The 57,781-nt window shown below is 40.9% G+C and overlaps 3 protein-coding genes across 3 annotated transcripts; 2 read left to right on the forward strand and 1 right to left on the reverse strand.

Annotated features, from left to right (window-relative positions):
* Nucleotides 1-15,835: 15,835 nt before the first annotated feature.
* On the forward strand, nt 15,836-25,650 carry LOC110739528 (protein trichome birefringence-like 3). Its single transcript, XM_021919976.1, has 4 exons — nt 15,836-16,947; nt 22,256-22,439; nt 22,550-22,737; nt 25,018-25,650. Exons 1-4 carry the CDS (start codon nt 16,115-16,117, stop codon nt 25,523-25,525), a joined length of 1,713 nt encoding a protein of 570 aa, XP_021775668.1. The 5' UTR covers nt 15,836-16,114; the 3' UTR covers nt 25,526-25,650.
* A 2,585-nt stretch (nt 25,651-28,235) lies between these two features.
* On the forward strand, nt 28,236-29,084 carry LOC110739574 (protein MAIN-LIKE 1-like). The gene has a single exon (XM_021920029.1). It carries the CDS (start codon nt 28,236-28,238, stop codon nt 29,082-29,084), a length of 849 nt encoding a protein of 282 aa, XP_021775721.1.
* A 2,549-nt stretch (nt 29,085-31,633) lies between these two features.
* On the reverse strand, nt 31,634-33,083 carry LOC110739575. Its single transcript, XM_021920030.1, has 2 exons — nt 33,036-33,083; nt 31,634-32,248 (listed from the first exon to the last, which is right to left on the reverse strand). The coding sequence occupies exons 1-2, from the start codon at nt 33,081-33,083 to the stop codon at nt 31,634-31,636; spliced, it is 663 nt and encodes a 220-aa protein (XP_021775722.1).
* Nucleotides 33,084-57,781: the final 24,698 nt, after the last annotated feature.

Consider the following 57,781-nt stretch of genomic DNA (forward strand, 5'->3'; position numbering starts at 1 on the left):
TGCACAAGCCTAAATCATCCAAAATTTATTTTAAAATAATTTAGGTCTTCCTTTATGCTTAAAATTGAAATAGCTATGTCCATAATTAATTTTGCCAATATGCGAATTAATAATGGATTTGACAAATGGGAGTTGGAAAAATAAATTTACCATCTAATGAAAAAAATTATCCAACTTTCATACTTGTGTAAAATAACAAGATTACATCTTCCAATATGAAGATTAATCAAAATTTTACTCACAAGTATTTGAACTTCATGGATTTTAATCAACCAAAATGAAAAATCCAAACTTTATTCAATATGGAATTTAGGGTTAAAGTTCCAATCATTTAAACCTTTAAAGATTAGAACTTTAACATACTTGGGAACTTAAAATTACACATTCACATCAAACATTCACACATTAATGCAATTTATTTGTATAATTGTGAAAAATCAATTTTGTGTGAGAAATAGCATATCAACTCAAGCACTAATTATAAATCCATAATTATGCTCAAGGATAATTAAAATAGCAGTAGATTAGGGATGCAATAATGCATTTCATCTAACCTTGTAATGCTTGCATTAATCAAGGCTTAAAAGATTTAAAATTTTTGTTGAAAAACGAAAAAAACCACAAAATCTTGGGGTTCTGGTTCGAATTTGGCTTCTGGACAGTTCTTAAAAAGGGTTGAATCTGTTTCAGAATGTCGATTCCACCCAAAAATCACTATTTTTGAGCCAAAATCTGGGTTTGACAGCCAAATCGATAAAAAATACGAGTTTTAAAATTAATTAAAACGAGCTTCTAATCTAATTAGAAAAGCAAAACCAGAAATTAAATCTTACTTTAAAACACCTTAATTAATCAATAATTGCAAAAATTAAAAGAAGCGTGGCTCCGATACCGCTGTAGGGTTTCGTAGTGACCTTCACTACGCGGAAAGAAACCCGCCAAGATCCGTCCCCATAATAAATGCAATTAACAAGCAAAACATAATTAAAACACAATTAAGGATAAAAGATTATACCTTTGACGCGTGCTTCGCTCAACTACGAGCTCTTACTTGAACCCCGAAAATACAAGGTCTCCAACGGGATCGTACCCTCGAACCCGACCCGAGCGTCTTAAGTCTCGAAGGTTAGTCGAGACCCGGACAAATAAAACTATGAGTTTTACGAATCAAGGTTTACTCAAATCAAGAGTTGCCTTTTAATTCCACTCAAGGTTGTTCTTTCCCAATTACCCAAACTTTGGTATTTATAGGGAAATGTACCCTTGAACTTCATTTCCCAACCAATGTGGGAGAAAGAATAATTTTGATAATTAATTTAATTCCAAAATAAATTAATAATCAAATCAATCACAATGCAACAAGTGTCAAGGGGAGAGAGAGAGAGTTAAGTGAGGACCAAAAGAGGTGGGGGGGACCATTGCCTTGCTCCCCAAGGCTTTGCCCAAGCCTTGGTCCCTACCCTCACAAAACCGGTCATAGGGGCTGCTGGGCTGGCAGCCAGCTAGCCCAGCCAGCAGCCTCGCATCCCAGCCAGCATATGCGTGCTGGCGCTAGGCGATGCTTATGCTGCTGGTGCATGACAGTGCTGGGCGCTGCTAGCTTCTAGCGCTGGGGCTGGCCCTTGCCTCTCTCGCCATCGCACACGCACTGCCCCCTTCGCACTTCCCGGCATGCGTGCTGCTAGCAAGCCACGCATGCTAGGCATCGCCTCGCCAGCCACACACACAAGCATGCAAAGCTTGGTGCTGTGATGCTGCGATGGCTTGCGATGGCCCTAGGCATAAGCACACGCACACGCACACAAGGCCTAGCATGGTGTTGTGCTTGTGCGAGGGGCCTGCGATGGCGCCTAGCACCCAGGCACGCATGCTGCGATGCAGTGCCATGCGAAGGCACGCATATGCGCAGCCATGCTACTGCGATGGTGCGATAGGCTAAGGCACAAGCACACGCACACATGCACAAGCCTAGCCATGCGATGGTGTTGTGCTTGTGCTAAGATGGTGCGATAGGCTAAGGTAGTGCCTAGGCTTGCGCCTAGCACGCATGGCGCGCCTAGCACACCATGGTGCGCCTAGCACACACATGGTGCGCCTAGGCTTGCGATGAGCTAGCCTAGCCTAGCTACGGCTATGCTCGTACTTGTTGCTTGTGATTTGCGACGCTCGATCTTGACGCCCTAGGCTCGATATCCGACGTCTATATTCGTAAAACTCCATCGACTCATTAAATCCTTCGGATTAATTCGTCATCTCGGATCGGTTGTTCGATTGGGTTTGACCCGAAGGGTTCAGTTAAGATTAAGCTGTAATATTAATTATACCTTAATATTACTGATCGGAAGCGGCCTCCACCTAGGCATTCCGATCACTTGACCTTACTGAAGAATTAGCTCTGTAATAATTCTGAACCCTCTATCAGAATAATACACTTGTTGGAAGGACACCATTCCTTTCATGATTGCCATGAACAGGGCAAGGCCAAAATTTTCAAACAAGGGGTACCGCAGCTCAGCTAGGAGAACGGCACTGAGGGCATGACCTGAGACTGCTAAATACATATAGAGAACCTCTCCTACTAGAGGGCTGACCAGCCGTGGCAATGAGTGGAGGTGCTCTTTCAATTTCTAGAATGCCGCCTCAGCATTTTCCCCCCATTCGAATCTAGTCTTCTTTTTTATTACCTGGAAGAAGTAGAGGTACTTGTCGCCTGGCCGCCTGAGGAATCTCCCCAATGCCGCCAGGCAACCGGTAAGTTTTTGGACTTCCTTGACAGTGCGGGGTGACTTCATTTCAATTACCCCCTGTATCTTTTCCGGTTTGGCCTCTATCCCCCTTTGATCAATCAAAAATCCAAGAAACCTCCCAGATTCAACACCAAAGACACACTTTTTGGGATTAAGCATGACCTTATGCTGCCTGAGGGTGGTGAAGGTTTCTTGGAGGTCAGCAAGGTGATCCGTTTGTAGCTTAGATTTGACTATCATGTCATCAATGTACGCCTCTACATTCCTCCCAATTTGATTAAAGAAGACTGTATTAATCATTCGCTAGAAGGTAGCAGACGCATTTTTCAGCCCAAACGACATCACCGTATAACAGAATAACCCTTGATCAGTGACGAATGTCGTCTTCTCTTGATCTTTATTCCACAAGGATATCTGATGGAAGCCTGAGTAGGCGTCCATGAAGCTCATCAAAGCATGACCGGTTGTAGAGTCGACCAGACTGTCGATCATTAGAAGTGGATAGCTATCCTTTGGACATGCCTTGTTCAGATTTGTGTAACCAACACACATCCTCCAGGTACCATTCGGCTTTTTAACAAGGACAACGTTTGCTACCTAATCCGGGTAGTAGCATTGCCGAATGAGCCCGGTATTCAGCAGCTTCTTGACCTCGGCGGCTGCCGCCTGAGATCTTTCCTCTCCGTGGTTCCTCTTCTTTTGCCTAACCGGCTTCTTTTTTTGATCCACAGCAAGTTTGTGGACAACAAGATCTGGGATGACGCTTGGCATCTCTTCTACTTCAAAGGTAAAAATGTCTTTGAATTCTTTCAGCACTTGGTGCAAATCTGCGCCCAACTTGGCAAAAGCAACCGTCCCCACTTTAACGGTTCATTCTGGACGGCTGTCATCTTGAACAATGTCAATATTTTCACCAGCTGGCTGGGGACGGAGATCATCTGACCGTTCCCCGATCAGTGATTGATATTGCTTCTCTTTTTTGACGGCCACCAGGTGGTCCGCCTTTCTCTTTAGCCGGCTGCTTTAGGAGCAGGCGCGGCTTCCTTGAAGTAATCAAGGTCAATGGGCTCCTCGCCTTGGCCGGCTGCGGCCACAGTAGGCTTGACATCTGAGAGATAGCACTCCCTTGCCGTCTTCTGATCCCCATTCAGGGAACCCACTGACCCATCATCCCTCTCAAATTTGATCAGCGTGAGGGATGGGATGATGACTGCATTGGACTCGTTGAGGGTTGGACGGCCCAAAATCAAATTATAGGCGGTCAATTCCTCGACCACCAAGAACTTGACGACCATGTGTCGTCCCTCCCCCTTTTCTCCTAGCCGGATGGGTAGATCAATCCTCCCCACCGGATGCACTTCCCCTCCCCCAAAACCAACTAAAGGGTGAGAGACTTTGTGCATGCTGCTAAGCTTGTACTTGAGCTTCGCTATGCACCGATAGCTTATAAGGTCAGACGAGCTCCCGGTATCAATAAGGATCATGAGGCCGCCTGACCTTGCCCCGGTCTTTCTCAGAGATGACGACCTCAGGAAAGGTGTCTTTCGATGCCTGGCCCTCATCCACTAAGTTGACCTCCAGCTTTCTGATATTGTCCTTGGTGCCCCGGATGGTAGGACCCACTCCCGCGAAGCCGCCTGCTATAGTAAAGATCTGCTCTTCATCAATGTCAGAGCTTATAGCAAGGTTGTCAGGCTTCTTGGACGGTTGTCCACTGTTTGTTTTAGGGTTACCCTTGGACTTCAGTATATAGGACTTCAAAGCCCCCTCACCAGCTAGACGGTCAAGTAACCGTCTGAGGCTATAGCAACCATTGGTGTGATGACCTATATCCTCATGGAAATGACAGTACTTGCTCTTGTCCCGGCTTTTGATGGGACTTTTCATTGTAGCCGATTTTTCAATGGTCAACCGGTCTTTGATCTCCATGAGGATAGAGGAGCAGTCCTTGTTGAACTCGTACTTAATGACGTACGGCTTCAACTCTCTCTTTTTCTTCTGGGACGGCTGACCAGAATGGTCCGCCACCAAGACTTCTTTTCTTTTCTTGCTCTCTTCTTTTTTAGCTGGCTGAGCAGACCGGCTCTCCTTTTTGTCGGACTTTTTAGGGTCCGACGGCTGCGTGATGGCACAGAGCTCCGTCGCCTATATATATTCTTTGACTTCCATCAATGCTTCTTGGAGGGTAGCAACCCTCTTTCTGACCAGGTCGAACATAAAGGTCGACCCGTCCTTCAGACCCTTGAAGAAGTCTATGTAGGCGACTTCGCCAAACAGCCCTTGAATCTGAATTCTCATCAGATTAAAGATAGTAGATTTACTCACTTTGTTGCGTTGGTTTTCTTGCTAATAAAACAATACTTACGTTAGTAAATTTCAAGGAAGATTAAATCAATAAAGTGAATAAATAAAATAATAATTGAAATATAGATTTGGGACCAAACTCTTAGAACTATCAACCTTTCACGTCGAGGTCAAAGGCAACGTCGAGGTTGGCTAGGAGTATTCAAGTCTCGTGAATGAGGTATGGTTACTTATTTGGGAGAGTATCTAGGATGTGTTTAGGGAGTACTTAAACTAAGGCTAAGGACATGAAAAATCAAGAGAGAGAGAGAGAGAGAGAGAGAAAGAGTATTAAGAAGGATATTGATGATGATTGTTGGTGATTGAAAACGGGGCTATACGACTTCTATTTATAGGGAAAAAAGAGAGTCAAAGGATAAAAAAAGAGTCAGAATTCAAATCGGAATAAAACAAGTTCCATCGCGGCGCGATGGTTCTTTCGTGTCGCGATGGTTTTTGAAAGATAAGAATTCGTACGGAGTTTGATTCCCTATCTGATTAGGTTAACCAAATATCCGCACGTATTTTATTTTGACTGGAATTAGGATAATCAAAAGAGATATGTTTTATTCAATATCAAATTCTTTAATCTTTATCTTTTGGGGAAAAGATAAATTAGAACCTTCTAGAGGATTCTAGAAGCTCATAACAAATCCTAATGGATTTAGGATTGGAAAAAACCTTTTAGAGGATTCTAGAAGCTTGTAATAAATCCTAATTGGTTTAGGAATGGTATTAAGGTATTTGGACCCTCCACATGATCATTGGGTCGTCGGTAAGGCTGGGTCAAGGCTCGGTTTAGTATTTTGGCCATAACTTACTCGTTATAAGTCGGATTTGGGCTTATAATATATCGTTGGAAAGATCTTTTCAAGCCTCATCCAACTAAGCAATAATTGGACCAGGATTCTGGACCAAAATAAACGGGTTCGGACGTTTTTAAGGATTGGACACGAAATGAATGATTTTAAGGACACGAAATGAATGATTTTGAGTTTAAACAATTTAGGTAAGGTTAGAAATGGTCATGGCTTAAGGTAATTTCACGAGACTCTTCAACTCTTCACCTAACTCGATAATCAAAGACATGAAAGGTACTCATCACTAGGTTTGGTTTTTGGAGAGACACAATCAGGTGTCTACAGACATTGTCTTGGAAGTTCAAGGTGATTTAATGGACTTACATGTAGCAAAAGCACAAAGTGACAAGGCTCTTAAAACTTACAAGGAACACAGTGAATGGATTGATAATATGAGACTTCATATTCAACAGTGATTTTTGATTTGTGTGATGATAATGTGAAGTTAAAAGAAATTTTTGAAAGGTTTAAACATGATAACATACTTATGAATATGGAAATTTCTTTGTTGAAACTTAGTGGTGCTACTCCTGACTCTGAAGTTCCTCTTCTTGATCAATATCCGAATTCTAAAAAATTGAAATCTAATTTAAAAGAGTTAAAATTGGATAAAGCAAGACTTGAGGGGGAACTTGAAAGAGCTAGGAAGGGCAAGCAACCCATAGAGTACACTGTACCAGAATGAATTGCTCATGCTCAAACTAAAAGAACTGAAGGTCTAGCATACAGGAAGAAGTTCTAGAAAGAAAAGAAGTATGTTGATTGATAGTAGTATTATCTAGTATTTCTGTGGTAAGACAGGACATAAGCAAAACTGACAAGCGCACTTTAGGGCGCGCTTTAGAGCATATTTTAGGATGATTTTAAATGTATTTGGGGCCGCTTTGGCCGATTATTACCTTGTTATGCTTACGTTCTCCATATTACGTGCTTCACGGGTTTTCGGTTTGTTTTTGATGTGTTTTCAGGTAATATCAACCGAGTTTAATCGGATCCCGAGCCCTTGATGCGTAACCGAGCTAGCCTTGACCGGAGTCCGAGGAGTTAAGGAAGTTCAAGTGCCGTGCATTGATTACATAGCACAGGCAGCACGACCGTGTTACCATAGGCACACCCGTGCTGGCCTATAAGCAAGCAACCCCAGGCAAGGCAGCACGGCCGTGCAAGCCAATAGCACGGCCGTGTCAGTATCCACGCACCCGCACGGCCGTGCAGGCCATAAGCACGGCCGTGCCAGATGTTGCCCGTGCCCGTGTCAGCTTCAGTATGAGCTCCGTGCTAGAGCATATTCAGCACGGCCGTGTCATTTTTAGCACGGCCGTGCCAGGAAGCTGCACGGCCGTGCCATATATAGCACGGCCGTGCCAATTTGAAGAAGAAATCCGGTTTACTTACTGACAAGCTAGCACGGCCGTGCTGATCCAGGGTTAACTGCGCGCTTGACTTCTCCGCATTAGAAGACGTATATAAGGCCCAACTTTAAGAGGATTCCTCAGACAGTTTTAGAGATAGTTTTTGAGAGCCTTTGTAGAGAGTTATTGGAGAACGTTCATAGTATTAGAGATTCATTAGTTTTCTTAGAGATTATTCTAGAGATTTTAGTTTTCTTGGATTGATTTGAAGCAAGATTTGTGAAGATTCTTTGTATTATTCATTGACGACGGATATCAAAGTTCTGAACTTTTCCATTGATTCGCATCAATACAATTGGTATTATTCATTCTTGTTTATTAATCAAGCTTTATTATTCCTTAATCAAAATTCATGTTTATATCTATTATGCTTTTGGAACTCATTATTGCTTTGATTATGAATATGTGTGAGTAGTCTCCTAGCTAGGATTTCGGGATGAAACCCGGCCTAGGTAATCTATGTAATTGAGGATTGATTTTGATAAACGGATTGTGATTAAATTGATTATATGCGATTGCATGTTAATTCATTATAATAGGAGTAGCTAACCTAGAATCTTGAATTTGATTGCATGATATTCTTGATTTGAACAAGAGATTGTGAATTGAGTATTTCATTATTGAATGTGGTTTGATTATGTATCGAGTAATGTTAAGTGCATGAGAAATCCAAGCTTAGTATTGCCCGTTGTCTTCCTATCACATGATATTGATCAGACTTATAGTCTTTGCATATCCCGTTTGTCTCTGTGATTCCTTGTTGCTTAGTTATCAATGGTTAGGCGGATTCCCGTTCTCCCTAGTGTCTTAGTTTATTGATTTATTCCATCTTATTAGTAGTATTTTAGAACACCATTTTCCATTGATTTCGAACTAGCTTAGGTTTAAGATTGATTTGCAATTACTCTCGTTCCTCGTGGACCGAACCTTTATTTGCCATTGTACTTGGTTATAGGGTGTTCGTATAAGTATTGTTTGATTGAGAGTTAGATTGTAGCGACCGATTTAACCCCTTGTCAAAAACAAATGTCATAAGAAAGATAAGATCCCTCTCAAGAATGAAAATCATGTTATATTGATATGGATTAAGAAATCAAATTCTACATCTGTTACACAGGAACCCAAGGAGACCTGGGTTCCCGACACTAACGTTTGATTGTTCATGCAGGTTCCAGTGAGGGGGAAGAACACGTGGTACCTTGACAGCAGTTATTCTAACCACATGACTGGAGATAAAACTATATTTCTCTCATTGGACGCACACTATGGTGGGACTGTGACCTTTGGTGACAACATGAAAGGTGAAATTATTGCCATTAGAAAAGTAGGAAGGTCAAGTTCCCAAGCTATTGATAACGTATTGTTAGTTGAGAGTTTAACACACAACTTGTTAATTATTTTGCAATTCTGTGACAAAGGTAACTCTGTTAGCTTTACTTCCAATTCTAATTCGTGCAGAATCATTAAAAATGACACTAGTGACACTATACTTGAAGGAACTCGTAAAGGGAACACTTTTACAATGGATCTCAACGAGGTTCCAAATAGTAGTTTGACATGTCTTAGTGTCATTGAGGATGAAGGTTAGTCGGGGCTAGACCAGGGAAATACTAGAGTATTACAAACTTAAAGGTTTTCTCACTTATAAGGAGATGCCTTATTGAGTTCAACTCAAGTGCTTCTTCCCAAACCTAAAACATGAGCATTTATAGGTAAGGGAGTCTTGATTTCCCATTTCTTATCAATGTGGGAGAATTGCATTTTGCTTAATTTATTTTAATTCAAAAACAAATTAAAATGCAAATGAAACAACAAGCGCCAAGTGGCAAATGGTGAGCAAGGTTAGGTGAGGACCACTAAAGGGGGGGGGAGACCAAACACCACTTGCTCCCCAAGCAAGGCACCAAGACCGATCTTCCCATTGACCGAATGTTGGCCGACGCACAGCTGGCTGGCAGCCTGCCTTGGCTGCCAAGGCTGCCCAGCTGGCGCCTAGCACCAAGGCTTGGCTGGCTGGCCAACTCGCATACGCATGCGCGCAGCAAGCAAGCCACGTACGCAATGCGGGCTGCTGCTGCTGCGTTGCGTGTGCTATGTGATTCCCAGCTGCTATGAGTGGCTGGGTGCGAGGCCCAGCATGCTAGCATGCTAGCACGTATGGCGTGCCAACTGCTAGCTTACTTCCGGCCATGAGCACCATGCTGCTAGCTGCTAGCTTAGGGTGACACATGTTACCTTTTGATAGGACCACGTGGACTGGGTATTTTTACCCAAATCAGTAGTGGCCTTAGGTTTAGTGTCACTGGTGGTGGGTTAGCGTGAATGGGTCGGGTTAGGGTTGGAAAATTAGGAAGAGAGTTCATAGGGGAGAGAGAGAGAGAGACGACGGTCGTCAATTCTGATGAGGGGTTTTGAGTTGGGTGTGGGCAGATGTGGTGGCCTGGTGGTGGTTAGAGAGGGTGTAATACCTTATATTTATGAGTATTTCTAATTTATTACTTAATTATTATTCTTTGAAAAGGATATTTTGATAATTTAACTAGTGATTTAAATTTTAGAGCCAAAAGAATATTCTAATTGTTGCGCCAAATCTATTTTTCAATCTTATATATCATTTTATATTTTTGATAAAAACTATGATCCATTTAATTAATTTAGAAACATTGAAGTTATGTATTTAAAGTATATAGTTTTTTTTAAAAAAAAAAAAAATAGGTAAAAAAAATATATAATTATAGTTTTAATTATATAGTTTCGGATATTTTTATAAATATTAAAATCCGATTTTATAAATATATAATTATATTATTTGGTATGAATATCTCATAGGAGTTTTCCTATTTTAATTAATTTAAGAAAACCAAAAATCAAGTAAATAATTTTTGGATTTTTAAGAAAATAAAACAAATTTAATTTAATTATTTTGTTCGAAAATTTCAAAAATAAAAAGGGTATCGGAAGCTTAAGAATTTAAGATTTTTTGTGGAAATAATTAAATTTTGTTTTGTTTAAATAAAATAATTATCTTACCTTTAGATAATAAATCTCTAGATTTTCCTGTTGCTATAAAATGATATATTTCTTATATTTGATCATATATATTTTATACAAAATCTCCTCTACTTATTCTCCAAGTAATCACCTTACTTCCTAAAGCCACATTCATGATCACCTTGAAATATAAATACATTCCATAAACCTATATTTTACTTGCTCACCAAGTAAGATCTTGCCTAATTGTTATTATAGCCACCCAAGTAATCAATTCCTCAAACCTATAGTTTCCATATTTCATTTTACAGTCCACAAGCTTCCCATAATTCTTACACTCCTACTTCTAAATACCCTTCTTCTAAACACCAAAAATTCATACATAAAAACTCACATTTCTCTCTTAATTAATTCCCTCGGATTTTCTCTCAGCAACACTGGCAGTAGCAACCGTTGGTAGCCACCCAAAGACCACCAATGGCTGCCACCGCCAGCAGTCGTCCACCCTTCTTTCTCCTCCCTTTTATTTTTCATCTTTCTTCACTTATTCTAATTCTAATTCTAATTCTAATTCTAATATCTCAAAAAACAGACTAAGTCATACAACTATAGAAAATTAGTGGGAATCCGAGACACAATTTGGGCCCCCACTCCTCTAGCTTTAGCAAAGCTTATCCTAGTGAAAATATGAGCAGCAGCACGTGCCCCAATGTCCTGCGTTGCCGAAAACTTTTGAAGCCTCTTCAGCAATGCAACAGCCTCCTTCTCTAATTCTCCAAGTGAAGAAAAAGAGAAGGGGAGGAAACCATATCCAATTGTCCGACAACTAGATTTGTACTTGACCCGCTTTTGATGAGTCGCATCAGCCACAACCCGTCCAGAAACAAAGTCTGATAATCCAGTCTGTGTCAAAGGAGAAGACCCTGTCAAAATAAAGTAACACATCTGCAGGTTTGAGGGCCCCGTCGTTCCCTCCAGATAACCCAATGTCCACCTCCTTACTAGTTGAAATCCAAGATCTATAGGAAACATCAACAAAGGTATCACGAACAACATTATGCCGATATTTAATACCCACAATACCAGCATAGGACACCGCGTGATCACCGAAAATATCACAGGAAAAACCCTTGAACAAGCAGAGCACGGCGTTGAGATAGAGAGCAATGAAACACCAAGTCGGTAGCACAACACACATTGGTATGTCTTAACGTTCATCGTTTAACCCAACCCCGAAATAGGGACCACCCGAAGCCAAGTAGAGGTGTGATCTCCCTGTTGTGATTTCCACAATGCAGATTGCCAAGGAGATAATGAATAAACAGACTCTGCAGAAGTATATATCTGCCAATTTGTTCATGAGTTTAGGGGCAACGACTTCACTAGGATTACTCATCATGTCAGACTCCACCATTCCATTAAACAGACTCAACGCATCTTCAAAGACTCGTCCAAGACTAACAATGCCAGCATGCAATGCTGTAAAAGCTTTGTCTACAACCCAGCTAACTGTAACTAAGAAGCAAGAAAAGCATAATGACGAACATCACCTGTGGAATAAACACTAAGCCCTCCAAACGCAAATGGTAAAACGGCAAGCTGTCACTGCCAATCGCCAAACCCGGGCCCCGAAGCAGTAGCAATACGCTCCAAGGAAGATCGAAGAGCCCCATCGAATGTGCACTGAGCCGCCTCAAAAGTACTATTAATATCTCAAAAACAAACAAAGTCAAACAACCTATAAAAAATTAGTGGGAAGCCGAGACACAATCTGGGCCCCCACTCCTCTAGCTATAGTAAAGCCTATTCTAGTGAAAATATGAGCAGCAGCACGTGCTCCAATATCTTGAGTCGTCGAGAAATTCTGAACCCGCTTTGACAACCAAAAACCTCCTTCTCTAATTCCCCAAGTGAAGAAAAGGAGAAGGGAAGGAAACCATATCCAATTGCCCGACAACTATAGATTCGTACTTGACCCGCTTTCGATGAGCCACATCCGCAACAACCCGTTCAGGAACAAAGTCAGATAGCCCAGACTGTGTCAAAGGAGAAGACCCTGTCAAGTCAACACAGACATCGTGACAACGATCCTGGGAATAAAGTAACACATCTGCCGGTATGGGGGCCCCGTTGTTCCCTCCAGGCAACCCAATGTCAACCTCCTTTCTTGTTAAAATCCCAGATTGATAGCAAACATCAACAAGGGTATCCCGAACAATATTATGTCGATGTTTAATACCCACAATACCAGCACGCGACACCGCGTGATCACCGAAAATATCCCTAGTAAATATTCTTGAACAAGCAGAGCACGACGTCGAGACAGAGAATAATGGAACACCCAACCGGTATCACAACACAATCAGTAAGTCTTTACGTTCATCGTTTGACCCAACCTTAAAATAGGGACCGCCCGAAGCCAAGAAGAGGTGTGATCTCCCTGCTGCGATTTCCACAATGCTGATTGTCAAAGAGATAAAGAAAAGGTGGATTTTGGAGAAGCGGAACCTTTGTGAAATATATATATGCCAATTTCTTCATGAGTTAGGGGCAACTACCTCACTAGGATTATTCAAAATGTCAGACTCCACCATTCTATTAAATACACTCAACACATTGTTTAAGGCTCGATCAAGACCAATAATAATGCCAACATGACGTAGAAGCTTTGTTTACAACCCACCAGACTGTAATCGAGAAGCAAAAAAAGCATAATGACGAACGTCACCTGTGGAATAAACACCAAGCCCTCCAAACGCAAATGATAAGGTGGCAAGCCGCCACTTCCAATCACCAAACCCAGGCCCTTAAGCAGTAACAATACGTTCCAAGAAAGATCGAAGAGTCCCATCGAATGTGCGCTGAGTTGCCTCAAAACTACTAGGAGGATAAGTACGCAAAGAAAAGTAGAGTTTAGAAACTCCGGTACATGCCCTTAGTTTCAACAACTCACACTGAGGATCATCAAGCTTAGCAACCTTATCTATAAGCGCAATGGTCTTGGTCACCCTCTGCATCACAAGCTCACCACTAAAACCGAAATCAGAACTAGCGGAACCACCAAGCAGAAAATTATAAAAGTGATTTTGAAAGTAATTAAAAGAGTTTTTCAATAATTCATGCATATATAGCTTAGGGTTTTTGTCTAGTATTGTTGTGATTATTTGATGACCATATATTAATTAATTTTATAATTAATTATAGGGTGTTATTCATGACTCTGATTGAATTTAAACGTGTTGTTTGAGAAATCAAGGATCATGTTACGTTTAGGTGGTTAGATATTTTATTCAATACTTTCAATGATTAAATATGTTTATGTGAAAATGTGTTTGAATAGTTTGAATAATTGGAGTATTGATTTGAATATCATGTTCATAATTAAATAATAAAAAGGTGTAATTTAAAAAGAGTTGATTTATTATTAAAAAGGTTGTTTATATGATTTCTTATTTAATTAAAGGATATATTATATTAAAGAGGAATTATTATTGGAATAATTATTTTAAAAGCGATTTACAAGCATGTTAATTATATTTATTAATCCACTATGCGGATTTTTTTGATAAGATTATGAACTTTGCATGGTCTAGTCTTTCCTCAAAAATAGTCTTTTAATATAAAGATATTAGCTTATTGGGGGTGTGCACACTTATTGAGAAAAATTGGAATAAAGGAATTGACTTTCAATACATTGAAATCTATGTTGAAATCTTATGATTTGGAATTACCAATTATTAGAATTATCGGATTAATTGTGTTTGGAAAAGAATTATATAAAGGTTTATTCGTTCTAATCATGGATCTTTTTATCTTTAGTTGGATATTTCCATGCCATGTTTAATTAATCAAATGAGTTTACTTATCTTGCACTTAAAATGTACTTAGCTTATATATGTTGCTAACCGGTACATCTATTTTGTTTTGATTTTCCCTACTTATCATATTTGGTAGACCTGATCATACTTAGCCCGACCCGATTTTGGGCATATTTTTCCGGCACTATTTTTTTTTGGGCGGGTTTGGGAATGTGTTTTTATGCATTTTAGTTGATTTTTTTATCCGATCCGAAAAGCCCGCACGACCGGGCCATTTTGAGCTGGTTTGGGCACAAAAATTCCAGCCCAAATCTTGACCCAACCCGAGAAGTGGGCTTATTTTTTTGCTCTTGGTCCGGCCCGAACCTAGCCAGGCCCGCCCAATGATCACCTCTAATATTTGGTAAGCATTTGTGATTTTAGGCGTGAAGTCAATATATATGCACATTGAGGATTACGAGATTGATTCACACAACTTAAGTCTTTTGAAGTATATTCATTATTTATGTTGAGTATGAAGTACTTAATAACAATGATTGGTTTTTAATTAAAATAAAGTTGAAGTATTTACCGCCGTTAATTTTAGTAAATTAGTGTTTTAAAATAGTCTTACATAATCACGTGGCGGTAATACGCTCAAACTTCTTTCTACGGTATTTTATATGTATTATTCTACTTAATTTGTAGAGAAAAAATTTAGGGGTGCTATAGAAGGTGAGGGTGAGGGTGGAGGTGGTGGTTGGGTGAGGGTGGAGGTGGTGGCTGGGTTAGTGGTTGTGGTGGTTTAGTGTTTTATTTTGGCTTCTTATATATATATATATATATATATATATATATATATATATAAAACAACTAATCCTAGTTATTTTTAACTAACCATTTATGAAAATAAGGTTATTTGTAAATATAAATTCTTAGTTAGAGTAATTTTATATAAAAGAAAAAAAAACGGAAGTCACCATTTCAGTGTTGTAGAAATTGAGGATTAATATTGAGAATTTGCCAAATAAAATTGTACTCTCTCCGTCCCACAATATAGTTATTGTTTGTGTTTTTTCACGGTATTTAAGAAATAGAAGGAAAAAGTGGATGAAGTACATTAATAAAAGTAAAAAAATACAATTATAAACAAAAGTTAGGGAGAGAAAGTGAAAAAAAGTACAAGACATGTGTAAATTTCAAGAGTAATTTAGAAAGTACAATGAATAAAGTTAAAAAAAAAGTGAGGATATAATGGTCTTTATATACTATCCAAAAATAGAAATAGGAACAATATTTTGGATCTCTAAAATAGGAAAATAAGAACTATATTATGTAACGGAGTGAGTAAACTTTATATCCGCTAAAGTATGTCAATCCATCTAAAAGATAGTGAGTATACGTTACACTGTTACACCTATTACGGAGTACACTCACTTAGCTAAGTGCTTTTAGATGTTCTTACTCCTTATCATGTTACCATAAGCTATAAAAATTACAAATCTTTTTTTCCTTTACAAATACATATCCTCTATCTTTTCCTAATAGATTTGCTGCAAACTGCAGAGCAAAGCACATCCACAAGAATTGGACGTACAACCAATGAAATTGACCCTACAAAAAAAAAAAAAAAAAATAAAAAAATCAACAATTTCAATAGGACAATAGTAGAACACTAGAACATTTTTCATGTTTCATTTGTAAAAGTTAATTTACCCCCACAAAACATAAAATATTATTTATTTTAAAGGCACTATTTAACACAGCTATTTCTGACAATGACTAGTACAAACCTGTTCATCACTACGAAAAGCAAGCAAGAAACAATTATTTACTCTACCATGCATTCCACATCCACAGAAGATATTAACTACTCCAAGACTTTCTTTCTTTCTTTTCTTTTTTTATTTATAAATAATTTCCTCTTACCAATTAATTTAAAACCAGTTTAAAGTAATCTTTCCATGAAAACATTACAGAAATACACTCATAAAGTCATGGAGTTGATTTCCACAATAAAAGATACATGGAAAATCTTCATAATTGGCACCATAATTAGCTGCTTTATGCTTCTCCTTTTCCTCAACGAAAATGATCAAAAATCAACTCTTAATTTTCCTCCGAAATCCGGCGAATCCGAGGTGTTTAAGTCGAGCATTGCTAACGATGATAACCCTTCAATCTTTTCTGCTTTTATTCCACCACCTTTACCAACCAAGCTTGTTGTAGCTCCGGAGCCTTCTCTATCCGGTGAATCGGGGATGCCAACGTTGGGTGGCATAATTGCGAAGGCTCCGGAGCCTTCTATTTTTTCCACAACAAATCCATTATCATCCGGTGAATCGGGGATGCCAATGTCGGGTGGCATAATTGTGCTGGCTCCGGAGCCTTCTATTTTCAACCATAATCCCTTATTATTCAGTGAGCCTGAGTTGCCAATGTCGGATGGCATAATTGTTCAGGCTCCGGAGCCTTCTATTGCTGAGCAACCAAGCAGTTCGTATATATCTTCTCTTAGCCCAGTGCATAATCCTAATGTAACGGAGAATCCTAGTATTACTCTAGCAAAAGACATTGAGAAACCGAAATTTGAAGTCGAAAATAAGGAGAATGATGCACCAAAAAAGAAGTGCAATATTTTTGATGGAAAATGGGTTTACAAGCCAGAAGTAGAACCTAGCTATTGTCCGTTGAAGTGTCCATTTATTGAGGAAAAGATGAGTTGCAAAAGGAATGGGAGACCAGATTTGGAGTATGAAAAGTGGGTATGGGAAGCTAGAGATTGTGATATACCCATGTAAGTATTTCATTTCCTTAATTAAAAATACGCTACTTTTCGTTCTTTAATTTATACTCGGTCTATTCTCTTCGTCTGATTTCTCTATCTTAGTATTTTTATGATTTTGCTAATTAAATTATAATAATTTATTAAACTGGAAAAAATAAATAAAAAATTAAAGTGATAAGAAATAGAATTAAATGATTGTTGCTTGTGAATTACTTGTGTTTCGGCAAAAAATGAGCTAACCGGGCCTTGGAGGGTGTCTGAGAACCTCGAATTTGGGCCTTGAATGGACCTGCAAAATGAACCTCGAGCCCCGTGGGTTGAACCCGGGGCGGAGCCTCCGACGCCCAAGTTAGTTGTCAAACAATGCATATTTTGAGAGGAGTTTAGGGGAGAGAGTGGAGGAGTATGGTCATCTTAGATGATAAGAGTGACCTCCTTTTACCTTATGCCCTTTGAGGGGTATTTATATGAGTACATAAGTGGGTTTATGAGCCCTAAAATTACATATGTGGGCCATTGAAGGCCATATTGATGTATTTGACTTATTTGGGGCCTTTTATACCTTTTTTATGCCCTTTGGGCTTATATGGGTAGAGTTACTCAAGACTAAAATGGGTATGACCATTTTAGTACCCAAACAATTAGCCCCCGAGACCCAATTCTATTTGAAAAAATGAGTTGGGTTTTGTTTCAATTTCCCAAATAATTCGTTCATAGAAATTGAGTCGAAGGACTTTATTTGTTCAGGTTTATGCAAGGCAACACTCTTGATCCGAGGATTGTAAGAGTTATTACTCTTGATCCGAGGACTGAAAGAGTTCATCCGAGGCAACACACTCTTTATCCAAGGATTGAAAGAGTTAATTACTCTTGATCCGAGGACTGAAAGAGTTCATCTGAGGCAACACTCTTGATCCAAGGATTGAAAGAGTTAATTACTCTTGATCCGAGGACTGAAAGAGTTCATCCGAGGCAACACTCTTAATCCAAGGTTTGATCCGAGGACTGAAAGAGTTCATCCGAGGCAACACTCTTGATCCAAGGATTGAAAGAGTTAATTACTCTTGATCCGAGAACTGAAAGAGTTTATCTGAGGCAACACTCTTGATCCAAGGATTGAAAGAGCTAATTACTCTTGATCCGAGGAATGAAAGAGTTCATACGAGGCAACACTCTTGATCCAAGGTTTGATCCGAGGACTGAAAGAGTTCATCCGAGGCAACACTCTTAATCCAAGGATTGAAAGAGTTAATTACTCTTGATCCGAGGAATGAAAGAGTTTATCTGAGGCAACACTCTTGATCCAAGGATTGAAAGAGCTAATTACTCTTGATCCGAGGAATGAAAGAGTTCATCCGAGGCAACACTCTTGATCCGAGGATTGTAAGAGTTAATTACTCTTGATCCAAGGATAGAAAAAGTTTATCTGAGGCAACACTCTTGATCCAAGGATTGAAAGAGTTAATTACTCTTGATACGAGGACTGAAAGAGTTCATCCGAGGCAACACTCTTGATCCAAGGTTTGATCCGAGGACTGAAAGAGTTCATCCGAGGCAACACTCTTAATCCAAGGATTGAAAGAGTTAATTACTCTTGATCCGAGGACTGAAAGAGTTTATCTGAGGCAACACTCTTGATCCAAGGATTGAAAGAGCTAATTACTCTTGATCCGAGGAGTGAAAGAGTTCATACGAGGAAACACTCTTGATCCGAGGATTGTAAGAGTTTATTCTGAGGCAACACTCTTGATCCGAGGATTGTAAGAGTTTATCTGAGGCAACACTCTTGATCCGAGGATTGTAAGAGTTAATTACTCTTGATTCAAGGATAGAAAGAGTTTATCTGAGGCAACACTCTTGATCCGAGGATTGTAAGAGTTAATTACTCTTGATCCGAGGATAGAAAGAGTTTAATACTCTTGATCCGAGGATAGAAAGAGTTTATTACTCTTGATCCGAGGATAGAAAGAGTTTATTACTGTTGATCCGGGGATAGAAATAGGTTACTCTTGATCCGAGGATAGAAAGAGTTTATTACTCTTGATCCGAGGATAGAAAGAGTTTACTCTTGATCCTAGGATAAAAAGAGTTTATTACTCTTGATCCGAGGATAGAAAGAGTTTACCCTTAATCCGAGGATAGAAAGAGTTTACTCTTAATCCGAGGATAGAAAGAGTTTATTACTCTTGATCCGGGGATAGAAAGAGTTTACTCTTAATCCGAGAATAGAAAGAGTTTATTACTCTTGATCCGGGGATAGAAAGAGGTTACTCTTGATCCGAGGATAGAAAGAGTTTATTACTCTTGATCCGGGGATAGAAAGAGTTTACCCTTAATCCGAGGATAGAAAGAGTTTATTACTCTTGATCCGGGGATATAAAGAGTTTACTCTTGATCCTAGGATAAAAATAGTTTATTACTCTTGATCCGAGGATAGAAAGAGTTTACCCTTAATCCGAGGATAGAAAGAGTTTACTCTTAATCCGAGGATAAAAAGAGTTTATTACTCTTGATCCGGGGATAGAAAGAGTTTTACTCTTGATCCGAGGATAGAAAGAGTTTATTACTCTTGACCCGAGGACAGAAAGAGTTTATTACTCTTGATCCGGGGATAGAAAGAGTTTACTCTTGATCCGAAGATAGAAAGAGTTTTACTCTTAATCCGAGGATAAAAAGAGTTTATTACTCTTGATCCGGGGATAGAAAGAGTTTTTTACTCTTGCCCGAAGCCATTTACTTGATAAAAGTAGAAGCCGCAGGTAAGAAAGCTTCTGGCCATCTACCCTGACAAAGGTAGTTTTTTTTATGGCTTATAGATCTTTGAAAATGGTCAAAAGGTAAATTTTTCTTCTGACTTGTTATCATCAGATTTTATGTAGGTTTGGGTCGGGTACAATTTGAGCCAATTGCATTTGACTGCCGAAGCTAATTGCTTTGGTTGCTCTAGCATTAGCTCGTATGAGCTTCGGCTTGGATGAACCTTCTTCGGTTCAGACAAACCATCTTCGGCAGCACCCTCGGCTCATATGGTTGTGAGCTTCGGCTGGGAGCTCGAATCTCGGCGAAGGTAAACCTCGGCTGGGCTCGGCTTCGGCTATGGCTAGCCTCGGCCAGGAGATAAGAGGTGAGCTTCGGCTCGGCTATGGTTACCGACCTTAACTTGGGAGCGGTAAACTGTACCACCCTTGGTTTCTGCTGAATCACCTTCGACTCGCCCAGAACGCCTTCGGCTTGGGCTGAAACTCCTTCGGTCTCGGCTAAAAAGCCTTAGGCTTGGCTGAAACACCGGTCTCGGCTCGGCTGGCTTGCCCAGAACACCTTCGGCTTGGGCTGAAACACCTTCGGATAGCCTCGGCTCGATGAGCTTTGGATTCCTTTTGCTTATCCGAGCTATTTGCTTCGGATTTTTAGATTGGTGATAGTTTGAGCTTTTTTAAGCTTCAACAATGGTAGACAACCTCGGATCTTCTTCGGCTGCTACTTTAGATGTGATGTGAAGAGATTTGGCTCACTTCACAATACTAGCCTTGACCCCCATTGACCTCGGCATGTGTTGCCTAGGATGAAATGGTGAGTCTTTCTAGTGGTGGAGTTGTGAGCCTTGAAGCTTGTGATGAAGACAATGTCAATTTCCTTCGGCAAGCATTGAATTTACATAAACTTGATTGATTTTTTATGTATGTTTCATGCCACCTGCTGCCTCTTCAACTTGGTGGTGTGAATGAAAGGCTTGCTTTTGTGAGCTTTCCATTAGAGCCACGTAGATCTAGCTTTTATTCTTCTTCAAGAATAATTAAGGTTTGACCATATTCATGGAATATTTCCCAATTTTTTTGTAAAGGCACGAAGTACCTTGTTAGTAGTGGTTAGATTGGCGACAAATCAAAATGTTTATCTATCATCTCCACCATTTGCAAGAATGATTACCCCTTTTGACAGGAGTAATAATTTTGGGTTAAATTTGCTAGAAATTTTGACCCTTTTTCGTGATAGAACACAGTAGCCATGAATTAGTAGATTTTCATGGGTAGTAGTACTCGTTTCCCCACAGACGGCGCCAAATTGTTTCGGCAAAAAATGAGCTACCCGGGCCTTGGAGGGGTGTCTGAGAACCTCGAATTTGGGCCTTGAATGGACCTGCAAAATGAACCCTGAGCCCCGGGGGTTGAACCCGGGGCGGAGCCTCCGACGCCCAAGTTAGTTGCCAAACAATGCATATTTTGAGAGGAGTTTAGGGGAGAGAGTGGAGGAGTATGGTCATTTTAGATGATAAGAGTGACCTCCTTTTACCTTATGCCCTTTGAGGGGTATTTATATGAGTATATAAGTGGGTTTATGAGCCCTAAAATTACATATGTGGGCCGTTGAAGGCCATATTGATGTATTTGACTTATTTGGGGCCTTTTATACCTTTTTATGCCCTTTGGGCTTATATGGGTAGAGTTACCCAAGACTAAAATGGGTATGACCATTTTAGTACCCAAACAACTTGTATTATTTTTTGTTCTCATATGCAGTTATGGATTGTGCACCTTTCAATCAATTTATCTTCACCAAAATGATATCATTATTAATAAGAACTGCGGAGTACTTTTTATATTTATAATTAAAGATACAATGATTTGATTTGATTAAGGTTCATATAGTATATTTTATGTCTTTAATAAGTTTGCTTTAATATAAATATTATTCTAATTAGTTGAAGTGAATTAGTGACGTATGAAGAATTAATTCACTATTATTAAATACAGTACTAGTACCACGGAAGATGGAAGAGTGTACGTACTTGCAACACTCTTATAAATTGATTTTTTTTTTTTTTTTTTTTTTACGAAAAATTGATTACTTTTATCCATTAATCTCACTTCATTAATTTTTATTGTAAATATATTATAAATAAAAAAAGAAAAAAAAATGTACTCTGTATCCATTAAGTTTAGTTGCAAATTTGTTTAATTTATTCATTTTTTTGTGTTATTACCCCACAACACTTTTTGAAAAATATGTGCAAACTCAAGTAATGTACGTATTCAAAAAAAGACTAAACAAAATAGTGGTAAATTGTAATCCGTATTTTTATTATATATTAAAGGTAATTTACATGTTGAAAGTTAGATTTCAAAAAATGGAAAGTATTAGTACTCTATTACTTAGAAAAATTAATACTTGTTCACTAACTAAATGTCTTATGTCTAAATCTACATCCTCTGAAAATATAATATGATAATTAACAATTTATTTATTTATTTATTTATTTTTGGTGTAGAGATAAAATAAATAAAAATAAAAATTTAACAATTGCTTGTTGAATATATAGGCTAAATGGGACAGACATGGTGGAAAAATTTAGAAACAAGAGAATTGTGTTAGTAGGAGACTCACTCAACAGAAATATGTGGGAATCTCTTTCTTGCATTATGTATTCAAACATTCCTTATCCTTCCGATAAAGCTCAAATCCTTTATGAAGACATTCATATTAATACCTTCTTGAAAGTTAAGGTACGGAATTTATTTAATTAATTAACTCTCTTAATTAATGACTTTTATTATTTAATATGTATAACTACATTTATTTATTCATTATATTACATTAATTATATTGATTGTAGGATGATTATAACTTTACGGTAGAGTTTTTTTGGAGCCCATTTCTTGTTGAACTCAACAAGAATCATTCAAGTGGGAAAAGAGTTCTTGTGCTAGACAAACTTTCACCCAATTCAGTGCAATGGCCGAATGCTGATATTATTATATTCAACACAGGCCACCATTGGACTCAAGTTCCTCCTAAAAGAGCGTAAGTTGTTCATTAAACTCTTCTCTTCACTTATTCAATAAATCTTTTGATTAAGTTTTATGGTATTTTGCAATTTTATACCTAGAATAAATTTTTTATAATCACTTCGTATACATAGAGAAAAATTATTTGGTATTAAGTGAAATTAGAAATATTGTATTGATATTGAGGCACACAATAAACCCTACACGACATGGTAACATGTGGATTTGTTTAGTCTTTTGAAATTTTCATCACGACAAAATGCGTAACAAGTGAAATTAGGATTGTAAAAAATGATTAAAGTTCATTTAGAAATGTTTATATATTAGAGTTGTACTCTTATTATTTTCTACAGAGTACATTCAAATATATGAATTTTAACTATTTAAAAAGAGTGCATAATAAGTATTTTAGGTGAATAATAAATTGGTCAAAAAGTTGTTTTTTTTTTTTTTCTTTTCTCTCTCCTAACCATACGAAGCATTTACTCCGTATATTTTATAAGGGGGAATATAATAATTGGAGGTGGTTGACTAGAGAAGGATAATTGCGAAAGGAATCACGGACCAAATGATTACTGGTGAACGGGGAAATTAGTGGGGCTAGAAGTTAATATAGGTAATTTTACTCCGTATTACTGGCTTAAGTTTTAATATAGGATATACAGTTTGATTTTATGATGGGGAGATCTACTATGGAAGTAATTTATTTGATAAGACAAATGATGGAGTTTTATAGGGTAAAGAAGAAAGATTTTCATATGGTCTTTATTGATTTAGAGTAGGCTTATGATAAGGTGCCAAGACAGGTAGTTTGATGGGCAATGTTGATGAAAGGTATCCCACGGAGGTACATGAAATGTTAAGGATATGTATCGGGATGTGTCAACAAATATAAGGATATGTAGAGAAACAAAAGATTTCCCTATTACAATCAGATTGCATCAAGGGTTTGCATTAAACCCTTTTCTTTTAGCAACGGTTTTAGAGAAGTAACTAGATCAATTCAAGATGAGGTTCCATGGTGTATGTTGTTTGCAGATGATATTGTTTTGGTGGATGAAACTAAGGATGGGGTTAATGCTAAATTGGACCAATGGAGGCAAAGGTTGGAATCTAGAGGGTTTAAGATAAGTCAGAGTAAGACTGAGTATTTGGTTGTCGTTTTAGTACTCAAAGGGGGACAGGCAATAAAGTGGTGAGTTTGGATGGAAAGGATTTGACCATGAGTGAATGTTTAGTATTAAGGGTTGATCATCCAGATAAATGGTGACATTGATCAAGACGTGACACACAGGATTAAGTCCGGGTGGCTTAAATGGAGAGCGGTCACGGGAGTGTTATGCGACGGAAGCATTCTCTTACAGCTGGATGGAAAATTCTGCGGGACTGTCATAAGACCAGTGTTGCTCTGTGGTTAAGAATGTTGGGCTACTAAGAAGGAGCACATTAAAAAGGTAGAAATTACAGTAATGCGCATGTTAAGGTCGATGTGTGGGAACACTCTAAGAGATAGAATCAGAAATGAGATTATTCGCAAGAAAGTAGGTGTGGCAGGCATTGCAAATAAATTAAGGGAAAATCGCCTGTGTTGGTTTGGGCATGTAAGACGGAGAACCGAGGGTGCACCGGTGTGAAAAGTGGAAGAGTGGGACCATGGAAGAGTTAAATTAAACGAGGGAGAGGGAGACTGAAAATGACTTGGTTGGAAGGAACTAGGAAGGATATGAAGTGTATGGATGTGCATGAGACATTGGATCGTAAGGGACGGAGGAGGAAGAATTATGTTGATTACTATACGGAATAATCAAATTTGGTTCATGTTAGTAGACCCCACTTATGGGATTAAGGCTTTGATTGATTGATAGATAGGGTTATGGTAAAATTAAATACGAGTATGTGAAAGCTTGATAAATGCGGCCTCATCCCTCTAGCCCAAAAAGTGATCTAACCGGGTGAGGTGGGTAGAAGGGAGGATTGTTTTTGTTCTCTTTACCTTATTTAGGTACGTTATAGTTCGAATTTTAAGAATTCTAGTTTTTTCCTATTCTAAATTTTCTGATTTGATCTAATTTGTTTTAATTTTTATACTAACTCTGAATATTTATCTTTAAACATATACGGAGTATATAGATTCCATTACGGTAATTAAACAGACAGAAAGTGTTTCTATTTGGGTTTGATCCACGACTTACTTTCTTTTCGGAAGACACTAACTACTCGCACTCCAACTAGACGAAATAATGCTTGTTTGTACTATTCACTACAATGAACCTCATAATTTGCCTTACTTTTTCAGATGGGACTTGTTCGAATACAAAGGAAAGCTGACAGAAAAAATGCCACTACACCAAGCATTTACACGGGCCATTAGAACGTGGGCAAATTGGGTGGATAAAAACATCGACCAAAAGAAAACAAATGTTTTCTTTAGAAGTATTTCAGTCGAACACCAATCTTCCTTCTATAACCAATATTGTTACTCTAGAACACAACCTTTCATGGATGACTCCTTTAGGTTTATTTTTCCAAGAACCCTCATTCGAGTTATTGAAAGCGTTATCAAAGGGTTGAGAACGTCGCAAGTGAAGTACTTGAACATTACCAAATTGACGGAGTATAGAATTGATGCACATCCTTCTATTTATAGGTTTAATGATTGGAAAATTCGTACTAAAAATAGGAGTAATCATGATCAAAAAATTATTCCCGATTGTGGGCATTGGTGCCTTCCTGGGGTACCTGATACTTGGAATAGATTGTTGTATGCTTCTCTATATTTTGACAATTATGTATCTAATTCTTAAAATTTTGTTATATTTGTACTATATATTCTTGAATGGTTTGATAAGTTGAATTGAAAGATGATGTCTACATTGAAGATGTGTATAATGATGAATTATTTGAAGAACTGAAATTAATTAATGATTAATTCTTGTTTTTATTTATTTTATAAATTTTTTGTTATAGCAATAATTCTACCTTAGACTCCTTTAATTTACGCTTCATTGAAAACATACATAGCACAGTAGTACTTTATTTGTGCTTTGTAGAATTCTATTATCAAATTTTGGTATGAAAACTATCAATGGGTATGTTATAAACTTATACGTATAGAGTAATTGAACGTTATAAAAAATAAAAATAAAAATAAAACACTTGTTGGTAAGAATCCCATGCTAACCTTGGCGGTTCGTCCTAATATAAATGTTTATATCTTATAATTTTTGATCTTAAAGATTCAATTATCACTTGATCGCTAAGGGAACTTGAAGAGTGGGGATTTCTCATCCACCACTTTTATTTTTGACGGTGGGGTTAATCTGTGCAGGATTATGTACTAACAGAAATATTTTCTTAAGTAAATAAAATGAAACCTTGATCATAAGATTGAAAATCACGTCTGTATCAATGTGTACAAATCTCATCCACATGATCACCTTACAATGTTTGTATATTTACACTTTGATCGTTCTTGCTATGATATTATGATAGTAGTAAAAGCTTATTAAAAGGATGTACAAACATAAATATTTCTTAGTGAAATCATGGTGCGGAGTAGCTAGCCTTACTAGCCAATGGGGCCATGGGAGGATGTTGGTTGAGGAATTGGGGATTAGATGGCTGGAATCGACAAACTAATTGCTATGTTGAAATGTAAAGTAACGTGGTCCACCGTAAAGACTAAAGAATTGTGGGTTAATTACAAAGTTTGTGGGGGCTTGAATTCAAGGAAAAAGAGGTAAAATTCATTAACTTTGTTGTACGGATTAATAAATAAGCACTATTGACAAATGAAAATAAGGTTTAACAAACACATGCTCATATAGGATTGGTATTCATTGCTTTCTTGCAATAATGGCCTGGGGTGCTTCTCTATTTCTAAGGTTTGCAATAAGGTTTGCAATAATGGATTGGTATTCGTTAATAAATATTTCGGGTGTTGTTAAACGTCGGTCGCAAATTATAAGGTGACGTTTGTATTTTTTATTTGAATTTTCTTATTTGTCCCTCGTATACAAATACTTGTGAAACTAACTTACGAAACTTACAAGTCATTTCACTACCAACATAATCTCTCTCTAAAATTTTATCACTCTAAAAAAAAAAGTCAGAAATTTACAAAAAAAAAAAAAAAAAAAATTGAACATTTGAAAATCACACAAACACCACCCATCCAAGGTTGAATCCGACTATGGCGGACCGGCGACGCATAAGGCTGACATACGATGGTTGTGGGGGCGGCGTTAGTGGCGACGAGCAGGTATGGTTGTGATTATAGTTGTTTTTAATTTGAAAAAAAAAAATTGTTTCTGGAGACTTCCGCCGGGAAATTCCGGAAGTTCCCCCAGACATCCGGATTTTTCAGGCGGAAGTCTGGGTTTTTCGAATTTATTTTATTTTATTTTATTTTATTTTTTGTGTTTGTGTTTGTCGTGATTAATATGTGTTCAAATATGGTTTTTATTAATTTTGAATTTTTTTTCTCGTGATTATTGATATGTATTTTTTTTAAATAATATAATTTTATATTTTTTATTGTTATAGTTATGTATTATTTTTTGTATATGTTTTTTATTAATTTTGGAATTTTTTTTTCCTCGTGATTATTGATATGTAATTTTTTTTTGACTAATATAATTTTTTTTATTGTTATTGTTATGTATTATTGTTATGTATATGTTTTTTTATTAATTTTTGAATTTTTTTTTCCTCGTGATTATTGATATGTATTTTTTTTTTACTAATATAATGTTTTTTTTTATTGTTATTGTTATGTATTTTTTCGTGATTAAAATTTTATAAAAAATTGATTGAAATTATTATTGTTGTTGTCATTAGTATTATTACCATTGTTATTATGGTTGTTGTTGTGTTGTAATGTTGCCAATTTTGTGGTTTATTATTGTTTTGAAATTATTAGTAGTGTGTTAGTAGTGTGTTGTAATGTTGTTAGTAGTATGTTGCCAATTTTGTGGTGTGTAATTTATAATATTATTATTGTTATTGTTAGTAATGTTATTATTGTTTATTTGATTTGGTTTATTATTGTTTTGAAATTATTTTTTTGAATTTGAATTATAGTTGTTCAACTATAATATCATAGTTATATTTGTAATTATTACTGATATTTGATTTTGTACTTATTTAATGTAGATTGAGGGTTCGAGTCCTCGTCATGCAGTATCAAGACGTTTGAATGCGTCTGTTAGGAGGGAGTCGGGTCGTTCGGTAAATACGGGGGCACCGTATCATCATGAGCAGCAATATGGGTCTGCTGGTACTTGTTCGGGGGAGCATCAGTCGCAAGGGAGCCCCCCCATGTACTCATCGGGTGGAGTGCCGACATCTGACGGGGAGGACGATGAGCGGGCAAGTCAGGCTGATCGAGATGAAGAGTACGACCCTTAGGATTATCATACGGTGCATAGGGGTCAGCATGGGAGATTTGTGAGTAGCAGTCAAGATAGTCAGCCTTCCACCAGCTCAGCAGAGACATGGGTAGTGCAGCAGCCGATGCCAGGTGGTCCTGAGGATGGTACTGTTATCCCCAGTTTTGGTGGTCACGTGGTTGCATATATTTGGGGCGGGCAGGAGCGTAATGTTTTGCGCTGTTTGAGCAGGACACAGTTGTGTTATGCATTGGTTACCTGGCGAGGTCTTCTTGCACAGGAGCATCTGAAATTGATTGACGGTAGTGGTATGTCTCACTTACCAAGGATCATGTTTAGGCGTTTTGACTGGCCACTGATTTCTGCGTTTGTAGAGAGATGGCAGCCAGATACGAACACGTTTCATATGCCATTTGTGGAGATCACGATCATGTTGCACGATGTGTACCATATTCTTGGGCTTCGTGTTTATGGTTCCATGGTTTCCATTTCTCCCAGCACGGACGTCATACGGGACGCGTGCTCGTCTACCATGGACATGACTGCGGAAGAGCTGAACAAGAAGTGCGGTACGAAAACCGTTTGGCAGGGTAGTGGGGTGCTGACCGAGAGGATTATGGACTCGCCCTTGGAGGCGCAGAGGCCCTTTAGTGTCCATTACGGTGTGTACATGTGGTTAGTGTTGGGCGGATGTCTGTTATTGGACAAGAGTGGTAACCGTACTCATCCGTCCTTCCTCAACGAGCTTATTGTTCATGATCTTCCGATCAATGAGTACTCTTGGGGTTCAGCTACTCTAGCATATCTGTATCGCCAGTTGGGTACGTCATCAAGAAAAGATGCCGATTCAATCGCTGGTTGTCTCACACTTCTGCAGGCGTGGACCTACGAGTACTTTTCGTACTTGTCTTTTAGTTTTATATTAGCTTATAGTGATTATTTTACAGTACTTTGTATTCGGCATGTAATTTAACAACTAGAGACTTATTTAATATTTGGTTTTGTTAAAACTTTGTTTAATTGCTTTTATTGATTTATATTACATAGCTACAACTGTTATGAAATTGAAAAAAAAAAGGAACAAAATAAAAAAAATTGAAGTCGAAATTGATGAAATTAGGAAAAAATCGCATAAAAATCGAAATAAATCGCAAAATTCCGGAAAAAAAACTGAAAAAATTCGCAAAAATTAATGAACAAAATGAAATCAGATTATAGAATAGATGAAAAAAAATCGCAAAAATCAAACAAAAGATCAAGGAAAAAATCGATGAAATTAACAAATATAATCGCATAAAAATCGAACAAGAAATCAGAAGATGTAGAATTCTAAAACAATTGATAAACTTACATATTTATCCAAAATTACCCAAACATTCATTAGTCTCAGTGTCCATTACAGTGCCTACATGGGTACAACTCTTCAACCTAAGTGAAAGTACATAAATGAGTTCACTGCCTAATTAATGCATCCCACATGTCCCGTCTAACTTCATATTGCTGATCCCATTCGTGGTGCTCGGTCCACCATCCTGCAATCGGGGGGAAGAGGTGAATTTTGAGCAAGATCAATACGGATGAAATGTGACCCCCCAACTGTAGCGATCACAAACTCCCGGGCGGGTGCCTTGATTGTGTTTCGTGCCCGCAACGGTAAGATCGTGAGGCATGGGTAGTAGCAGGTTGGTACGGTGCCTACACCAAGAATAATAACCCTTGCGTTGAACCAAGTAGCAATAGGAAATAAATCTTGAATTGCAACCATCCAATGACGTGAATCAACCGCCCCACCGTCCCATCGAATAGGCTCCACATTCATTCGAACCCTTCCAATCCTGTAAATCCTTTCATACAGGAATGGATGAGCGGCAACCTCATTTGCTATTGTTTCCCGAGCGTCAAACCATTGCGCTTGATCACCGAAGAAGAAGTCGACCACACAACGAAAGCCACAGTTACCATCGCCAATGACATCCTTCCATGCCGTGATATAAGGCAACATCGGTCCTGGAAGCAAGTGCCGATACCGGCTTTGCCTGACGTCACATGGATCTTCTGCACAAAATTAATGTTCAGTTATTAGCACGATAAATGATGAAATTCGTGAAAATCACAATAGCCAATCGTACATGTTTGCCTTTCACCACGTTGAGGTTTTGACGGTTGACATGTTCGAAATAAGAACGATCACGTCTTGTATCATTGTTCCTTCGTCGACCACGAACGTTGTGGTTTACATTCGGATCTCCAAGGTTTGAATGATCCGGATGCAGCTCCTCCTCAATGATGCGAGATACATTTTGAAGGACAGCAGGATCACTACCGATTATCTCATCCACCAGAGAACGAAAATGTGTAGCATCCTCGGTCGAGTCATTACCGAAAACCGGTACATCATCCCCATCACCGATAACCAAGGTCTTTCAGAACGGGTGAATTTTCCTAATATACAAGCCTGTTTTGGCAGCTAGAGAATCATTTATCTGGCAGGCACAGGGCAAACCGTGGGTCACACGCATTGCACATCCACAACGCTCATACACGTGATAACTCAGCTCCCTCATCCTTCTCGTCTCGTCATCCAGAACTTTTAAACAACGCTGGGACACCTTGCCGTTGATACATGACATAGGCAATTGTCGGTACTTCTCAGCAATCTTCGACCTAGACGCCTCCAAACCATTACGAATTGCAATGAGCTGATTACCAATATGGCAATGTACTCGGACCCATACGGTATCCAAAGAACCTGTCGTTCATTAACATTACAAAAAAACCGTTATGATTTATAATTAAAATCACTAAAACGAAGTACATACATCAACTATAACATAAAAACAACGGACCTGTCGAAGATTCAAACCACATCTTCACGACCGAATGTTGTCTCTCAACTCTACAAGTGTTAGTGTTGCCAAAATGTAGAACTTGGTTTGTCCAAAATGTCACAAACTTGGTTTTATGACAAAGCCATGTTCTCTCAACATAACTAATCACCGCCGGATAACTTGCCCACCGAGCTTTCATTGTATCTACAACATCATTATAATCCTCCTCGGTTGCAGCGTCCATGATACGCTTCCATTTTCCGTTTTTGAAACTCGCACCGATCCTCTTGTTTTTGAACATATCAGTGACCCGAGCCTCCACATCTTTGTTAATGTTCCATCGACAAAGTAAATGCGAGGTCCCTGGAAACACTTCTCTCAATGCCGCACATAGCCCAAGCTCACGGTCTATCAGAAATACCGACGGTTCCTTATCATACCCAATCAACTCTCTCAGTCTCTACAAAACCCAGCGATAGCTTGCCGTGCACTAGTTGCGCATGAACACATAACCAAGGAGGAAATTCTGATTTGTCAGTGTCACACCAACTATCTCAAAGAGTGGCATCCCGTATCGGTTGGTCTTGTAAGTGGAATCCATACCGATCACATATGGGTACGTCCGTAGTATGTCTACCGTGACTGGGTGCACCATAAAGGCATGCTGTAGAACACCGAGATCATCAGACATGACCTAGTAAAGATACTGACTCTGTCTCTCCAAATGAAGAAATTGCTGAACAACTCCTCTCCCATCAGACATCTCCGTTCTGAAGTCATTTTGGCAGTTGTAAATGTGTCTGATGTTTGGATGATCATCAGGAACTTGCTCTGCAATAGTCGCCATGATGTTACGTGGTGCAACCTTGGACTTCGTCATGTCACGCACAACCTTCTTCGCATCCGGACTCAACCCACTAATTTTACGATGACCCTCCTGATACACAATCATTGGATGGTTATGGGTCCCAGTTGCATCATTTCTTGCCCGGATCTTCCAACTATCGGTGACAAACTCGTAGTATATCTTGATGTAGAAAGGACAACCATTAGCTTTGGTCTTTGTGTCCGTTCGAATAACGTCCTCCAAATCTCTCGGCTTGCTCTTTCGTCCCCGATCACATCTCAAATACCAATAAGGCCTCCCATCTCTAGTTTTGTTGTACGACGACTTAACCAAAATAAATCCAAGATTTATGGAAACAACATCCGCCCATTCCACTACATCTTCAAACGTTGGAAAATACGTGTTCATCACAAAATGAGCACTATAATTCACACCGTCACAACCGTCTTCAAATTCCGCATCCTATAAACATAAAAGAAAACAAACAAAATACTCCAATATTAGTATTTTAATTATAATATTAATAACAATATTTATAAAACAACAATAATAATAATAATTACAATATTAATAACAATATTTATAAAACAACAACAATCATAATAATAGTAATAATAATAATAAGAATAATAATAACAATAATGAAAATAATAATAACAACAACAACAACAACAACAACAACAACAACAACAACAACAACAACAACAACAACAACAACAACAACAACAACAACAATAATAATAATAATAATAATAACAACAACATTAACTAATATTAACTTATATTAACTAACATCAACTAACACTAACATTAACTAATTTCACAACATCAACTAATATTGACTAACACTAACATTAACTAATATTAACATAAACTAATACTAACAAAAATAACTAATAATAATAATAACAATAACAATAACAATAACAATAATAACAATATTAATAACAATTACAAACCACATTTTTTTCTTAACCCAATTTATGCTCACCAATAATAATACAAAACAACAACAATAATAATAATAATAATAATAATAATAATAATAATAATATTAATCATCATAATCATAATAATCGTAATAATCATAATAATAATAATAATCATAATAATAATAATAATAATAAAAAATAAAAACAAATTAAAATGAAAAAGGCACATCCGCCCAAAACATCCGGAACATCCATGGAGGATCCGGATTTTTTGGGCGAATGTGCCTTTTTTAAAAAAAAAAAGTTCTACGACTTACAGATTCTTCCGAAGATGCCTCCGGTGTACGATTGTCGTCGTCGTTCATCGTCCAAAACCCGTCGCTAAACCTTGATAATTTTTTTTGTAAAAAACTTTAATATTTTTGGTGGTGGGCTCGGGAATTTTCGGGCTCGGGATTTTTTTAAGGCAAGTGGTGGGTCAAAGTTCTAGGGAATAATATTAAAATGCTCGGGAAACTATGTGACAAAGTGGTGGAGCCTTATGTAGCCCAAATTCACACAAGGGCAAAACGGTAACTTTACATTAAAATGGGAGCGTCGCCTTGTAAAATAGGAGCGACGAATAGAAATTCACATTTCTAATTATCTATAACTTAGAGTTTTATTTTTTTATTTTATTTTTTTTATTTGACATTAGCTTAAACAAACAAACTAAAATGCATTGTTAATGGGAGATAAACTACTATTTAGCCGTGGTAGCAAATATATGAGCCTTGTGAACTAGTTCTCTTTGAACCTTATGGATTCTACACCATGTAAAGGGCCTTACTAGTTCAGCGAACATCATCCGCTGTCCATCTAACGCTGAGATAAATAACAATTTCCTCCTTGAGCATTTGTACCATAGAAGCAGAGTATGTGTAAATTGTGATAGCCTGCAATAAACGATTAGCTCCTCACCGAAGACCTTCAAGTCAAACCGTGAGCCGCTCCCCCCACCATTCCCTGAATACTAAACTCCTCTATTTCCAGACACCACTTCCATCCTAATCCATGAGTACGTTTATTCCACGAGTGACGAGCCATTTACCAATATTGTCGTTGTAAAAATATCACTCGTGCCATCATTATGTAAAATAACGCATAGGAACCAAGGTGGGTGATCTCATCCTTGCCCTGCAAGGTTCAAACACGTAGATTGTCCCCTATATCTTTTGAAAATAGACTTTGCTGCCTTAAACCATTTAAAAATAATAGCCGGCATCGACAATTGATGACTGCTGTTTTTACCCTAAAAAATTATGGTGTTTCTTGCAACCACAACTCCCAAAGTGTAACTATAAAGAAAGTATTCCTATGGCCACTAATTCCATCCTAACCTGTGAATAGACGGATATAGTACAAAATTAAGTCAACAATTGACTTGTCTGTATTTGCTTCTAAGTGGATCTGTAGGATTCCACCCCTCTATGCATCTGTTGCAGATGTGCAAAATCTGAAAAGATGTAAATCTCCCTCTTGCAATCGACACATACAGATCACAAAGGGTATCAATATCCATACCCGCCGTCTCAAATTACTCTTCATAGCAATATCGTTTGATAATACTCTCTACATGAACATCTTCCATTTAGGGAGAATGTTAAGGGACCACAAGTAGAGATGGAAATGGATCGGGTTTGGGGCGGGTGGACCATCTCCTGCTTCCATCCACCCCACCCAATCCATCCACCACCCGCTATAACATCCACTCGAATCCATCCATCCATCACCTACGGGTGAAACGGATGGTTCGGGTGATCATTGGATGTATAATATGAAAAATTAAAATTAAAAAATGTAAGTTTCCTGCTTTTGAGAAAGCCCGAAATTTGGTAACTTGGATCACTTTTGGTGTCTTCACTAAACTCAAATCATGTTTTAAGTTCAGCAACCTTTCTCTTTGATGAAGATGGATGTAGTGGTGGTCGAGAAGGAGGACGGGGGTAGCGGAGCTTGCATATTTGTAATGGGGGAAGGAGAAACTATTGAAGGTGTTGAAGGGGAACTGATGAATCATATCTGTTTGCCTTGCTGCTGCCACCGTCGACCTTGTTATAGTGGTGCCACTGTGAGGCAGAGAGAGGCAAGAGAGAAAGTCATGGTGGTTTTTTTTGTTTTTTTTTTGTTTTGTTTTTTTTTTTTTTTTTTTTTTTTTTTTGAAATGTTAGGGTTTAGGAATTAGGACATTAGCTTAGGAATTACATTTGTATTAGGATATTAGCTTAGTTGGGCCTATCCCAGTATAAAGAATTTCAGAAATTAAAAAACATTATTTGTTTTTTTTTGAAATATTTGGGTAATGGGTCGGGTTAACGGATCGGGTGGTGGGTGAAAATTTTCCACCCGAATCCGATCCGTCACCCGCATCCGTTAATCCATAGCCCGCCTATCATTCGTTTAAACCAGGTTTTTCACCCGTACAATAAGGCGGGTGGAGCAAGTGAGCGGGTGATCCATTGGATATTTCCATCTTTAACCACAAGACCTTAAGAAAGTCCTTCACACCCTCCAAGGAATTACATCTCTCTGAATTCTTCAGCAAAGTGTAGCCCGTTTTCACCATTAAAACTTCATGATCTATGATGCTACCAATACATATAGTCCTCTAACTCTTGATAATAATTACTGCGAGTAATTTCAGGCAGCAATTGCGAGCTTGGAATTAGTTGTAGTAATTATTATTTAAAGTTACTATGTTGAAGATAGGTATATTTATTTGTTTCTAAGTTTCAATAAAAACTTATAGTTAAAGTGAGACACATAAATAGTGTAAAATGTCGATACATTTAATTCGAAACATAAGTAGTGGCTACAAAATATAATAGTGGTGGTCAATACAATTGTACTCTTTTCCCTTTAATTTTGTTTTTTAAAAGCAAATGATGTAGATTATTTGAGACTCGATCCAAAGCTTATATTACCACCTACAAAATTCTAACTAATTGCATTAGTTGAAAACTTGATAAACCATATATATATATAGTATTTAACTACATTAAGGATCCTGACTAAAAAAAACTACATATAGTTTGGAATATTTTAAGAGCATTTAGAACTAACTTTGATTTTAGTGCAATTTAGTGAGGGATTTTGGGCACATACCCATGCTGTATGAGCATCATACATCATGGGGGTATTTTGGTCATTTTCTACAAAAATTTAATTTCAATGTTATAATTTGTGTACCATTAAAAACATATGTAATACCATTGATGTTTTATTGATACTATCAAATACCACATTAGTATCATTGAAATTTATTACCATGTTTAAAAAAAAAATCTATTTGTAATACAAAAAATTTAAATTTTAATGGTACTAATTTGATGTTTGATAGTACCATTAAGACTTTAATGATATTATGTATGGTTCTTGTTTCGGGGTATTTTGTGTCCCTCGAGAGAGTTACGTCACTAGACAGGATTCCGGGCGCCTGTACCTGCAAAATAACAAAGACTCCGGTTGGGTGAGTTTTGCCTCCGACGATCAAGTTAGAACGTGTACGGAGAATGTAAAATGGTGCGAAAAGTAAAGTGGGATCTTCTCAAATTCCGAGATCAGGTGTTTTTCTCTATTTTCAAGAGAATTTAGTGTTTTCTATAATTGAATGTGTTTTTTCAAAGTGAGTTAAATCTCCCTATTTGTAGAGTCATTGGAATTTGTGCCCCTGTCCTAGGTTATGGAAACCTAGGACTGATGGGCTGCGCCGTTTTTTGGCAGTCTAGGGAATTGGGCCCTAAAAGTCGTCTTTTTCCCTTGCTGATTTGGAGTGCCACGTGTCAACTGGTGAGTGGCCTTTATAGGACCTGTCTTGGGGTGACACGTGTCCCATTTTGATTGGGCCATGTGACATGGGTATTTTTACCCAAATCATTTATCCCTCACAGGGGTGTGCCACGTGGTGCCTGTGACACATGTCACTCTAGACTGGGTGAACGGTTTTTTGACTGTTCACCTTCTGGGGAAATTACAAGGGAAGCCCCTTTTTTCTACCCCTCTATAAATAGGGTCTTACCCCCCTTCATGACGCAATCAAACCATCTTAAGGGGTTACGAGATTGGCGTATGGCAACTCACACCCAATTCCTAGGTGAACATCCTTTACTATATCACTGTCTGCGAGATGAAAAACTTAACGCCCAGCCGGGAGGCGTTTTCACACATGCACTACTTAAGTCGTGCCCTAGGCGGCTGGAGAGCGTGGTACACTTTAACCACGCATCCAGAGTACATGATGATGCTGGGTAAAACGTCTAAGTGGAGCAATTGGAAGAGCAAGTTCTACTTAGTTTCCTCCCCATCCAGACGTCAAAACCATCTCCTCCGCCGGTATAATAAGAAACCGACTCTTATGGGAAAAAAGTGCGCCCTTCTGCATATCCCTAAGGAGGCTTGGTCACAGATAATAGAGCCGAAGTTCTTCAAGACAATCACCATGCCTCTGGAAGACGGCATTGAAATAATTGTACCCAAGAATTGGGTACCCCATCCGGATTGGCTTAAAGATGAGGCTTTCCTCTCCGCCTGTGGTCTTAGTACCATGTTTGAGAGACGTACGTTGACCATTTAACCGACATTTTGATGCCGTCTCTAGGGTTTTGTGATTTGTTTTGTATTTAACCAACAGGTTCCCTTTTGCAGAAAAAGCTCTAAAAATGGTGGACTCTGCAAGGACGCCTTCCAGGTGAGCAGCTCAGATCCGGATGGATCAACTTGGGAAGAAAAGGGCCCAGCCGGCGGCCAAGAATGATGGGGTAAGCTCCGGTTGTATCCTTTAACTTGTAAACGTTTATTGTCATCAGACGGCTTTTAACCGGCTGTAACCCTATGTTCCACTTTCAAAGTGGAAGCAAAAACATTCCACGATCCATCTCCAAGATGCTCAAACGGAAGGCTGATGAACCTGCGAAGATTCCCTCCAAAGTAAGGAAAGCCCCGCCTACCCAGACGACATCATCTCTGCCGCCTGTACAGGACCGACCAACTTCTGCAGGCAAAAGCCTGAAGGATCTTGGTCTAAGCACTGAGCTGGTTGGCAAAGAGTCGGGCGTCCCTGAGACGCCGAAGGGTGACATGCCACCCGATGCTGCATCCGGTTCTGCAGCGGCTGGGGGTGGGGAGACCCCTCAGTTTGAACCTCAAGGTATGACTAACTCCTTTGATCTCCCATGGCTGCTTGGGCACATGCGTGTCAAATCTCAAGTTATCCAATTGGGGGATTCATCTAGCAGCCGGCACAATCTAGGTGCCGCTTACGCTGCTATCTCACCACATCCTTTTATTGGTGCAGATGCCTCTCCAAGGTAGCTGGCCCTCCAGTAGTACTCTAAGCGGATGCTGAGGTGCCTCACCCGGTCAGAGAACGACTTGATTCCAAGGGTGCATCAGGTCAACATGGACTGCATCTTCGCCTTGCTAGCTGAGGTAACTTTGCTTTCAAATGTTTTTTTTTTATTTTTTTTTATTTTTTTTTGTATGTCAGCTAAATTATCTTTTTGCCGGCTGAGTTTTGCAGGCAATGCTGAGGGTGGACGGGCCCAAAGCCCCGTTTAAAAGGAAGCGGGAGGAGGTAAGAGACGCCAATAAACGGGCGGCTGATGCCATTAACTCTACTCAATACTGAACTACTCTGAATGATATTAAGACTGAAGCCAAAGAGATGAAATAGGAGGAGCTGGTTAAGGAGCTCACGGCTGCTGTGGAGGCGGCTAACAATAAGGCGTCCGACCTTGAGCTTGAGCTTGAGCTTAAAAATGCCCAGTCAGATCTCAAAGCACTAGAGGAGGCCGACAAAGAAAATACCCAGCTTCGGGCAGACGCCGGCCAACTCAAGGATGAGATGGTCCAGATGCGGAATGATCATAAGGCTGAGCTGGCGGTTGAGCAAGAGCGACTGGTGGATGAGAATGAACGAGATATCAAGGCATGCATGAAATTAGCATGGAATCTCATCCACCCGGACTACGACTGGGAGTTTTTCAACCTAAGGTACAAGTATGCCACCGAGGTATATGATGCCCAGTCCCTCGGTCTGAAGGCGCCGGCTCCGTTTAATGAATGGGTCGGCATCGAGCCGTCTGATGAGGAGCAGGAGGATGAGGAGCTCAATGAGCATGAGAAAGACCAAGTGCCGGTTGACATTGACCAAGTTCAACCGAGGCAACCTGAAGGCAACCTCCCCTCCGGCCAGGACCAGTCGGTGCCTCCGTCTCAGCAAAGGCAAAATTAAGGTTCTCCTTTTGGCCATGAGCCGTCTGTGTTTCCGGGCTACGAGCCGAGTATTTGAATGTATTTCCAACAATCTTTTTTCATTTTTCCGAATGTGGACCCGGTATGACAGGTTTTCTCTCTTGGTCTTTTTATGCCGAGAGCTTTTAATGAAAAATCCAAATGAGTCGGTTTTGACCAATTCTTTGCAAAGTTTTTTTATTTTTGCTATATGTATATGCTTGCAACTTTATCCAACTTGTTAATTGCACACGACACTTAACGAACCGGCTGCCTCTTGCCCCTGGATGGCTGTGTGGTTGGTTTCAAGGTAGATTGATTGACCGAGTGTTGGGTTTCGTAGTGACCCACACTACGCGGAATGAAACCCGCCAAGACTCGCCCTCGTAATAAATGCAATTAACAAGCAAAACATAATTTAAAGCATAAGAAAGGATAAAAGATTATACCTTTGATGCGTGCTTCGCTCGCAAATCGAGCCCTTACTTCGAAAGCTCGAGCGTCACAAGTGTGAACGCCTCCAATGGCTTGTACCCACAAACCCGACCCGAACGTTCCAAGTCCCGAAGGTTAGTCGGGACCCGACCAATAAAAACTGGAGTTTTACGAACTTAGAGGTTTTCTCACCTTAAGGGAGATGCCTCATTGAGTTCTACTCAAGTGGTTTTTCCCAAACCCAAAACTTGGGTATTTATAGGGAAAGGAGACTTGATTCTCCCTTCTCTCATCAATGTGGGAGAATTGCATTTTTCCACTATTTTATTTTAATCAAAACAAAATAAAATGCAAAAGAATCAATGAGTTACAAGTGGCACATGGAGAGGAGTGGGTAGGTGAGGACCATTCCAAGAGGAGGGGACCATGGCCTTGGTGCCCAAGGCAATTGCCACAACCCTAGGTCCCCACACACAACCGGATCCTCCATGTGGCTGGGACAGTTGGCTGCCAGCCAGCTTTGGCAGCCAAGGCAGCCTTGCTGGCACCTGACGCCTTGGCTGTGCTTGCAAGCCAGCACTGCTATCTCATAGCGCAGCCAGCTAGCAAGCATCCCACCCACTGCCAACATGCGTGCTGCTAGCGAGCCACGCATGTTGGGCGCTGCATAGCTATGCACACGCACAAGCACGCTGCTGCTTGGTGTTGTGCTAGTGATGCATACGCACGCGCCCATGCAGCGATGGTGCATGGTGTTGTGCTACCAACGCACACACACATGCTGCGATGGTGCATGGTGCTGTGCTAGCAACGCATACGCACACGCACATGCTGCCATGGTGCGATGAGTAGTGCTAGGCCTTGCCTAGCGCCAGCGCCTAGCACATCCACACGCACATGCAATGCTACGATGGTGCGATGTTGCTTGGGCGCATGGCCTTCTAGCACGCAATGCCCTAGCACGCCTAGCATGCTAGACTTGCGATGGATCTCGCCGAGCCTAGTACTCACATGGCTAGGCCAATGCGAGGCTACGGCTAGGTTCATACTTGTAACTCGATTGATTTTACGTCTCGTCGAATTCTAAATTCGACTCGACTTGCGACGCTCTAAGCTCGATATCCGACGTCTTTGTTCGTAAAAATCCGACGACTCATCAAAATCCTTCGGATTGATTCGTCGTCTCAGATCGGTTGTTCGATTGGGTTCGACCCGAAGGGTTCAGTCAAGATTAAGCTGTAATATTAATTGTACATTAATATTACTGATCGGAAGCGACCTCCACCTAGGCATTCCGATCACTTGACCTTACTGAAGAATTAGCTTTCCGATAATTCAGAACCCTCTATCAGAATAATACGCTTGTTGGAAGGACACCGTTCCTTTCACCGGGGCACCCTAGATACTTTAGAGAATATGAAGGGTTCCTTGGTCGATCAATCACTACCGTGATTGCCCAAACCAAGTATGCAGCCGTTCATCATACAGGCAGATTAAATTGAACACCCAGACGTTTTTGTTTTGCCGTTTAGGACTGTTTTCCAAACATATACCCAAGCGTCCTTTTACCCCATTGGGTGGACTTTTTAAGTTACGCAATTAGTACGGGATATTAATCTAAGTGGGAATAACGGCCGGTTACCAGCTGGTGTCAATGAGAGATGCGGTTTTGTTTATGCCGTTTATGTTCCATTTTAGATTATTTAGGCCAAACGACTGTGAATTTGTCCTTATTGGGTCAATCAGTCTTTGCCGATTGTGTTTGAGTTTATAGAGCAATGTGCCACCCGGCTGGGAGATGCTCTCTGCGATGAATTCACCCCGATGGCTGTCGCCGAATGTCTTGCTCTTGTTGGAGCAGATGGGTAAACATTTAGTAACAGACGGCCATTGGCCATATCAAGCCGTTTTAAACGAGCAACGTTTAGCTGCTATGTTTTGGACTTAGCTTATATTTTCAAATTTAGCCGCCTGTAATACCCAAACAGGTGTCTTAATGGGGTAAGAACAGAATTGAGTTCTTTTATCTAAATGAAATAATAGCCGGCTACCGATCGATTGTTATAGAACAGGCGGTAATCTCTAGCTACCTAGGTCTCATTAGATAGTTTAATTCAAATAGCTGCGAGCTTATCATAATCCAGACAGTCAGTAGGGCCGTTTGTTTTTTAAGTTTATAAAGCAATGTACCACCCGGATGGGAGATGCTCTCTGCGAAGAATTCACCCGGATGGGCGTCGGCGGATGTCTACTCATGTTGGAGCAGACGATGGGTTTTAATAAGGTCGTCTGAACATAACACAGACGGTATTCTCATTGGGAGATGTATATAGGTAAAGCAATAAATATTGTTGAAAATAAAAAGCAACTTTTCATTGATGGGCTTTTTATTTACAAAAAATTTACAAGTCTTAGAAGTAGTACTTTTTTAAGTTATCTACATTCCAAGTTCTGGCTAGCTGCCTGCCGTCTGGAGCTTCCAGGTGAAAGGTGCCGCCTCTTACTTCTTCAGAGATCCGGTAGGGGCCTTCCCAACTGGGAGTCAACTTTCTTTGCTCATTGGCCCTACCGGTTGCCTCCATTTTTCGTAACACAAAGTCCCCTACTTTCAAGGGCCATTTGTGTACTCTTTTGTTGTAGGCTCTTGTCATTCTCAAGCGGTAAATCTTATGACGCAAGGCAGCATTGCCCCTGCGTTCCAGGAGTGTATCAAGTGCTAGCCGCATGGCCTCCCAGTTTGCCTCTTCATCATATAACATGACTCAAAGATCGATTCGTAGTGCTCAACAGGCAAGACGGCCTCAGCACCATACACCATGAGAAATGGAGTTTCACCGGTTGCCCCTTTTGCTGTTGTTCTGATGCCCATAGGACATGAGTTAACTCATCCGCCCATAGACCATCAGCTCTTTTAATTTTCTTTTTAATGCCGTCTGAGATTAGTTTATTGAAGGCTTCAACCTGGCCGTTTGCTTGGGGACGGCCGACTGATGCAAAACAATGAGAAATCCCTTGGTTTCCCAGCCAATCCTTGAGGGTAGGCGTCTCAAACTGAGGGCCATTGTCAAAGACCATAGACATAGGTACCCCAAACCGGGTGATGATATTCAGCCTGATGAAGGAGATAACATCCTTTGTCTTAATGCCTTTGACCGCCTCTACTTCTACCCACTTGGTGAAGTAGTCAACGACGACTAGGATGTACCGCCATCCACCAGGAGCAGGTGTATACGGACCAAGAATGTCCATGCCCCATTTAGCGAATGGTATTGGGCTGTGAATGGCCGTCAGATTTGTGGCCGAACGGTGTATGAGTCTGCCGAATCTTTAACACTTATCTTAGTTTTTCACCATTTCTATGGCGTCTGCCTCAAGAGTGGGCCAAAAGTAGCCTTTCCGCCTGGCCCTACCCGCTAGTGCCCTGCCGCCTATGTGAGAGGCGCAGTAGCCCGAATGCAATTCCTCCAGAATTTCTTACCCCTTTTCAGAAGTGATGCATTTCAGAAGGGGTTATAGAAAACCCTTCTTGAAAAGCTCTCCATTATGAATCTCAAAGTTGGCCGCACGTCCTTTCATTGCAGCCATTTCTGGATATGTATCCGACAAAGTGTCGTCTAGCAGATAGGCCCGGATGCAATTCATCCATGTTGAACTCCGGTCTAGTATTCCAATGGGATCTTCTTCAATACTTCGCTTTTCCATTACTTCCCAAAAGACCGACCGAGGTGTATCACAGGAAGCAGATGATCCAGCTTAGAGAGAGCATCCACCCGATTGTTCTCTGACCTGGGCACCTGACATAGATGAAATTCATCAAGTGTCCCAGCTTCAGCTTTGACCGCTTGCAAATATTTTAGCATGGCCAGATGGGTGGCCTCATAGTCACCGTGGTACTGGCTAACGACCAACTGTGAATCAGAGCAGGCGTCAATTTTTCTTGCCCCTGCCGCCGTGCACATGCGGATACCGGCTAGCAGGGCTTCATATTCCGCCTCGTTATTTGAGGCTTGAAACTTGAACCGTAGTGCATATTCATACTTGTCCCCTTCAGGGGACTGACATATAATCCCTGCACCACAACCGTTCATAGTAGAGATCCCGTCTACATACACTTTCCAAACCTGGTCAACATTCTCCGGCTCATCCGGCCTTGTCATTTCGACAATGAAGTCGGCAAACGCCTGACCCTTCATTGTCGTCCTTGGTTCAAAAGAGATTTCAAGACCTTGCATTTCAATAGCTCATTTGAGCATCCTACCGGATGACTCCAAGGCTATCATTGGCTGCTTGAGGGGTTGGTCTGTGTAGACCATAATCGGATGTGCCAAGAAGTAAGGCTTCAACTTCTTGACTGCCGTGAAAAGAGCCAGGCCAAATTTTTCAACCATTAGGTACCATAGTTCAGCACTTTGAAGAACATGGATAATGAAATAGACCAGGAGCTAGACGTCATCTCTTACAGCAAGGAGAATAGCACTGAGAGCATGGTCTGAGACGACTAAGTACATGTAAAGCGCCTCCTTTGGCAGAGGGCTAACAAGCCTCGGTAAAGAGTGTTAATTTTCTTTCAATTTTTGAAAGGCCACTTCAGCATCATCCCCCCATTCAAACCTAGTCTTCTTTTTTATAGCTGGAAAAAAATAGAGGCACTTGTCACCTGACCGGCTGAGGAATCTCCCCAATGCCGCCAGAGAACCTGTGAACTTCTGAACTTCCTTGACAGTGCGGGGTGACTTCATGTCAATGACCACCTATATCTTATCTGGATTGGCCTTTATCCCCTTTTGATCAATTAAAAATCTGAGAAACTTCCCAGACTCAACACCAAAGATACACTTCTTGGGATTGAGCATGACCTTGTGCCGCCTGAGTGTGTAGAAGGTTTCTCGGAGATCAGCAAGGTGATCCGTCTGTAGCTTGGATTTGACTATCATGTCATCAATGTACGCCTCTATATTCCTCCCAATTTGATTAATGAAGACTGTATTAATAATTCGTTGGAAAGTAGCAGGCGCATTATTCAAGCCAAACGGCATCACAGTATAGCAGAATAATCCCTGATCAATGACAAATGTCGTCTTCTCTTGATCTTTTTTCCACAGGGGTATCTGGTGAAAGCCTGTATAGGAGTCCATAAAGCTCATCAAAGCATGTCCGGCTATAGAGTCGACGACCAGACTGTCGATCTTTGGAAGTATATAACTATCATTTGGACATGCCTTGTTCAAGTCAGTGTAATCAACACACATATGCCAGGTAACATTCGGCTTCTTTACAAGCACAACATTCACAACCCAATCTGGGAAGTAATACTGGCGAATGAAACCGGCGTCTAACAACTTTTTCACTTCGGCGGCTGCCGCATGACTTCTCTCCTTGCTGTGGTTTCTTTTCTTTTGCCTAACCGGCTTCTTTTTGGCATCCACGGCGAGCTTGTGACAGCTAGATCCGAGCTGATGTCTGACATCTCTTCTACTTCAAAGGCAAAGATGTATTTGAGTTCCTTCAACAAATTGTGCAAGTCTGCACCCAATTTTGCAAAAGCAACCGTCTCCACCTTAGCAGTACGCTCCGGACGTGTGTCGTCCAAAGCAATAACAATGTCTTCACCAGCCGGCTTGGGAAGGAGTTCATCCGACCGTTCCCCAGTCAGAGATTGCTATTGCTTTTCCTTCTTCAAGGCCACAAGCTGGTCAACCTTTCTCTTCTTGTCGGCTGCTGTTGGAGCAGGCTCGGCTTCCTTGACATCGTCAAGGTCTATTGGCTCTTCACCCTGGCGACTGTGGCCACTGTGGGCTTGACGTTTGAGAGGTAGCATTCTCTAGCCGTCTTCTGATCCCCGTTCAGGGAGCCAACATACCCATGATCCTTCTCAACTTTCAACAGCATGAGGGATGGGATAATGATGGCCTTGGATTTGTTCAGAGTCGGGTCGGCCCAATATCAGATGATAGGCGGTCAACTCTTCCACGACCAAGAACCGGACAACCGTGTGGAGTCCCTCTCCTTTCTCCCCTAGCCGGATGGGCTACCCATCTGACTGGGTGCACAACCCCACCCCCAAAGCCAACAAAGGGGTGAGACACCTTGTGCATGCTGCCGGGCTTGTAATTCAGCTTTGACAAGCACTTGTGGCTGATGATGTCGGACAAGCTTCTATTGTCAATGAGGATTCGGCTTGAAGCCTTATTTTCTGGCACATCCGGTTGTGGTCTACACTGACCAGCCAATCAAGCGGCCAATGAGAACCATGGAGTCGTCAGGCCGGATGATCAAATGGGCCATCGAGATCCAAAGTCTAGAGATCACTTTTGAGCCAAGGAAAGCAATGAAGGGGCAAGCATTCGCAGTCTTCATAGTAAAACTAACCAGGCCGACTGATCCAAAGAACTTTGAGCAAGTCTGGAAAGTCTATGTGGACGGGAGCTCTACAATGAACGGTTGTGGAGCAGGCGTCATATGTCAGTCCCCTGAAGGGGACAGGTACGAGTACGCCCTACGATTTAAGTTCCAAGCCTCGAATAATGAGGCGGAATATGAAGCCCTTTTGGCTGGCATCCGCATGTGTAAGGCGACCGGGGCAAGAAAGATAGCCACCTGTTCTGATTCACAACTGATCGTAAGCCAATACCATGGTGACTATGAAGCCACACATCCGGCTATGATCAAGTACCTACAAGCGGTAAAGCAGGAGGCCGGGACACTTGAAGAATTTCACCTAAATCAAGTGCCCAGGTCTAAGAATAACCAGGCAGACGCCCTCTCTAAACTGGCATCATCAGCTTCCTACGACACACCAAGGACGGTTTTCTGGGAAGTAATGGAGAAAAGAAGCATCAAGGAGGACCCTATTGGGATCCTAGACAGAAGCTCCACCTGGATGGATGATATCCAGGCATACATATCAGACGGCACCCTGCCGGCTACTCACTCAGAGGCGGTCCTACTAAAAAAACGGGCGTCCAACTTTGAAATGCATAAAAGGGAACTCTTCAAAAAGGGCTATCTCCAACCTCTCTTCAAATGTGTCACCCCGGAAAAGGGGCGAGAGATCTTAGAGGACTTACACTCGGGATACTGCGCCTCCCACGTAGGCAGCAGGTCCCTAGCCCGTAGAACCAGGCGGCAGGGATATTTCTGGCCAACCCTGGAAGCAGACGCTATGGAGATGGTGAAAAAATGCGACAAGTGTTAGAGGTTTGGCAAGCTAATCCATCGTCCGACCACTGATCTGACGGCCATACATAGCCCCTTACCATTCGCCAAGTGGGGCATGGATATCTTGGGTCCGTATACACCAGCAACAGGCGGCCGGAGATACATCTTGGTAGCAGTCCACTACTTTACCAAATGGGTAGAGGCCGAGGTTGTCAAAGGTATCAAGACCAAGGACGTTATCTCATTCATTTGGAGGAATGTCATTACACGATTTGGGGTGCCTATGTCAATGTTCTTTGATAATGGTCCTCAGTTCGAGACGCCTGTTCTCAAGAACTGGTTGGGGGATTAAGGAATTACATACAACTTTGCATCAGTTGGCCGACCCCAAGAAAACGGCTAGGTAGAAGCATTAAACAAGATTATCTCTGACGGTTTCAAGAAAAATATTGAAAAAGTAGGCGGCCTATGCGCAGACGAACTTCCACATGTTCTCTGGGCCATAAGGACGACTGAAAAAGGGGCGACTAGGGAAACCCCATTCCTCCTGACCTATGGGGCAGAATTTGTTCTACCCATTGAGCATTATGACCCGACTCTTCGTGTCATGCTGTATGACGAGGCGGCCAATTGGGAATCCATGCGCCCAACATTGGACTCACTCCCCGAGCGTAGGGGCAACGCAGCCCTACACCATGAGATCTACCGTCTGAGAATGACAAGAGCTTATAACAAGAAAATACATAGGCGTCCACTGAAAGTGGGGGACTTTGTATTACGGAAAATGGAAGCAGCCGGTAGGGCTAATGAGTTGGGAAAGCTAACTCCCAACTGGGATGGACCCTACCGGATTTATGAGACAGCACCTATCGCCTGGAAACACCAGACGGCCGGCTCCTACCTAGAACATGGAATGTAGACAATTTAAAGAAGTATTACTTCTAAATGATGTAATTGTACATGGTTTATTAATAAGACTTGCAATTATTTCAATACTTTGTAATTTTATCAGAGGGGCATGCCGCCTGTACATTTGTAGTCGGCTACTCTCTAATATGTGTTTTACACACTAGAGGGGCATGCCGTCTGAAAATACAGTCAGCTACTCTCCATAGAAGAGGGCCACCTGAACCTAATTCAGACGGCTACTCTCCTATACTCCAGCCTAAGGTAACTTAGCATCTACGTTCACCAAGAACTAAACAAGGCCTATGACCGGATGATCAGCCCAGGCGTCAGGCCGACTGATCCTATCTGAAAATTAAATTAATACGACCAGTCCCAACAATACAAAAGGCGTCCGGCGACATCCCTCCGGATGAGATTCGTCGCAGAGAGCAGCTTCTTTTGGGTGGAATAATGCTCTATAAACCACGAAAGAACGGCCCCCAAACGACTGTCCCCAAGGACAACCACGTAACCATTTACATTTGAGACAAAGATAGCTACTACCACTAACCGAACCAGTGGTCGTCAATTTACATCTGAGTCGGATGACCGCCTGTCAATACTTGGGATAAATGCAGGCGGTACCTTTTGAGTTAATAGCCAAGCAAAACTTGGCGAATCAAGGGGGCCAGTTGGCCTACGCCGCCTGGTACCTCTACTACTCAAATCAGTCTAGTTTGGAACCTAAAGGGTACAAGTACCTTTGTTAAAAGGTACTTGGCCACTATTCCAACTAGGTCCATCAATGCAGGCACAGTTGTACAGACCAGGCGCCTTGTCCACATGACCAGGCGGCCTGACTCTACCAAACATCAACGCCCTGTAAACCGCCGAAACATCTTGGCATAATTTATGTTAATAGCCAAGCAAAACTTGGCGAATAAAGGAAGTCAAGCGGCTTCTGCTACCTGACCCTCCTACTACTCAAACAAAAGAGGCGGTTACTGGATAACCAGTCGCTCTCCCTAGAAACGGAACCAAAAGTATGAAAGGACCGCCTGTTCTTAAAAACAGGCGGTCGTTCACTATTGTTTCCTCAAGACAGTCGCCTGTGCCCAAGCGCGACCAACAGGCAGCCTGGTTAATGTTCCTAAAATAGTCCAAGTCTGGAAAGTCTTCTATCCCAAGCCTACAAGGGAAGGCCGACTGAACTCATGACCGACTGACTGTTTCAGAACCAATCAGTCGGCCGGGGGCAACAATATCAATCGGTTGCGACACCCACTAAGATGTCTTCTATACTTGGCAACATTTAAAATTCAAACATTCAAAAAAATTCAAATGGCAAATTTTGATGCAAAAAAGGAAGACAACAAGCAAGAACAGTCGACATGATAAACAAGCGGCTATAAAAGACATTCTACACTTGGCAAAGGGAAATGAAAAAATATTGTTGGATAAGACGACCAAACAGTCGTCACATTCATATATAAACAGCCGGCCAGAAAGAACGGCAAAAATATTCATAGACCCCGACCCCTTGGTCGAGTAAAAAAGATACAAGAACAAATGGCTCCCAGGCTGAAGAAGAGTTCAAAAAATAAACAGCTAAGCATTGGAGAAGGGGGTTTCATTAATGGCAGCCGCCTGATCAGCTTCGGCAATGGGCGCCTGCTCCTCTAGCACATTCTCTTGTGGCTCATTAGCAGGCACCTGATTTTGATTGGCGTCCGCCTCCTATTTCTCAGTCTCCCCCTTGTCAACGTCCGCCTCCTTGTCCTCCTCCTCCTCTTCGTTCCCATCCTCACCATCAGAAGTGGAGCCGGCCGCCTCATCCTTCTCTTCATCCTCATCATCCGCCTGCTGCATAATCTTGATGTTATACTCTTCAGTGCAGGCAGCGAATTTGGCCTCCCGTTGCTCATAGCCTAAGTCCGGGAAGAGGGCAGTCCAGGTCATCCTCATAATGTTTGAGGCGTCCTCCATCATATCTTGGGCCAGGGCCATCTTCTCAGTCTCAGCCTTAGCACTGAGTTGCTTGGACAAGGACTCCTCTTGGCTAACCAGGCGCTTCTGGAGCTTTTTGTTCGCCTTTTTGAGCTCATCGGCCGCATGTTTTACATGTTTGAGCGGTTGCAGCTGGTCCTGAATATCCTTGACCGCCTTCTCCAGCTCCAAGTTTTTCTTCTTGGCCGCCTCCAATTCAGGTTTGACTTGCAAGGTGGCGGTCGCCTGATAATACAAGATGTCATTTGTCAAAATTTCATTCTGGGCAATCTGAAACATTGCCCGGTCACAATCAGAGGCGGCCATGACCTTCGCAGCCTTTACCTCCTTGTTCTTTTCGTTGATGGGGCGGCGGAGACCATGTATGCGAAGCAAGGCCTGTGAATCAACAAAACAGGCGTCAGAATCTTTCAAAAAACAGGCAGAAGTTAAAAGCTAATGATTGTCTAATGACGAAGAAAATTCATCAAGTTTACCTCAAAGAGTAGACCCATGATAGAGTCCAAGTCAAGGGTACCGACTCCCCTGACCGTTTCCCTTTCATTTAAGGGAATGGCCTTGACCATAGACTTGGCCATCTGGACCAAGTCCGGCTCCTAATGGCCGCATGCAATAAGAAGTATGGAAAATTTATCAGATAAGAGGGAAGCAACAGGCCGCCTGACCTAAGAATGTTTAATTAACAAGGTAATCCAAGAAATCAGTTAAACCTCTTGGAGGCCGGGTGTCCCTAGGGACGGTTGTTTGTTTCGCCCCACTTTGGGGGGTTCGCGCCTGTTTATCAGACGGTTGTTTCCTGGAAGAACCAGGCGTACTCCCAGCCGTCTACTTTCAAACCTTGGGGTTCGGTTGCTCCGAGGGAGAGGATCTGAGTGCCCCACCCTGAAACAAGAATCCAAGATCATTTAAAAAAAAAGAAAGAAGAAAAGTAATGCAAAGAACATGACCAAGTTTTGAAGGCTCACCTTGGACGTCTTCTTTGAGGGAGAGTCGGTAGAAGGCCGCTTCTGGCTAATTATAGCCGCGCGAAGAAGGGCAGCCGCCTTCTTGGAAGCAGAGATCTTGTCCATGGCTTTGTCTACAAAGGCATCTCAGAGTTAGTAGAAATTCAAGCAAACCAAAAATGTAAGAACATAAAAGGGGCCGACTACCTCTAGGGGTCTGTTCACTAAGGCAACAGGCGGCCAAGAAATACTCCTCATACAGCCAATTGAATTTGGGTATGTAGTTTAAGGGGATTAACTCTCGTACCCCTATAGCAGAGTTGGCTCTGATCTCTACTTTGAAGAGACCTTGATCAAGGATCTCCTCCTTGGCTTTACGAGGAACAGGCGGTAGGCTAGAGCCGCCTGCAAGGAGAGGCGGATCCCTGTTCCACCTATTGTACCTCTTGTTAAGAAGTTTGTTGGGGCTAAAAACAATGAAGAAGGTGTTCCTCCAGTCCTTCCACTTGTTCTCCTTCCCACTTGTCATCAAGTAGCCCTTATGGCTGGAAATCTGGTACCACCCGGTACCGCTTGCTTTTGGGGTCCGACTCAGATAGTTCATTTGGGCAAATGCTGCAAAATTCGGTTCAACCCCATACTTTTCACAGCCGGCTACGAAGCCCAGAATGTTGAACCATGAGTTTGGGGCCAACTGTCAGAGCCCCACCTAGTATCCATCAGGATTTGTTGAACAACCGGATGCAAGGGGAATCTTAACCCAGCCTTATTGGCCGCCTCATAGCTGCCAAAACAGGCGTCCCCATAGCTGGCCCCCTCCGGCCAGACTACTGTATCCTCAACATCCGGCACAGATAGAAAGTAGTCAGGACCCATTACATGGTCTGCCTGAAAGGTCCCTAACCTCTCGGCCATGGCCTTAATTCGGCCTTTTGGGACATGACAATAGAAGGGAGTGTTCAACTCCCTATGAGAAGCAGACGGTCATCCCAGCCGACTCCCTTTTCAACCGCATGAGACGCTCTCGCCTCATGAAGACGAGAATGCCTCTCTTCTGAGTCTGGAGACTGCCGGCTGGAAGAGCTGGACTCAGAGTCACTTGAACTCCCAGAGGAGGCCGACTCCTCTTTCTCATAAAGGACCGGCTCCAGTCCTGACATATCAACAAGCATGGGAGTGGCCCCCTGAACCTCCTCCGATTCTCCTAAAATTGAATCACTCGGAGTGCTTAGGGGACCAGGCGGCTGGTCCGAGAGCTCGCTCATCTGAACATAATATGAGGAGTTGTCCGAATTTGTATATCTGGCCGTCCTCTTTGTTCTGGCCATAGTGTCCTGCACAGACACAAAGATAGTCGGACTTGGAGCACAGGGCAGAGAATTGTAAAAAAAGGGGCAGGCGGCACTCCTGGTCCTAGATTCAGCTGTCCCTGGTGACCGACTAATCACTAACCTAGGTCGTGCCGGGTGCTTTTGGGATACCATGTCTTCAAAAGAAAAATGCAAAGAAATGAAAAACAGCAAGAGCAGACGATTACCTGAAGTGTGTGTGCTGAGAAAAGGAGATGGGAGTCTTAAACAGTCGGTTACCACGAACAGTCGGCTAGCGCAAACAGTTGGTCGATTATCAGTCGTCCAGAAGTCTTAGAGCACAAGTTCAGGGTTCCGAGTTCTCTTGCAAAGTTCACAAAATGTGAACTAGACCTTGGTCAACATGCCCTTATATAGGGTTACTCGAGAATTTGAAGGGTCACACCCTAAATTCAAAAATAGGCGGGAAAAACAGACGGCCTACCATAGGCCGACACCCGTCATAGGTCGTCGCCCAGTTACGGGCCGACACCTGTCACAGGCATCACGTGACGAGTCACATGACCCATGTAAGGGGCAAATGTTTAAGGGATTTTTCCCCGCCACGTGGACCAGTCAACACCTGCCACGTGTTAGCCACGTGGACCATTCAGGGGGCTGCCATGTGTCATGCGCTAAGAGGTCCAGCATGGATCGATCGGGCCACGCCACGTGGCCCACTATCAGCCAACCTGGAAAACGGCCAACTAGGCCTGAATCTCGAGGTAAGCCCAATCAGTCCTAGGTTTACCATTTAACCTAGTATTGGGCACGTACTTCAAGGTTATAAATACAGGAATAAGCCTTCATTAAACAGGATTCAAAAATTAATTAATCATCTCACCAAGAGAAACCTAAACACACGCGCATACTAATTGCTAGACCAGACTTAGCATTAATTGCACACCTTGATCACTCCTCCCTTCCGAGGAACCAGATCACCCCTTTTACTTTCCGCACCATTTACTCCTCATACACATTCTAACTTGATCGTCGGAGGCGGAGCTCCCACCACTCGGAGTTTCCATTGTTTTGCGGGTACAGCCGCACGGATCCAGTCCCGGAATTGTAACTCTCCCGTAGGACACCAAAAAACCCCGAAACACTAAGTGGCGTCATCCAACCATTGCAAGTACATGAGGTTGGTGTAGGCCATGAGGTGGTCTTCAGGGTTGGTGGTACCATCATAAGTACCCACCATGACATTCTTAACCTTGGCAGCTGTGCCGCCTCGGTTATTTCCCTGGCGAACGCAGAAGGTTGTTCCCCATGTTTTAGCAGCCAGAGCTTCTGGTCTAAAGGTTGGACGTTTTGTGTCACCTGATCCCCAAAGAGGGCCGGTTACATGTAAGGTTGTCCATACGACATGTATGGCTGCTAAGGCACATACGGAATCGAATGGATCACCTGAGGGCTAGTGTGGACGAACAAGCCGCCTGACTGGCTCTCTCGTACAGATTGAGAATACCTCATTGAGGTATTCTAGATGCTGTCTTGGTAACTCGATGTTGAAGCCGACTCAGAAAGTTGTTGGTTTCTCTTCTGCTCGATTACAAACCGGCCATCAGAGTATGTCTTCTTTGAGCCATCCGGCGGGACGTGCCGGATGGCTTTCCTCTTCCCTGTCTCAAGGAATCGGATTTTGGTAAGGTTGATCAAGGGCCGCTTCCCCTCCTTTGATTTAGGATGCGGAGTGCGCTCTCGGTCCCTGATTGGCTTGTTTTTCTCAGAGGGAGAAGGCTTCTTGGCCGACTGACCCCTATTGGAGCCAGTCGTCCTCATGTTGATCAGGTTCTTTATCTCCCCCCTTGAAACTTGTCATGAATTTTATAAGTTCGTCTCGAGTGACTGGGGTTGTGCCTTCCGCCGTCTGGTGTTTTCCAAACGGTTATCTAAATGATTTACTTGGACCAGCTTGATCATCGCCCCGTTCCCTTCTTTCCTTGGGACGGGCGCGTCTGGATCTGAGTGACCCATCAGCGGCCACATACGTTTTGACTTCAAAGTCATCATCACTGTCATGGTCCGAATAGAACTCAGCTTCCGCCGTAGGCCGTTTCACATTAGGAGGCGGTATAGACTATTGTGAAGCCATCTTAGAGGTACTCTCCCCACAGACGGCGCCAAATGTTTTGGGGTATTTTGTGTCCCTCAGGAGAGTTACGTCACTAAGACTGGATTCTAGGCGCCTGTACATGCAAAACAACGGAGACTCCAGTTGGGTGGAGTTCCGCCTCCGACGATCAAGTTAGAATGTGTACAGAGAATGTAAAAAGGTGCGAAAAGTAAAGTGGGATCTTCTCGGATTCCGAGATCAAGTGTTTTTCTCTATTTTCGAGAGAATTCAGTGTTTTCAATAATTGAATGTGTTTTTTAAAAGTGAGTTAAATCTCCCTATCGGTAGGGTCATAAAAGTATATTATTTATATCTAATAAACTCCTGATTTTATATTGATATTTGATGGTTTAAAGATACATTACGTAATTTTCTTATTTAGACACGAGTTACTACTATTTATTTTTATTGTTTGTAGGAAAGAAAATATTGGCATCAAATTGCATATTGGCATCAAATTGCATATTACGACACTCCGGTTAAGAGAAGCAAAGTTTACAAGCCTGTTGACTCGCCCAATGTTGTTTTATTGTGTAAGCTGTTACAGTTGGGCCTTGAAGTATAACAATCTGCCACATAACATATTAGAAAGAAGAGAGCAGCTCAAACTCTTCATTGTTCTCACTGTTCTTGCGGGTAAGCCAAACAGTAAATCCCTTGAGCGAGATTGATGGTTATCGATTTGTCAAGCAAGAAAAGATAGAGATGAAATCAGATAAGGATGAGAGCAAAAACTCGGGTAGTTCGGGATCAAAGATTCCCAGTGATAACTTTGGGCAGTCGAATTGGGAGGAGTGGCGGATTTTTGGGAAGCTTTATATGGTGAGACCGAATGGCATGCAAACGGGAAAAAAGGGGAGCAGATCAGTACACCGAAACAGATAAGGGATTCAGATCCGTATTTTTTGGGGGTTTTTTGGGTACGAATTGCGAAAAAAGAGGAGGCGACATTCTGGGCAGCGAAATTCAGCAACAAACCGAAAACGAACTCAGAGCAGCAGTGCAACAGCGGTGAAGCGAAGCAGAAGAAGTCGAGGTGACTTAGCTGTGTTATGTAATTCTTCATTTGCTATGGGATTTTCTAGGCAGCAAAGCAGCAGCGGCGGAGCTGAAGAAAAACACCGAAGAACAAGAAGGCAGCAACAGTGGTGAATTTAACTTGGAGTGTCGTTTGTGGCTATTCTTCCATTGATTTGGTATTCATAGTTTAATTGATTGTTTATAAATTTTGCATCAAGAATTTCAATTCATGGATAATTGTTAAGTTATTTTTGTCTTTAATATTTCATTCGGTTATTAGATATTGTCAAATAATTTTAATGTTTTTTCCATTATAGTTATTTATCTTATGCTTAAGAAATATGATTTATGTAAGTGTCATTGTTAGTACTTCAATTCTTGATATGTTAGGCTAGATTTAATACGGGATGGAGGTATAATATACATTGGATTATTATGCTGTGGGAATGAATATGTTATGATTTGAGATTATTATTTTTATTTCTGGATTTGATTGGTATTCTGTTTTATTGGTATGAACTGTCAGATTATATTACAGACTGGCCATCTTTAGCATAATTTGTTAGTTTAATTGCTAGAGTATTACCGTGTGATACGTAATTGTTTGTCTGTGTTAGTACTCCTTAGTAGCACTTAGGTGTTTGATGGGTGACTGAAACTTGTCTGATGCCTATGATTATCAGCCCTTTAAGTTGCACGAATTTGAGCTTGTGAGATTTGTGGCTTAAGTTAGCTACTTCCTAGTTATTAATGCTGCTAATTAATCGAGTCTAGAGAGCTTATTCTAGATTATTAATTAGTTAGACAATACTCCAAGAGCTTATTTGGTTTATTTGTAATTAAGGGAAGTGTCGAATGCTTGTTTGCGCTCATTGGCTAACATTGAGATAAAAACATGATTTATATAATTCGATGATCAATCGATACTTATCTCCCAGATCCCTATGCTATATTGTATCTCCTGATCCTTATTTCGTCATTCTTGATTTTTAATATTTATTCTTACTGTTAGTTTTACATATCCGTACTTAGCGTATTTTCAAGTCCGTAGTTTTATATATTAGATCGTAATAGTCATTGTTCAAAACAGGGGTTTCTAACACACACAAGTTATAATTTGATAATCTAATTCTCTTTGGGATCGACCCTAGCTTACCCTACTATATTTTTAGGAGGTCAGAGTTAGGTTTATTTTTGGTAGACACGCGACAGTCGTACCACCTATTTATAGGGTCATTGGAATTTGTGCCCCCATCCTAGGTTACAGAAACCTAGGACTGATGGGCTATGCCATTTTTTGGTAGTTTAGGGAATCGGGCCCTGAAAGCCGTCTTTTTCCCTTGCTGATTTGGAGTGCCACGTGTCAACTGGTGAATGACCTTTATTGGACATGTCCTGGGGTGACACGTGTCCATTCTGATTGGGCCACGTGACATGGGTATTTTTACCCAAATCAGTTCTAATGATACACAAAATATACTGTTGAAATTTAAAGTATTGCATAATATGACTAATATACCCTAATATGTAGACCAAGCTCCAGTTTATCTTACTTCTTGATAAACAAATTTTGTTTATTAAGTGACAAAATTGTAAATAAATCAACAATTTTATCCAGTCAACATGACAGTTTTGAAAATAAATCAATAAATATAGGCCCCATATTTAATAAAAAAAAGTTGTTGATTTATTTACATTTTTGCCTTAAAATTATGTTTATCAAGGAGATAAACTTGTATTTTCTCCTTATATATGTACTAAGACTTCCCCCAATTTAGTTCCATTATTTAGTCAAGGGTACTCTAGTTATTGTCGGATTTTAGTGGCAATCTGATGTGAGGGTATGAAAAACTATTGGCGCACAGTAACTATGGGCCAAGAAGTGTATAGGATGGCTTTTTTGTAAATAATGGTAACATGAGAAAAAGCGGTGTGTAAAATTTGATGGCAAAAAGTACCACTACATGCATAATGGTAAATTATATGTACCACTGTACTATTAAGGGAGAGAAAAAAAATAATAAAAATCCCAAAATGCCCTCCTATGTGCTTGTGAAACACATAGGCCCTGTGCGCCTATATGCACCCTTCTTTGAGTGGACTAATTTATTAGTTTTTGTCTAAAGTAAATTGCTTGGGGACAAGCAATTATCTAACTTGGGGGATTCTGATAAAATCCAGTTTGTAGTGTTTTTAGTCCGTTTTCGTAGTCTTTCTTCTTATTTATTTTGACCCTATTCTAACTCAGTTTGGTACATTTGTAGTGTATTTGCCCTATGTGTCCCACCTTATTGTGTGTTTGTTCGTTTTTGTAGGTTCAAGAATGATTTGTGATTTTAGTAAGGCAATGGGAGATTCAAAGGAGTGCCCAACATGCTCAAGAGCGGGTGCAAACCATTAGAGGAGCGAGCTCTCTTGAGCCCTCATCTACTTACTGCCTAGTTTCACAAAATTTGGCATGATTCACTGAAATTGCAAGGAGAAGGCACACACTCACTCTGGAGTGGGCAATCCCAACTGATGAGCTCTAATTTGCCCCGGCTTTGAAGGCACTAGAGTAAGCGTGCACCCTCGATTGGAATGAGCGCTCTTGCCTATTGGAGTGAGTGCTCCTAGCTACATGTTCTGCACAACCTTTTGACGGATTCTGAATTGTAATTTGTGTGAGTATAAATACTTCCCTTTGGCTTAATATCTTTATGGACACCAATGATTAGAATAGTTTTAGACATTCCCTCTTAGTTAGCAATTAAAAACTTTAATTATTTAGTTGATGCATGAATGTCTTTAACAATTAACCTCAAGTTTTCGAATTAGACATTTAACTATATAAAAAAACATAAAATTATAAGAGAAAAAGGATAGACTAAATAATT

Source organism: Chenopodium quinoa, unplaced genomic scaffold (genome assembly GCF_001683475.1).
Source record: "Chenopodium quinoa cultivar QQ74 unplaced genomic scaffold, ASM168347v1, whole genome shotgun sequence".
Taxonomy (NCBI): Eukaryota; Viridiplantae; Streptophyta; class Magnoliopsida; order Caryophyllales; family Amaranthaceae; genus Chenopodium; species Chenopodium quinoa.

Excerpts from the sequence above, each read along its gene's own strand:
- LOC110739574 (XM_021920029.1), top strand. The coding sequence starts at position 28,236 with ATGCCAGGTGGTCCTGAGGATGGTACTGTTATCCCCAGTTTTGGTGGT.
- LOC110739528 (XM_021919976.1), top strand. The coding sequence starts at position 16,115 with ATGAAAACATTACAGAAATACACTCATAAAGTCATGGAGTTGATTTCC. Across the intron at positions 16,948-22,255 it reads AGAGATTGTGATATACCCAT|GCTAAATGGGACAGACATGG; the intron begins GTAAGTATTTCA and ends TTGAATATATAG. Across the intron at positions 22,440-22,549 it reads ATACCTTCTTGAAAGTTAAG|GATGATTATAACTTTACGGT; the intron begins GTACGGAATTTA and ends TATTGATTGTAG.
- LOC110739575 (XM_021920030.1), bottom strand. The coding sequence starts at position 33,083 with ATGAACGACGACGACAATCGTACACCGGAGGCATCTTCGGAAGAATCT. Across the intron at positions 32,249-33,035 it reads AGGCATCTTCGGAAGAATCT|GATGCGGAATTTGAAGACGG; the intron begins GTAAGTCGTAGA and ends TTATGTTTATAG.